The 72,089-nt window shown below is 40.3% G+C and overlaps 1 protein-coding gene across 1 annotated transcript; it reads left to right on the top strand.

Moving 5' to 3' along the window:
• Positions 1-35,492: 35,492 nt before the first annotated feature.
• eif2s3 (eukaryotic translation initiation factor 2, subunit 3 gamma) lies at positions 35,493-71,768 on the top strand. Its single transcript, XM_059968193.1, has 12 exons — positions 35,493-35,650; positions 40,000-40,063; positions 41,325-41,452; positions 41,905-42,026; positions 50,172-50,266; positions 51,763-51,921; positions 52,939-53,073; positions 57,779-57,873; positions 62,781-62,925; positions 68,084-68,253; positions 70,968-71,140; positions 71,418-71,768. Exons 1-12 carry the CDS (start codon positions 35,582-35,584, stop codon positions 71,479-71,481), a joined length of 1,419 nt encoding a protein of 472 aa, XP_059824176.1. The 5' UTR covers positions 35,493-35,581; the 3' UTR covers positions 71,482-71,768.
• The last annotated feature ends 321 nt before the right edge of the window (positions 71,769-72,089 follow it).

Raw genomic sequence — 72,089 nt, 5'->3', positions numbered from 1 at the left:
GTCAATGCAAGAACACCCAAAGCACAGGAATAATGGCATCCGTGTAGCTGGGACAGTCTGGTGGCCCATAGAAACAGCAATACTGAAATTCCAATGCACAGTTCAAAAGAGGGGCAGAACTAAGGCTCCACAGGAAATCAATATTATTTATCTTGAGGCAATGTAGTGGCACCAACGTTACAATTGTCTGTCCATTTCACAACTGATTTTTTTTTTCCTTGGGTGCGAGTGGTCTGGGAGATTTATTTCTGCCTCAGCAGCTCTCTACTTGTATCCAGAGAGGAATTCCCACAGAATCCTGGAAGAATTCCAGAATGGTTCTTGATGAACGAATTTCACAATATCCTGTTCTTGAGAGAGCCAATGAATGCAGAAAAAGCCACTCAAAATGTTGAACAGTACTTCAGGCTTTATAACCAGGGGACACAGGGGAAAGAAGTAGAGATGAAGAAAGTAATGGAGAGAGTCCGTATGTAAAAGAAGTGTTGTAGGTATTTCAGCTCCATGATAGAAGGGATTTTAAGATTGTGAAAGCATGAGGTGCAAGTTGTCCAGAATAATATGAGGACTTGTATGAAACTCTTTCCCCTGCAGCTTGAAACCATGAGCTGATTTACACAGGGGGAGATAACATGAAGCAGACATTTAAAGAAGTTGGAGATTGCATGGTGGATTTTTACAGTTTCTAATAGATAGAATAGAAATTTGTGCACACTTCTAAGATTCAGGAATGTGTCATAGAGTCATAGAACACCACAGCACAGACACAGACCACGCTGAACAATTAATCATCCTAGTCACATTGATCTGCACTCGGACCACAGCTCTCCATACAGCTCCCATCCACGTACCCATTCAAATTTCTCTTAAATGTTGAAATCGAACCCAAACCCACCTCTTCCACTGGCAGCTCTTTCCATACTCTCACCACCTTCTTGGGGGTGAAGATGTTCCCCCTCATATTCCCCGAAAATATTCCATCTTTCACCCTTAACCTATAACTTCCAGTTTTAGTCTCACCTAACTTCAGCCTGATTACGTATATAACCCTCATAATACTGTATACCTCTATCAAATCTCCCCTCGTTCTTCAATGCTCTGGGAAATAAAATCCTAACTACTCAAACTTTCCCTATAACTCAGGTCCTCTTGTCCTGGCAACATCCTTGTAAACTTTCTCTGCTCTCTTTCAATTTTATTCACATCTTTCCTGTAGCTAATTGACCAAACAGTCCAAATTAGGCCTCACCAATGTCTTGTACAACTTCTACATAACCATAACACCCCAGCTCCCCTCAATACTTTCATTTACGAAGGCCAGTATAACAAAAACTTTCTTTATGACCCTATCTACCTGTGACACCACTTTCAAGGAATTTTGTATCTGGATCCTCAGATCCCTCTGTGCTCTCTCACGCCTCAGTGCCCTACAACTCATCATGGAGGTCCTATAGTGGCTTTACCTCCCAAATTGCAGCACCTCACAATTGTCTGCATTAAATTCCTTCTGTGATTTTCAGCCCATTTTTCCAGCTGGTCCTGATCCCACTGTACCTCCCTCGCTATCCACTACACCTCCATTTTGGTGTCATCCAGAAATTTGATCATCCAGTCTACCACATTATCCAAATTGTTGATATAGATGACAAACAACAATGGACCCAGTACTGATCCCTATGGCATTCCACTAGTCACAGGCCTCCAGTCAAAGAGGCAGCCATCTACTACCACTCTGGCTTCTCCTGGAAAGCCAATGTTGAGTCCAATTTCCTAACTCACCTTGAATGCCAAGTGACTGAACCTTCTTGACCAACCTCCCATTTCGGACCTTGTCAAAAGTCTTGCAGAAGTCCACGTCCACTGTCTTGTCTTCATCAACTTTCCTGGTAGCTTCCTCAAAAGCAAAAAGATTGGTCAGACATGACCTACCACAGACAAAGCCATGTTGATTATCCCTGATCAGTCCCTGTCCATCCATATACTTATATATCCAAGTTCATTGGATCATTCCAATAGAAAACCTTCCAATAACTTACCCACTACTGATGTCAAGCTCAACAACCTATAATATCCTGTCTTAATCTTAGAGCCTTTCTTAAACAAATGGACAAAGTTAGCTACCAACCAATCCTCCGGTAAATCACCCACGGCTAAGAATGTTTTAAATTTCTCTGCTAGGGCCCCTGAAGTTTCTGCACAGCCTCCCACAGAGTCTGCAGGAACACATTGACAGGTCCTGGGATTTACCTTTAATCTGCATCAAGACAGCAAACACCTCCTCCATTGTAATCTGCACAGGGCCCACGACTTCTCTGCTGCTCTGACTCTGTGCCCTTCTCCTGAGTAAATACAGATGCAAAAATCCATTTAAAATCTCCGCCATCTTTTTCGGCTCCGTGACTAGATGACCACTCTGATCTTCCGGAGGACCAATTTTGTCCCTTAATATCCTTTTGCTCTTAATATTTCTGTAGAAGCCCTTGGGATTCCACCTCAGTAGGTCAGTAGAGTTTCAAGCTCAACGGCAATGATGACCTTAACTGGATGATTATTGTGAGGTATCTGCTTGGTCATTAAAACTAATATAACCATGCAATGCCAAAGGATAAAACAAAGGCAGAGAAAGTTTTCTCAGCCTTTTTCCAACTGAACCCATATTTCCATGGATTGGGACTCATAGTTACAAAGGAATTGATCTTTATTTGCACAGTTTAACTATGGTCTGAAACCAAGCATTGTCCATCCCTCGATAAGTTATTTACTGATTTGCTTCATTGTATTTGGAAATAATTAGATCAATTTAACTTGAACTGTACAGTTGACTATAATATACAGTATTTTTGAAAGGAAATTTTAGGAGATAACCGACTGGTTTCCAATTATTGAAGAGAAATCTTAACACATGACATGGCAATGAGTGATTATTAATTTCCCATTATAAAGAAGTGGGAATTTGCTTCTTTAACATGTCCATATGACAATAGTCACAGAAAATGCTAAAGGGAACTGAGTGCCCTTTTATGTGACTGCTCAGCAGCTTATTGTAGAACCATAATATTGCCGCATTTGGGAATCATATCAGGTTGGTACCTGTAATATAATAGGACGAATAACCTCCAACTGTGCAAAAATTTGGCAGACGTTGAAATGAGACAGAACAATTAATGAGAGGAACACAGTATTTCTCTCTGTGTTCCTTACCTAACTTTTTCTGGCTGTTTTCCTTTTTAATCACCTTGTTCATGAAATAGTTTAGAAACCACCACTGTGGAGCAGCAATTCAGAAAAAAATTCTTGAGGACCTGTGCTATTTGCTTTTAAAGTTGTCCCCTGGATACTGCAAAGCTAAAGGTAAACAGTAATTGATTTATTATTGTCACGCATACTGAGCCACGGAGAAAAGCTTTCGTTTGCCTGCAACTGACGGACTATTCCATGAATAACCACACCAAGGTAACACAAAAAGAAAACAATAACAGAGTTCAGAAAATGGTGTAACATTTACAAAGAAAGTAGACAAGAAGGACTTATCGATGTCCATGAAGGTTTGAGGAATGGATTTCACTTTTACAAACACCGGGTGCTGTGAGGATCACTTTTCTAGTTTGAGGAAATTTTTCTTCATCTAGCACTGAAAGTCAGACAAGTAAGCAGATAATTGAAAGACAGTGGAATGATCAGGAGAGAAGGCTGTGAGATAGAGGTGGAAATGCACGTGGAAACTGGATATCATACTCTACATGTGGACACTGGCACCACCTTTTTGTATGAGCTGTCGAAACCAAATCCTTGGTTTTATCCAGATGGCTTGATGGTGACCAAAAGGATTTGAGAGAATACAGTTTGTCATGTAAAGAACTAAAGAATAAAAAGATTTCTCTCTCGGTGAAAATACTCACTTTTTCTGAGGTAGTGTTGAGGGGATTCAAACACTAAGTTCTGGAAAAGCTGATCTCAGATTTGGGAGGCAATTGCACACACCTAGGCTTATGAGAGGAGAGAGAGAGAGAGTTGTGAGATTTGCTGAGTTTTGACAGGTGCCCCCCTTTCCTCACAACGTAGGAAAAAGGAAGGAAGAGATTTCATTACACAACTTTTCTAATGTTAAGATTTCCCATCCATTTCTGCTGGATGACACATTTTAGAGTAGATATTTAAGCAATACTTTGCACTCATAGTTACGGCTTTCAAAGTCAAGGTAGTTCTAAAAACTTAAGCTATATTATATAATGAAAGCTGGTAAATAGAATCAAGATACAAATTTTCCATTTGCTGATTTTACAGCAAAACGGGCTTGATACATGAAATGTGCAACATCTTGTTACGTTTGGCTGTTTGTAAATTTGGGCAAAAAGACTGCAGAAAAGTAAAGTTTTGTATGTTGTTAGTTTCTCAAGCAAGACTGCAGTGAATAGGAACAGTTAGTAGTTCACTCCAGTGAAGTCTTCATACACTGCAAATATGGTGATGTTCATGTCAGGATTGGTGAATTCCTCACAACCTTGGCACCAGCTTCTCAGCTTCTGATTCTGCAGTCCTCTGATTTATTCAGAAAGTGCAATTTGAGTTTCTTACTTAAACATCTTTGTTTTCCAATTATTGGCTTTAAGAAAAATAAATCTACAATTTCTGCAACCCACTAAGGGTTGCCATCTTGATTATTAGAGAAACCTGTGTTGAAAAGTTTTCATCAATGGTACTTGTCTTTTGGGCAATATAACTGCTGAAATAGTTCTGAAATGGGATCAATTTATATGCAGACATATGTCAAACAAGGAGAGTCAGAGCTATCATTTTAGTGAGGGCATTGGCTATCCTATGGTGTGGATGTATCTTGACAAGTCATAATGTTCTGCTGACTGAAAGCTAACACCACCACTTGGAAGCCTAAACACTTAACCATGTACAGAAAACATAAGCATTCTAGGATTAAAAAAAAATGTAGAATCCTGCGGGTAGAGTTAACTAACTTCGAGGGTAAGAAGACCCTGAAGGGAGTTATTCACAAGCCTCCAGACAGTAGCCAGGATGTGTGCTACAAATTACAACAGGAGGTAGAAAAGTCATATATAAAGTGCAAAGTTTCAATAGTCATAGGGATTTCAATATGCAAGGCAGATTTGGGAAATCTGGTTGGTGCTGGTTCCCAAGAAATAGAATTTGTAGAATGCCTTTTGAGATGGCTTTTTAGAGCAGCTGAAAGGATTGGGTGTTGTGGGATGAACCAGATTCTATTAGGGAACTTATGGTAAAGACAGTGATCATAATATGATGGAATTCACCCCGCAGTTTGAGAAGGGGCAGATAAAGTCAGATGTCCCAGTATTACAGTGGAGTAAAAGGAAATACAGAGGTATGAGAGAGGAGCTGGCTAAAGTTGATTGGAAGGGGACACTAACAGGGCTGATGGCAGATCAGCATTGGCTGGAGTTTCTGGGAGCAATTCAGAAGGCACATCCCAAAGATGGGAAATATCCTAAAAAGAGGATGACTCAAACGTGACTGACAAGGGAAGTCCAAGACAGAATAAAAGCAAAAGAGAGGGCATATAAATTAGTAAAAATGTGGCAACTTGGAGGATTAGGAAGCTTTTAAAAGCCGACAGAAGGCAACTAAAAAGCCAGAAGGAAAGAAAAGAAGAAACATGAAGATGAGTTAGCCAATAAAAGAGCATACCGAAAGTTTTTTCAGATATCTAAAGAGTAAGAAAATGGTGCTGGAGAGGTAGTAATAGTACTGTTAGTCTTGATAGACCATGGATTTGTGCCTTGGAAAGTTTCCAGGGCACAAGCCTGGCCAAGGTTGGATGGAAGACCGGCAGTTGCCCAAGCTGCAAATCTCCACACCAACAATGTTGTCCAAGGTTGGCACCAGTGTCATCACAGAGCAAAGTGTGGTTAAGTGCCTTGCTCAAGGACACACACTCAGCCTCAGCCAAGACTCGAACTAGCGACCTTCAGATCACTAGACCAACGCCTTAGCCACTTGACCACGCGCCAACACTGGGTAGTAATGTGGGACAAAGAAACAACAGATGCAATTAATAAGTATTTTGCATCCATCTTCACTATAGAAGGCACTAGCAATATGCCAGAAATTCGAGAATGTCGGGTGGCAGAAGTGAGTGTAGTTACTATTACTAAGGATAAGGTGCTTGGGAAACTGAAAGGTCTAAAGGTAGATAAGTTGCTTGGATCAGGTGGACTAAATCCCAAGGTTCTGACAGAGGCAGTTGAAGAGACTATGGAGGCATTAGTAATGATCTTTCAAGAATTAATAGATTCTCAAATGGTTCCAGAGGACTGGAAAATTACAAATTTCATTCCGCTCTTTAAGGGAGGGAGGCAGAAGAAAAGAAAGTTAGCCTAACTTCAGTGGTTGGGATGATGTTGGAGTCCATTATTAAGGACAAAGTTTCAAGGTATTTGGAGGCACATGATAAAATAGGCCAAAGTCAGCATGGTTTCCTTAAGAGGAAATCTTGCCTGAAAAGCTTGTTGGAATTCTTTGAGGAAATAACAAGCAGGATAGACAAAGGAGAGTCAGTGGATGTTGTATATTTGAATATTCAGAAGGCCTTTGACATGTGCTGCCGTAAGGCTCCTTAACAAGATCAGAACCTAAGGTATTACAGAAAAGATACAGTACAAATAAAAATTTGGCTAACAGGCAGGAGATAGAGTGGGAATAAAGGGGGCCTTGTCTCATTGGCTGCCCGTCAGTAGTAGCGTTCTGCAGAGATCCATGTTGGGACCGCTTCTTTTCACACTATGTATATGTCAATGATCTGGATGATGGAATTGATGGCTTTGTGGCCAAGTTTGCGGATGTTTTGTGGAGGGGCAGGTAGTGTTGAGGAAACAGGGAGTCTGCAGAATGAATTAGATTGGGAGAACAGGCAAAGAAGTGGCTGATGGAATATAGTCTAGGGAAGTGTATGGTCACGCACTTTGGTAGAAGAAATAAAAGTATGGACTATTTTCTAAATGGGGAAAGCATTCAAAACTCAGAGGTGTAAAGAGACTTGAGTGTCCTCGTGCAGGATTTCTTAAAGGTCGGCTTGAAAGTTGAGTGTGTGGTAAGGAAGGCAAATGCAATGTTAGCATTCATTTTGACAGGACTAGAATATAAGAGCACGGATGTAATGCTGAGGCTTTATAAAGCTTTGGTTGGAACACACTTGGAGTGTCATGAGCAGTTTTGGGACCTTTATCTAACAAAAGATGTGCAGGCATTGGAGAGAGTCCAGAGGAGATTTGTGAGAAAGCTTCTGGAAATGAAATGGTTAGCATGTAAAGAACATTTGATGGCTCTTTGCCTGTACTTGCTGGAGATTAGAAGAATGATGGTGGGGGAGGGAATCTCTTTAAAACCTATTGCATATTGAAAGGGCTAGATAGAGTGGATATGGAGAGGATACTTCCTATAGTCGGTGAGTCAAGGACCAGAGAAAAGTCCATTTAGGGTATAGATGAGGAGGAATTTTTTTTTATCTAGAGGGTAGTGAACAAGTAGAATTCATTGCCACAGATGGCTGTGGAAGCCAAGTCATTGGATATATTTAAAGTGGAGGATGATAGTTTGTGCAGAGTGTGAAAGGTTATGGGGAGAAGACAGAAAACTGGGATTGAGGGGGAAATAAATCAGCCACAAAGAAATGGCAGAGCAGATTCAACAGCCCAAATAACATAATTCTGCTCCTATGTCTTATGGTCTTAAAAATACAAGAGAGATCCCACACTAGACCACATGAAGAGATTACCAGTTAAAAATGTCATTTGCTTGTTGAATGACTTTTATGAGCTGATGCTACAGTTTTATAGGTTGGCGTTCATCTAGAGTTGTGTAATTCTACTAAAATCCACAAGGAGTGATGGATAGAAACTTCATTTATCCCAAAGGAAATTACAGTATCACAGTAGCATTACAATTGCACAAATACACAAATATGAGAAGAGAAGTAAGAAAGAATTTTTAAATAAGTTACCTCAAGCAGTCTAACAGGAGGGGCTGGGTCATCACTTCCCCAGCTACAGGTCAACTCATTATAGAGCCCAATGGCCGAGGGTAAGAATGACCTCATATAACGCTCTTTGGAACAGCGCAACTGTCTTAGTCTATTACTAAAAGTGCTCCTCCGTTCAGCCAAGGTGGCATGCAGAGGGTGAGAAACATTACCCAGAATTGCCAGCATTTTCCGTAGGGAATATTGTTCTACCACAACCTCCAGAGTGTTCAGTTTGACTCCTGTAACAGAGCCAGCCTTTCTAATCTGTTTATTGAGCCTGTTACCATCTCCAATGCTGATGCCATTGTCCCAGAACTTCACCACATAAAAGATTGTACTGGCGACAACAGACTGGTGGAATGTGTGAATGAGAGGCCTTCATGCTCCAAAGGACCTCAGTCTACTCAGGAAATGAAGGCAACCCGGGCCTTTCTTGTACGCAGACTCAGTGTTGGTGCTCCACTCACATCTGTCATCAAGGTGCACCCCCAGTACGTGTAGATCCTCAACACATCCAAATCCTCAACATCAATAGTAACAGGGAGCAGTGTGGGCTTAGTCTTCCTAAAGTCCATCACCGTCTCCTTTGTCTTACCAATGTTGAGCTGCAGATAATTCAGCTTGCACCGTTTGACAAAGTCCTCCACCAGGGCCCTATATTCATCCTCCCATCCTCCCTTTATACACCCATCTATTGCTGAGTCATCAGAGAATTTCTGCAGATGACTTGACTCAGTGTTGTATCTAAAGTCCAAGGTGTACAGAGTAAACAGAAAGTCAATACAGTCCCCAGTGGGCCCAGTGCTGCTTTTAGCCATGTCTGATACATAGCTCTGAAGCTGCACAAACTATGGTCTATTAGTCAGAAAGTTTGGGATACAATGAAAGTGACCACCTGCATTGAATGGAGCTTTTCTCCCAGCAATGAGGATTGAATAGTATTAAGGGCATTTGAGAAATCACAGAACACGATCCTCACAGTCCTGCCCTACTATCCAAATGGGAGTAGACTCTGTTCAGCAGGTAGATGACAGCCTTGTCGACTCCAATGTGTTCCCAGTAAGCATCCTGCAGGGGGTCGAGGGCTGATCTGACCAGAGATCGCAAGTGAGCCAGGATCAGCCTCTCCATGATTTGTGAGGTAGTTATTCAAGACTTTCAGTTGGCCCTTCTTGGGTACTGGGACCACACATGATGTTTTCCACACAGTCAGGACCCTTTCCAGGCTGAGACTCAGATTGAAAATGTGCTGGCGAATTTTACACAGCTGCTCAGCACACTCCTTCAGGGCCTTGGGGTTGATACCATCTATTCCCTTCCAGTGGAGATGTGGATGGTAGGTGCAGGGCAAGGAGAGGATGTAGACAGTGGCAGCCCGGTAGTGTTCTTCATCCATGTGTTGAACTGGAACGTGGGAGGAGGGAAGAGGGGAGGCATTGGTGCTGAGGGAGCACTGGGAGGCTCAGCACCTGGACTTGTGTGCAGAGGGGAGCGTGAACAGGAGGGCAATTGTCAAACCCATTGAAGAATTGGTTTAACTCATTAACCCATGCATTTCAAGGTTCTACCTCTCTGATTGAAGCCAGTAATGTTCTTCATGCCTCTCCACACCTCCTGTGTGCTACTCTGCCCAAGCTTGTTCTCTGACTCTCCTGTATTCCTCTTTAGCCACCTTGATCTTCTCCTTTAGCTCCCTCTGCATGTTTCAATTCCTCCTTGTCCCTGATCTAAAGGCTCTCTTTTTGTGGTTGAGATGAGTCTTTAGATCACTGGTCACCCATGGTTTGTTGTTAGTGAAGCAGCAAACAGTCCTTGACAGTTTTACAGAGCCCACACAGAAGTTGATGCAATCAGTAAGTCCACCAATGTCCTCCACAAATGGTTCACAAAACACATTCCAGTTAGTAACCTCAAAGCAGTCCTTCAAGGCCTTGATGGTCTCTGGAGACCATTTCTTTACTATCTTGGTGGTAACTAGCTGTTGCTGTACTTTGGGCTTGTACAAGGGCACGAGGTGAACCAGGTTGTGATCTGATCTTCCAAGTGGGTGGAGTGCTGTGGGGCTGTATGTATCTTTAATACTTGCATCCAGAAGATCCAGTGTTTTATGCATGTTGGGGTACTTGCTCCTGACATCAAAGCTTCTACACAAACTAGTTGCTCCTAAATGTAAAAAGGGTGGTCACTCTGCAGGTATAGCACGTCTGGTCAAGTAAACAGGAGGCTTGCAGAACAGATAGGTGGAAGTTCATTGGAGAAGGACATCCTGGGGAAAACCAATGCAAAAGGTTATCAGGGAGGAAATCATCTATCCAAAAGCACGCCTCCTTCAAAACTGTCCCCTGTTCTAATAATAACAAATCTCCCCTTTAAGAGATGTGAGCTAGTTTTAACTATTGAAGACTGGCTATAACCATATCGCATCTCACAAAACTCCCTACTTAGATGAGTAGTCACACAATAGCATTGTTAATATTGTACAGATATATACTAAAGGAGAAAAAATTAATAGCAAAATGAGAAAAAAGTTATCTACGCACCATTATCTTGAATGCACTATCAACAAAAATTATAGAGGTAGATTCAACTGTGACCTTCAAAAAGGAATTGGATAAATACAAGTTGATCAAAGGAAACCACAAGATTATGGAGACAAGCCAGGCATGGTATTAGTGAGTTGCTCTGATAGAAAGCTGGCGCAAATCACAACAGACCAAGACTCCTCCTCTGTTCTATGACTGCACACACTACAATGTTGCCAACTGGCACATCATGGATAGTTGGACTCTCCTCTGTGTCTGAAGCACTCAGCACCGATTAAATAAAAGTAAAACTTGCATTTATATATGACATTTTTGAGGATATCACAAAAGTACCAATTACTTATCAATTAACTACTTTTTAACAGTAATCACTAATAAAAGAAAGCATAGTTGACAACTTGCACCCAAACAACAATGTAATAATAATCATACCTTTGCTGCAGCAATGTTGAGTAAGGGATAAAATTTGCACATCAAAATGGTGCTGATAATCTTCCACATCCATCTGATGACGTAATAAAGGATTTGAACATTTCATCTGAATGACACAGCTTTAACAGAACAGACTAAACCAATGCAACAGCCTATTCTTAATTAATCAAAGCCATATACAGGGATTCATTTCAATCAGCTGTTCACGTCAACCCACAAGGAGCAGATTCGGAGAAATATTTATAATTTGAGGTTTGGGAACAGTTAGATTTTAATATAATATCCACAACTATATAGCTGAATATTCCTGAAGAGGAAGGAATGACAATTTAGTTACAAACTGAAATCCATGGTTCTAGTGTGTTTGGTTAAACACTCAAGATTTCAATGCATTTATGAAGCGCAAGAGGGAACAGGGTGAAGCAGTTCTAAACAGCAAACAACCCCCACTGCAATCAAAAACAGTACTGCATGGTAAAATTAGGGGCTGGAGATTAATTTTCACAGCATGTTTAGTAATTTTTGATGCATTTTTTCATGTTTTTTTTTGCCTGCTGTGCATCATGATGTCAGTGGCCAATAGGCTTGGTTCTAACGTCTCCTGGTATCCCTTTTGAAGGTTGGTGGCCATTGACGTCAGGAAATAATGATTTTTTTTTGGTCACAAGATGACACAAACCAGTCACAATCAAGGCTTTTAATAACTTCACACGCAGCTTGACTTCCGCAATATATGAAATAATTATATTTTAATAAGTGCAATCTATGGTAATGATATCAGAACTTTAATTAATGTATGCTAATTACATTAGTACTTTCATTAATCTAATTTATGCCCATAATATCACCATTTTAATGATACTCATTTATAAGCACCCATTTAAAAAATCATGTTTAGAGAACTGTGGTTATCTTTACCCTCCTTTTTCTTATCACAACTATTTCTCCTAATTAATTTGAACATATTTATTCAGTGAGTGGTAATTACACCATTCTGGACAATGACATGAAAAAATTATTTTGAAGAGTATTGGGAGGCAGCTCGGGTAATATTGCAAAGTCAATATTAACCAATGACATTAATAATCAAAGCAAATTATATTATTCAACTTCCTAATATTGTTCAGAAATTCCTTCACATCCAATTGTTGAAATAGCACTAAATACTTAGTCATAAAGCACAGAAGCTAGCATTTTAACCCACTGTTCATGCCAACCACCAAGCACCGATTTATCTAAATCCCATTTATTCTCCAAAGTTTCCATCAACTCCCCACTCCATGTCTAAATTCTGCCACTCACCAATGTACCGGGGACAATTTAGAATGGCCAATTAACCTTCATATGTTTGGGATGTGGAAGAAAATCAGAGTACTCAGGGGAAACCCATGCAGTTGCAGGGAAAAGAGGGAAACTCCACTCATACTGCACCCGGGTCAAGATTGAAACTCTGCTGGAGTTATGAGGGCATAGTTCGGCTACCTCTGACAGTGTACTGCCCAGCTTACATACAATATTTAAATATAATTATTAGACAGAAATTGCTTTCAAAATAAAGTACTTTTGCTTTCTCATAAGGATCATGGATTCCATTCTCTCTTGAGAAAGTTGCTCAAAGGGCCAGACTATGCCTTGATATTAACAGGTAGTAGACTATTCGACTGTAAGGGATAACTCCTTCAATCCAGATGCCAGACAGGAACAAGACAAATTTCTTCAGCATCCTCTGCAAATAGAGGTGTTGGTGAGCTCATTTGGCCATGGCGTCCATGTAGTTAGACCAGGACAGGCTATTGATGTTCAGTCCAAGGAACTCGAAGCTCTCAACTCTCTCAGCCCCAACACCATTGACATAGACAGGAGGATGTGCATGGCCCCCTTCCCTAAGTCAATGACCAGCTCTCTTATTTTGCTGACACTGAAGGAAGGGTTATTGACATGACAGTATGGTTGCTAAACACACTATCAGGTTTCTGCACTCCAATTCATCATTATTTGAGATATGGTCCAGTACAATGGTACCATCTGCAAACTTGTAGATGGAGTTAGAGCAGATTCTGCTGCACTGTCATGAGTCGAGGATAAGGATGCAGACTTGTGGGTTGCCAGTGTTGAGACTAATCATGGTGGAAGTGTGGCTGTTTACCCTTTGCAATTGCAGTCTTTTGGTCAGGAAGTAAAGGGTTCCATTGGAAACGGGGACATTGATTCCCAAGATCCAAAGACTGGTAATGAGTTGCTTGTAATTATAGTATTGAAGGTGGAGCTGTAGTCAATAAGCAATAACCTGACATAAAACTTTGCAGGCAGGCTTTCTCAGTCCACCCGAATTAGATATAGGGAGTGGATCTCCCAATTCATCCATGGCTTCTGGTTTGGGAACATCCAGATTGTCATCTTTGGTACACGGTCCTCAACACACTTTATCATAAACTCCATGATGGTAGCTGAGACTTCAAACAGGGACCAATCTACTGACTTAAAGCTTATCTCTTTCCTCAGACCAGCATTGTACTACTTTCTGTACCAGTTCCTCTCATTTCTATGCAGGGCGTAGGAGCACAGCCTGATTGTCTGATATAAGGCTTGGTATGGCAACTGCTCTGCACGTGACCACAAGAAACTGCAGGAAATTGTGAATGCAACTCAGTGCATCATATACCAGCCTCCCCTCAACAGATTCTGTCTAATTTTAACGCTGCATAATTGAAAACCCACACACCCAGACACTCCCTCTTCTCTCTTCCATCAAGCAGAAGTTACCTGAAAGCACCAACAGGCTAAAGGACAGCCTCAACCCCACTATTCTAACACTATTCAACAGTGATAAGATGGGCTCTTGACCTCCGAAACGACATCATTAAGAAGTGCACATCATTGTTTACCTGCAATGCACTTGCTCTGTAGCTGTTACACTTCATTATAAATTTTTATCATTTTTTACCTTATTCTACCTTGATGCACTGTGTAATGATTTGATCCGTATGAACTGTATGCAAGACAAGCTCTTCACTGTATCTCAGTATGTGTTACAATGATAAGCCAATTCCAATTCTCTAAGAAGTCCAGATACTTTCACTTCTCGAAGTTCAAATTCAATTTATTATCAAGTACATGTCACCATACACTACTCCGAGATTAATTTTCTTGCAGTAATTCACAGTGAATACTTTATATTAAAAAAAATAAAATCAATGAAAAATCATGACAGTTGGACAAAGGACCAATTTACAAAAGACAACAAACAATGCTAATACAAAAAAAAATAGGCAATAAATACTGAGAATACAAGTTGAAAAGTCCTTAAAACTGAGTCCATAGTTTGTGGAATCAGTTCAGTGTTAGGGTGAGGAAGTTAACCTCTCTGGTACAATAGTCTGATGGTTGAGAGCGATAGCTGTTCCTGAACCTGGTGGTGTGAGACTTGAGGTACAGTCTCTGTACCTCCTCCTTGATGGCAGCAGTGAGTAGGGAACATGACCTGGATGGTGGGGGTCCTTGATGATGGATGCTGCTTTCCATCACTCGTTGTAAATGTGCTCAGTGGTGGGGAAGGGCTTTACCTGTGATGAACTGGACTATATCCACAAAACTGCTGGGCATTAATCTTCCTTATTAATCACTATATGAACTGCAGAGTCTTTTCCTCTCTCTCTTCCTCCTGCTAACAGCTGCTTGCCTTATTCGGTGACAGGAGCTGAGCCCTTATGATGGTGACATTCAGCAATCTACAACAGAAAACAAAAAATTTTAAGGTGCATTCAGTCAAACATTGCTAATCTCCTTCAAGATAATGTAAGCGTTAAGGTGTGTGCAAGTAGTCTGCTTGTTGTCTGCAAGTTAACTGTGTAAGTGGGTTCTCTTTGCAGTCAAACCTTGTCAGCAGTGGCAACCCATATTCACTCTACAGCCATATTTTTGACTAGCATGGCAGCTTAATCCAGAACTGTTATGCTTGTGGTACTGGGAACCGGGTGGCAGTGAATAACCCATGTTTTGATTGAAAGTTATCTACACAGAATGCCCTTTCACATTATGTTCAGTATGTAACACACAGGGAAGCTTGACAGCAACTCGTAATGGTCAAAATATTCATGGCTACATAACATATCACTCCACCCGTATTTTAAAATTTCTCCCTTTCCCATACACAGACCAGCTGTTGAACTATTAATGTTCAATGGAATAATCATCAAATTTAACCAACAACAAAAAAAATTTCTAAATTAGGGAAATAGGATAATCCTGGACATAACCCTGGGGATAATTCTGCCCCATGTGCTGAGGATTAGTCAGTAAACTAGAGATTCAATCAATCCAGAAGGCACCTATGAAGACAGGGATGATTGGGGAATGAAGTCCTCTCTTGGTGGTGTATGTACAGATCTTGGCTTGGGTACTAAGTTGTCAGTAGGGGGCAACTCAGAAAGAACAGATGATGGGGGAGCACTGAAAAAGTATAATTTGATTTTAACAGTTCTGCAGTCATTGTCTCAGAATCCTATGCCATTTCTGTAACTGGATCTGGATTGGCCAGTTTGTGTTGGTTATCAATAGCCTCAGAAATCAACAACAGCTGATCAACATTCCTCCTCTAGATGTTCTGGTCACCAGCTTCCACTGTTTATGGCACAGGAACAGTTTATGCCAGCACCATCGCAGCTATACACTCTGTTCCAGAGATATAGTTCCTGGCAAGTACTTTCTTTCCTGCTGTAAAACTTCCCTACTGTGCCTTGGCATGTCTTTCTACTTGGGTTTTTTTTTCGTTTAGCACAACCTGTTTTGCGTTTGGTGGTCTCAGCAGGTCAAGCCAGATGCAAAGCTGTCTCTCCATCAGTGTGGTGACTGGAGCCATTTTGGTGGTGGCATGAGGGGAGTTGTGGTATGTCAACAAGAAAGTGCTGAGACGCAGGTTGAGGGATCCACTTCCCACTGAAGTGTCAAGGGCTTGTTTCATTGTTTGTATGAATTGTTTAGCAAGGCCGTTAGTGGCTGGATAATGTAATGCTGAATACCATTCGCTTCAATAAATGTCTTGAGCTTGTCAGACAGGAGTTGTGGGCCATTGTCAAACTGTTAAGAAGCCAAAAAGAGCTAAATATGGAACATACTGTAGATCCTCAAAGCATTTTTCAGATGTAATGCTCTTCATGATGGCAACCTTAGGCCATATGCTGTGTGCATCCAAGAACATGTGGCCTTCTAAAGCTTCTGGAAAATCTATGTGAATCATTTGCCATGCTTCTTCAGGCCATTCCCATGGATTCAAAGGAGCAAGTTGAGAAACATTTCTTACTCGATGACAATGTGGACAAGTTTTGGCCATCTCTTCAACGGTTACATCCAGTCCTGGCCAGCAGAAGAAGCTGCGTGTGATTTCTTTCTACGACACAGTGTCCTGCATGTAGCTAAACAAGCCCTTGCTTTCTAATGGTGGAGGAATGACAACATGGTAACACATAGCAAACATCTTGCTTGGACTGTGAGCTCCTTCCATCGAGCCTGGTAAGGTCAATTCCATGGTTGGCTCTCCTTGCAATTCGTGATTATCACGTCCACCACTTTGGACAGAGCAGGATCATTACATGGCAACACACACAAAATGCTGGAGGAACTCAGCAGGCCAGGCAGCAACTATGGAAAAGAGTAAACAGTCAACATTTCAGGCCAGTATCCTTCTTCAATGGTCAGTACATATGTACTTTTGGATTTGTGCCACAGTTAACAGAACTGTAAGTACCTACCTGAAACCTATCTTTCGGGGAAGGTTCTGGAGCTGTAACAGCTTTTCTTTTCAAATCTTTTTATTATTATTATTATTATTATTATTATTATTATTCAAAAATACACAGGTACATCGAAGTAACAACACTTACAATGCCTCAAAAAAAATTATCTTAAAGATTGAAAATTTTTGTGAAATAATAAAAACCCTACCAGGCAAGAAAAGTGAGAAAACAAAGAAGAACCCATTGGGGGTAGAACCCCGGAGCCACACGTCATATAGAAAGCTTCTAACAATAAACATCAAACTGCCAACAAGCAGAAAAAATATATCAAAACAAAATTTACACTTAGATCGTGGAGGAGATCTATCAGTTAACTGAAATGATAGTAACGAGCAAATGAGCCCCATTTCTTCTCAAAATCAGATAACGGTTCAAAGGTTTGACTTCTAATTTTCTCCAAACTGAGACACAGCATCACTTGAGAGAACCATTGTGACAAAGTAGGAGCAGATACATCCTTCCATTTCAACAAAATGGCCCTCCTAGCTATCAATGTAACAAACGCAATAACATGTTGGTCAGACAGAGAAATACCGCGAATATTTTGAGGAATTATTCCAAAAAGCACAGTCAACTTATTAGGTTGTAAATTGATTCTAAGTGCTTTAGAAATTGTCGAAAAGCCTGACTTCCTGAACGGTTTTAATATAGAACATGACCAGGACAGATGTGTCAGTGTGGCTATCTCAGTTTTACATCTATCACAATACTTGTCAACATTGGGAAATATTTTAGAAAGTCCCTCTTCTGTCCAATGTAACGATGTACAATTTTAAATTGAATCAGTGAATGACTGGCACAGACCGAGGAAGAGTTAACCAACTTCAGAATCCGCATCCAATCCTTCCATATAAAAGTAAAATTGAGTTCTTGCTCCCAATCCTGTTTAATCTTAAGCAAAGTACACTTATCCCATTGTAATAATAAATTATAAATTCTTCCAACAGAACCTTTCATCAAGGGGTTCTTGTTCATAATAGTATCTAACAAGTCAGCCTCCAATATATAAGGAAAATTACTTAAATATTTTTGTAAAAAATGTCTAACTTGAAGATATTGTAAAAAAATTTGAATATGAAGGAGAAAGCTGTAACATCTAAAGGAAGTCTGGAATAGTCCATCAGCATTCAAATGGTACTCGGACCTCCTGTACTTTAGATCATATCGATGTGCAGATAAGTGACAGAACCCAAAGTTGCATTTGTCTATCAGCCAGGGAAGAAATGCCTGCGTGTAGACAAAAAGTTGGTGTTGACTGTCAGTAGGTAAATTGGTGACTAAAGAGGAATTAACTCCAAAGACCGTGCAAGTCCTTCTTGTTCAACCTAGGCATATTGGCTTTCTGCTTTGCTTAATACCTCAGAAGCAAAAGCCATTGGACGCTCTTCACCTGACAGTACAACCATGTGAGATAATTGCCCCGACACCCTAGGGTGATGCATTGCAGGTCAACTGTATGGGCAATGACAGGTTGAAGTGTGTGTGTGCTTCAGATTGTGACAAAGCTGTCATGGCCTTTTTCAAAAGCCTCTTCACAGCGATCCATTCCCTACCAGTGTGTTGATATATTTAAAAGCTCATGAAGTTGTTCCAGCATGCCAGCTAGATTAGGAACAAACTTTGTATAGTATGTTAGCAGTCCTAAGAGAGATTTTAATTGATTTACGTTCTGTAGTGATGGAGCCTCCACAATTGCCTTCACCTTTGATGGGGCCTTGTGAAGTCCTAAGATGTCAATCACGTGGCCCAAATATTCAATCAAAGGTTGAAAGATCTCACGCTTGTCCCTCTGAACCCTTGGCTCATATTTCTTGAGTCTTTGTAGTGTAATCTCCGAGTTTTGTAGGTGCTCGCATTCATTTTTCCCAGTAATGATTAAGTCGACCAAATATCATTGCACCCCTGTCAGCCCACTCAGGATCTGATCCATTGCTCACTGAAAAAGTGTGCTAGACGGAAGCCTTCACTGCCTGCACATTCCTTTTGAATCACCATGGTCACCAGTTCCTGGGACTCTGGCTCCACATGCAAGTACACTTGACAGAAGTTGATCTTGCTGAATGTCGGTCCTCCAGCAAATCCTGCAAAGAAGATCATCTGTGAGGGAAAGAGGTATTGTTTATCTGTAAGAACTGGGTTAATGGTTGTTACCTTGAAGTCTCCACAAAGCCTTAAAAACCCATCCCTTTTTAGGACAGGGATCACTGGAGTTACCCATTTACTTATACATTCCAGTTCCAATACCCTTCCAATTCAGCCTCTATGTTTGGTTTGAGGACATATGGAACAGGCCTTGCCTTCAAGGTATTTGGGCGTTATGTCCGACTTAACAGCCAGCTTTACGGTGATTCCTTTCATTCTGACCAGTTCTCCATGGAATACTTCTGTGTGTTTCTTCAATACTTTTCCTAGGCCAGTGCCCCCACCAATCAAGTGCTTCGTGCTGATTGAGTTTGAGCTGCTCCAATCATGAGCAGCCCAGAAGCACTGGATAACTACCGTTAACAATGCACAGTGGACGTTTCTTTCTCTATTCGTTAATCTCCACTGTAACATATACTACTCCCCTCACTGGAACAACCTCACAGGTGTAAGTCTTTAAAATCAACCTTGCCCCTTTTGGGGTGAGATGCTGCAGTTTCTCCTTGTAAACTGTCTCTGACACCAGTGATACTGCGGCGCCCATGTCCATCTGCATCCTCACTGTGGTCCCACCCAACCGTGGGGGGCACCCAATAGCCGTCTTTGTGTCCTGAAACAGATAAAAGAAGCAAAGTTTCTTCAACCACAGAGTGAGAGTCACTCAGTCCATCCTCAATATGCTCCATCTTGTTCACATGTTACTTTTTGTTTTCCCAAAACACCGTTTTCGTTATTGCAGTGTTTTTGATTACCAGTGTCTTTTTAACTTTACAGGTGTGTTCAATATGTCCCTTTCCAGCTCAGCTTTGGGAATCTAAGTCCTCGTACAAACATTCTTTTGCTGAATGCCCAGTTTTGCCACAACATTAAATAGCAATAGGTGTCTTATTCTTAAACTCAGTAGAAACTGTAGGAAACTGGGAAGATGTGCTTAAAACAAATTCTGGACTGATAGTGTTGTATTTGAATACATGCGGCATAAAGAATAAAATGGACAATCTTGACATTCAGCTACAGATTGGCAAACATGTCGTTGTGACCATCTCTGAAACTTGGCTAAAGGATGGCTGCCATTGGGAGCTGAACGTCAAAGGATATACGGTATATCAAGAAGAAAGGTTAGTAGGCAGAGTGGGTGGTGAGGCTCTGTGTATCAGAAATACTATTAAATCATTGGAAAGAGATGACATAGGATTGGAAGGTGTAGAGATTCTATGGGTAGAGTTAAGAAGTGGCAAGGGTAAAAGGACTCTAATGGCGGTTGTATACAGGCCTCCAAACAGTAGCCGGGATGTGGATTATAAATTACAGCAGGAGATGGAAAAGGCATGTCAGAAAGGTAAAGCCATGATAATCATTGGGGATTTTAACATGAAAGTGGATTGCGAAAACCAGATCTATACTGGACCTCAAAAGAGAGAATTTGTCTAATGTCTAAGGGATGGCTTTATAGAACTGCTTGTCATTAAGGTTTCCTGAAAGGAAAATCCTGCCTGACAAACCTACTGAAATTCTTTGAGGAAATTACAAGCAGGGTAGAAAAAGGAGATGTAGTAGATGTGGTGTACTTGGATTTTCAGAAGGCCTTTGATAAGGTGCCGCACATAAGACTGCTTAGCAAGATGAGAGCCCATGCAATTACAGAAAAGTTACTAGCATGGGTGGAGCATTGGCTGATCAGCAGAAAACAGAGAGTGAGAATAAAGGGATCCTATTCTGGCTGGCTGCTGGTTACCAGTGGAGTTCCACAGGGGTCAATGTTGGGACTGTTGCTTTTTATGATGTATGTCAATGATTTGGACTATGGTATTAATGGATCTGTGGCTAAATTTGCCAATGATACAAAGATAGGTGGAGGAGCAGTTAGTACTGAGGAAACAGAGAGCCTGCAGAGAGACGTAGACAGTTTAGGGGAATGGGCAAAGAAGTAGCAAATGACATACAATGTTGGAAAGTGTATGGTCATGCACTTTGGTGGAAGAAATAAAAGGGCGGACTATTATTTAAATGGCGAGAGAATTTAAAATGCAGAGGTGCAAAGGGACTTGGGAGTCCTTGTGCAAGATACCTTAAAGGTTAACCTCCAGGTTGAGTTGGTTGTGAAGAAGGCAAATGCAATCTTGGCATTCATTTTTAGAGGTGTAGAATATAAGAGCAGGGATGTGATGTTGAGGCTCTATAAGGCACCTGTGATACCACACTTGGAGTGTTGTGTGCAGTTTTGGGCTCCTTATTTTAGAAAATATATACTGACATTGGAGAGGGTTCAGAGAAGATTCACGAGAATGATTCCAGGAATGAAAGGGTTACCGTATGAGGAACGTCTGGCAGCTTTTGGGCCGTATTCCCTGGAATTCAGGAGAATGAGGGGGGAGTCTCATAGAAACATTCCAAATGTTAAAAGGCTTGAACAGATTAGATATGGCAAAGTTATTTCTCATGGTAGAGGAGTCTAGGACAAAAGGACACGACTTCAGGATTGAAGGACTTCCATTTAGAACTGAGATGCGGAGAAATTACTTTAGTCAGAGGGTGGTAAATCTGTGGAATTTGTTGCCTTGAGCAGCTGTGGAGGTCAAGCCATTGGGTGCATTTCAGGTAGAGATAGATGGGTTCTTGATTAGCCAGGGCATCAAAGGATATGAGGAGAAGGCAGGGGAGTGGGGATGACTGGAAGAATTGGATCAACCCATGATTGAATAGTGGAGCAGACTCGATGGGCCGAATGGTCTACTTCAGCTCCTAGATCTTATGGTCTTAAGAGCTGTGCTTCTTTAGCTGCCATCTCCATAGGTGTGCTAGTCTTATTTGCCTCTATAACGTTAATCTGGCTTCTGTAAGCAAATGCTTCTGAATTGCCTCACGATGCAGATCTAGCGCATAACGTATCATTCAGCTCTTGCCCAATGTCACAGTGTTCAGACAATTGCTTCAGCACTGCCACAGACTGTGAGATCGACTGTCCTTGCTCTTGATTCCTTTTATGAAATCTAACCCTCTCAGCAAAATTCAAAGGTTTAGATGAATAGTGCTCCTTTAAGTCTTTAACTATGTCCTCACAAGGCTTATTGCCAGGCTTAGCAGGTTGTACTGGACTGCATAATCAATGAAACTTTTTTTTGCACTCAACACAGTCAGAAAAGTTGGAACACAAATATCATCTGAAATTTGATTTGCCAGTGCAAAATATTCAAATCTTTCAGGATATAAACGCCATTGCTCTATTGTTTCATTATATGGCCCCATACTTCCAAACATTGTCGCCATTTTCAAATACAATCACGTTCCATTAAAGTTAGCCAGTCTTATCCATCTTTCTCTCTCTCGCTCTCTCTCTCCCTCTCTTGTTTATTTTTTTTAACCATCCCATACTCATTCTCTCCCCTTGGATCCGTCGCTCATCACGATTCCTGCGGCCATTTTCTCATGGCGTGCGGCATCTTCTTTTCGCTCACCCACATTGAACAGCAGCACACTGACTTTTCTTGCCAAAGGGGACAAAACATGAAATTTCAGATGAGGACATGAACTTGTCACCATTTATTATGTTTTTAGTACTGGAAAGCTATTTCTTTTGCTTGTAAGTCACCTACTTAGAATGCCCTCTCACATTATGTTCAGTGTGTATAACACACACAGGTGTGCAACCCGTAAGGGTCAAAATATACATGAATACATAACAAGAGCAAAATGACCTTTTTTTAAACAAAGAATGCCAGTGGCCCTTCCTTTGCAGCAGCAGGGAGCAACTGTTAGATCATCTCCAGTCCTCATGCCTTCCCTATCACTGCAGAAGTCTCTGAAGAACTACCTTATCACCCATGGAACCAGAGGAGCCAATGCATTTGCCCACTGTTATATCGCCATCAAGAGCGCTTACCACGTCATCCTACGCCCACACTTCTGAAAGTCCAACCGTATGGCTGTACTTCCAGTCCCACCGAACAGGCAGAGACTAAAGACCGCAGCTTCGGTAGTGAGGACCAAGAAGGTATAGTCAAAGGAGGTAGAGGAGTGCTTACAGGTCTAATTTGAGTTGGTGGACTGGAAAATATTCAGGATTTGGCTTCTTACCAGAATGAATGTGCCACATTTGTCACTGACTTCATCAAGATCTTCATCAAGATCTGTGAGTGCCTTCGAGAACATACTGGACGTACCCAAACCAAAAGCCACTGATGATCTAGGAGATTTGTGGTCTGCTGCTGGTTAGATCTGTGGGAGTGAAGACCAGTGATCCAGAACTATACAAGAAATCCAGGAACAACCTATGGAAGGTTATCTGAAGGGTGAAAATGCAATTATGATTGAAGTTAGAGATGGAATTGGATGCGCATCATCTCTGGCAGGGTTTGCAGGCCATTGCTTCCTACAAGATAAAACCTAACATCATGAATTGCTGGTATGTTTCACTCCTAGATGAGTTCTATGCCTCTTTTGCACACTTTGAAATGGAGGGTAAAACTACACCTGTGCAAATCCCTGCAGCATCTGGTGACCCTGAGAACTCTGTCTCAGAGGCCGATGTCGGAACAACTTTCAAAGGGTGAACCCTTGCTAGGCATCAGGCCCCAATGATGTACCTGAGAAGCCATTGAAACCCTGTGCCAACCAACAGGTGGGAGTGTTCAAAGCCAACTTCAATCTCTCACTGCTGCAGTTGGAGGTTCTCACCTCTTCAACAGGGCGACAATAATACAGTGCCCAAGAAATACAGAGAGAGCTACCTCTATAACAATCACTCAATTGCACTCACATCTACTGTGATGAAGTGCTTTGCGAGATTGGTCACAGCCAGAATCAACTCCAGCCTAAGCAAGGATCGGAACCTCTGAAATTTGTCTATTGCCACAATAGGTCTACAGTGGATGCAAACTCACTGGCTCTCCATTCAGCCTTGGATCACCTAAACAATAACAACGCCAACATCAAGCTGTTGCTTATTGATTACAACTCAGCATTCAACACAATCATATCCTTAGTTCTAATGAACAAGCTCCAAAACTGGGCTTCCACGTTTCCCTCTACAAATGGACCCTTGACTTCCTCAACAAACGACCACAGTCAGTGCAGAATGGAAATAACATCTCCTTTTCACTGAGTCAACATTGGCACACCTCGAGGATGTGGGCTTAGCTTACCGTTCTACTCTCTCTATATCTAAGATTGAGTGGCCAGGCATAGCTCAAACACCATCGATGACACAACTATTGTTGGCAGAATTTCAGGTGGTGACGAGGAGGTGAGATAGGTCAGCTGGTTGAGTGCTGTTGCAACAACAACCGTGCGTTCAATGTCAGTCAGACCAAGGAATTGATTGAGGATTCCAGGAAGGGGAAGTTGAGGGAACGCTCATGAGTCATCGTCAAGGTCAGCACTGGAAAGGGTGAGCTGTTTCATGCTCCTGGCTGTCTGAAACTGCTCTGGGTTCAACATATTAATGCAATCTCAAAGAAGGCACAACAGCGGCTATATTTCATTATGAGTTAGGAGACTTGGTATGTCACCAAAGACCCTTGCAGATATTTCCAAGTATACCATGAAGAGTATTCTAACTGGTTGCATCACAGTCTGGTATGGAGGGGCCACTGCAATGGATTGGAAAAAGCTGCAGTAAGTTGTAAACTCAGCCAGCTCCGTCATGGGCACTGGCCTCCATAGCATCATGGACATCCTCAAAAGGCGATGCCTCAAGAAGGTGGTATCCATCTTTAAGGACCCCCATCATCCAAGACATGGCTCCTTCTCATTGTTACCATCAACGGAGAGGAATGACACAGTCATTAGTTCAGGAACAGCTTCTCTCCTCCACCATCAGATTTCTGAATGAGCAATTAACCCGTGAATACTACCTCACTATTTTTTTGCTCTCTTTATGCACTACTTACTTAATTTAATTTTTCTATATGTATATTTTGTATTGTAATTTCTATTTTAAAAATTATTTTGTATTGCAATATACCACTGCTGCAAAGCAACAGCCATATTAAATCTGATTCTGATTTTGATTCTGAAGGATCCCAGTTTTTAAAAGTGTGTAGTTATTGTTACCTTGACACTGACAGTCAATGCAATCCTCGTGCTCCTCTGAATCTACAAAATTGGCTAGGAAAAACAGCAGATTAGTCATAATATTCCATCCAGGCTCGACAAGAAGCTCAGAGACCTCAGCCTTGACCCTGCCCTGTGCAGCTGGATCCTGGATTTCTTGTCAGATCGCCAGCAGGTGGTAAGAGTGGGCTCCCTCAGCTCCACCCCTCTGACACTCAATACAGGAGTCCCTCAGAGACTCCTTTACTCCCTGTAGACCCATGACCGTGTTGCCACTCACAGCTCCAATCTGCTAATTAAATTTACCGATGACACTGCACTGATTGGCCTAATCTCAAACAATAACGAGGTAGCCTACAGAGGAGAAGTCATCTCTCTGACACAGTGGTGTCAAGAAAACAACTTCTCCTTCAATGTCACAAAAACAAAGGAGATGGTTGTTGATTACAGGAGAAATGGAGATGGGCTAACCCCTATTGACATCAATGGATCTGGGGTTGAGAGGGGAAACAGCTTCAGGTTCTTGACATCCACATCACTGAGGACCTCACGTGGTCTGTACACACCAGCGCTGTGGTGAAAAAGGCACAATAGCACCTCTTTCACCTCAGACGGTTGACAAGGTTTGGTATGGGCTCTCAAGTCCTAAAAACTTCCTACAGGAGCACAAATGAGAGCATTCTGACTGGCTGCATTACTGCCTAGTATGGGAACTGTACCTCCCTTAATCACAGGACTCTGCAGAGAGTGGTGCGGACAGCCCAGTGCATCTGTAGTTGTGAACTTCCCATGATTCAAGAGATTTACAAGGACAGGTGTGTAAAAAAGGCCCGTAGGATCATTGGGGACCCAAGCCATCCCAACCACAATCTATTCCAGCTGCTGCCATCCGGGAAGCGGTGTTGCAGCATAAAAGCCAGGATCAACAGACTCCGGGACAGCTTCTTCCACCAGGCCATCGACTGATGAGCTCACGCTGATTTAAGTGTATTCTATATTACATTGACTATTCTACTTATTATGAAATTATTATAAATTACTATAATTGCACATGGCACACTTCGATGGAGACGTGACATAAAGATTTTTACCTCATGTATGTGAAGGATGTAAGAAATGAAGTCAATCCAATTCAAATTCAGGTGTTGCTTACTGAGGTTCCGAACTCCCTGTGCAATACGGACTTTTCTTCCTCCTTTTACTTGCAGCTTGTACTGCTGCTATCAGTGCTGTCAATTGGTAAAAAGAAATGCCATTAAACAATCCTCATTATAAATCATAGGGATGTGCAATTCTTTCTGCTAATGAGTTTTCAGCCATGTGCATTTAAGAGACATATTAATTGGATCACTGCACTTTAAGATAGCAGATCAGCATGGGTGGCGTGATCTGCCTATCCTGCAAATACCTGAATGTGATAGCTGATGTGTTACTGTCCTGACCCACACCGGAAATATTTGCAGGCACACTGGTCACCATACTAGAACAAGCTAACGAGCCATTTTGAAGCAGAACTTTGCATCCATAGACCTATAACTGACAGCCTGCTCCATGTTTCAAAATCTGTGTTTTAAAATTATTTAAAAGGTGTACCTGATAGAGGCACGTAAGAGGCATTGATCATAGGGATAGCATGAGGTTTTTTCCCCAGGGCTGAAATGGCTAATATTTAAGGTGCTTGGAAGTCAGCATAAGGGGGATGTCAGAGGTAAGTTTTTCACACAGAGAGTGGTGGGTACATGGAATGCACTGTCAGCGATGGTGGTAGAAGCGGATACAATAGGGTCCTTTAAGAGACCCTTAAATAGGTACATGGAGCTGAGAAAAGTAGAGGACTGTGTGGTAGGTTAATTCTAGGCAGCATCTAAAGTAGGTTGCATGGTCACCTTAACATTGTGGGCCGAAGGGCCTGTAATGTGTTATCGATCTCTATCTTCTTCTTCTTTATATGCCTTGTGTGTTAGACGCTTGGGTGATCATGGCTCTCTGCATCAAACAATCCCTCACAACTTCAATGATATCTCGCACACTTAGATCTGTTAGTTCTTTCACAGTGTCCATATACTTTCTTCTTTGCTTTCCTCTTCCGCGTTTCTCAGGCATGTGGCCTTTTGATAAAAGGTATTCTATTTCTCCCTTTCTGATGACATGGCCCAGGAAAATAAGTTTCCTCTCATTTAATGTTCTCATTAAAGATTGTTTTGTAGGGGCACGTTGGGGTACTGTCTAATTAATTACCCTATCTCTATATGATATTTTCAGCATCCTTCTAAGTAGCCACATTTCTGTTGCTTCTAAGTTTCTTTGGAGTTCTGGTGTTCATATTTCAGAAGCATACAGCAAGGTTGACTAGATGTAACATTTTAGTAGCCTAAGCCTTGTTGTCATAGAAATGCATCTGTTGGTAAAAATGGGTTTCATTTTTTGGAAGTTGGTTTTGGCAATGGCAATTCTTCTTTTTATTTCTACTTTACTTTTAGCATCTTGTGATATAAAGCTACCAAGGTAATTAAAGCTGGTCTTTTGTTCAACCTCTTGGTTATCGATGTACAATTGGCAGTTGGGAGTATCTTGCTGTTTTGATATTACCGTACATTTGTCTTTTTTATAGTTGATGGATAGACCAAAATCTGCACTTGTTTGTACTACTTTGTCTAGGAGGATTTGTAGGTCTTCTGTAATACTTGCTATTAGGGTGGTATCGTCTGCATATCTTATATTGTTGATGTTAACACCTCCAATTTTTATCTCATCTAGGTCTATTTCTCTAAGAATCATTTCATTATAGATATTAAATAATTCCAGTGAAGCAACGCATCCCTGTCTAATTCCTCTTTGAATTTTAGTCCGACCACTTATATTATCATTAATTTTTGCCGCCACCATTTGATTCCAATATCAATTTTGAAGCAGTTGTTGGTCCCTTCCATCAATGTTTAGTTTAACAAGAATTTGAAATAATTTTTCATGATGCACTTTGTTGAATGCTTTAGTGAAATCAATAAAACATAAAAAGACATCATTTTGATATTCAATTGCCCTTTCTGCAAGCATTCGTAGTATGAAAGCTGCGTTCCTAGTTCCTCTATCCTCAATAAACCCAAATTGCAGTTTAGAAGTTTCTGGCCTTAATTTGTTTTTAATTCGACTCAGAACAATTCTCAACAAAATCTTCATTATGTGACTCATAAGACTGATTGTTCTATAATTTTCATAGGCAATAGTTCCAGGAATTTTTGGCAGAGTTATAAATACTGATTTCAAAAGATCATCAGGCAATATACCAGACTCATATATGCCATTAAACAGTTCAAATAGAATATCTATGCCCAGATCTTCTAGAGCTTGTATCATTTCCACTGAAATTTCATCAGGTCTAGTGGCTTTACTGCGTTTCATGCTTTTCATTGCTTTAGTTATTTCTTCTTTGGTCATCTATACTGTCCACTTTGGATCCAAACTCAGTGCAAAGTAACTTTAATTCATCTAGCACTACCGTTGCTAGAAACTTCCTCATCTTGCTTCGTCGATGAAGTGTTGGTTTTTGTTTTGGAGCCACGTTTTCGGGTGACGATATCACTGAGATCGATTGTAGTCGTTTTTGACATAACCCGAGTTCAGCTGGTATTGTTAACTTAGGGTTTTAAAGCTGTTTAGTGCAAGGTTGTATGGAGCCTCCACATTAAGCTGCTATCTTGGTTTGTGGCTCCATCTGTTTTTTTCTTTGGTAATAGGTGGGCCAGAATTAGGGTGTTTAATATCTGAGCATTCCCCTCTATTATCTTCAAAAAGTTGCTCTATGTGCTGAATCCACCTCTCACATACTTTATCTGGATTTGTTGGAATGGATCCATCTTGTGCATCCTGTAGAGGAGGTTTTCTTAATTTCAGTAATTTCTTTAATTTTCTTGTGCATTTCTTTGCTGTTGTTAATATGGCCTTCTACTTCATTACCTTTTTGATTCAGTCAATCTTCTTTTGCAATATTGCAGAATTGTCTGGTCTGTCTGTCTAGCCCTCTGTATTGCACTTCATTATTCTTCACTAACTTTCTCTGTTCTATCAGATCTAGAATTTCTTGGGTTATCCACCCCTTGTTGGTGTGTTGGATTTCTTGTACTGGGATTATCTCCTCCGCTGATTGCCGTATAGCATATTTAAATCTGTCCCAAATAGGTGTTGCTTTGTTTTCGTTGAGGTGTTGTTCTACAGCTGTTTTGAACTGCTGCTTTAAGTATGCTATCATTTTTAAGTTCTCCCAACATATACTTCTTTCTCTTTTTCCCACATTTCGGTTTCTTTAATTTTGCTTTAATGGTAGCTATTACTGGATGGTGATCTGAACCACAGTCTGCTCCTGGGTAGGCTTTAGAATCTGTGATATTATTTCTAAAGCATCCTTTGATGGTAAAGAAATCTATCTGATTCCTTGTTCTATCTCCAGGGCTAATCCAAGTACACAATCTATGTGGATGGTTTTTATACCAGCTATTGGTGAACACTCGGTGTATTGCCTGACGCTCACTCGGTTGTTTCTGACACACCAGAAAGGAAAATTGGACAAGACATTAAACAAAGTGAAAAGGTTGGAAGTTGATATCTTAGGCCTATCAAAAATTAGATGGACTGGCAGTGGCAAATTCACTAAGAATAGTTCCCTAATAATGTATTCCGGAGGTCAACAGCATATGTATGGAGTTTGAATTATTCTAAACAAACAAGGATCAAAATGTCTTATGGGATAGTAGGCAATATCTGACCGTCTGCTTTTAGTTAAATTAAGGGGTAACCCTTTTAACATTAGCATTATCCAAGCCAATGTGCTAACAAGTGATGCGTATCAACAAGTTCTATGAAGATGTCGGCAGTGCTTATGAGCAAGGTAAATCTCAGGATATAAAACTAGTCACGGGAGATTTTAACTCCAAAGTTGGACAGGAAAAGTTTGATAACATCATAGGACCTTTTGGATTAGGGGAGAAAAATGAAAATGGAGAAAGGTTTACTGATTGGTGTGTCAGAAGCAACCAAGTGATCACCAATACTTGGAATAAAAACGTCCACATAGATTGTGTACCTGGATTAGCCCTGGAGATAGAAAAAGGAATTGGATTTCTATATTTCTATGAAACCACCTTTTTCACTTATTTTATATCTTTTACATTTTTTGTTGTCTTGAATGTGATTCTGGAACTGATGGAGTCTGTCTTCTGCTGTTTGGAGATCATTTGGGTGTTTCGTGGCTCTGCAGTCTCTGAGAGTATTCAGGGAAGCAGAGACAGTGTGAGCAAACCCAATGGCAAAAAGGCTGCAGGATGGCGCAAAGCTGATGTTTGACCCCATTTTGCCGATTATAGCTTCTATTGTTCACTAATTAAAGAAACGAGGGCGATTGAAACATTAAGGTGAGGATGAAGCTTGGCGATCGTTTGGGTGTTCCAGTGCTCTGCAGTTTCTGAGAGTATTCTGGGAGGCAGAGGCAGCATGCACGAACCTCGTAGAGGTAGGCTGTAGAACAGGGCACAAGGCAATGTTTGGCTCCATTTCACCGATTGTAGCTTCCACTGTTTGCCGATAAAAGAGATTGAAGTGTCAAAGCAAGTGCAGACAGTGAGTGATGGCTGTTTTCCTTTTGAGTGGTTGCTCTGTCCTGGAGAGGGGAGATCCTGCCGCAGTCCCCAGAAAGTGTCGCTCAGGTTTTTTCTGTGTTTTGGATGTGGACTTGGACTATAGTCTCTTCTTTTCAGTCATATAATTTTTATATTTTGTGGGGTTTTTTCACCCTACCTTTTTGGGGTTTTTTTGTGTGGAAGGAGGGATTTGGGGGTCAATGTGCCTGATCTGTTTTGTTCATTTTTTTCTGTGAAAGGAGGGATTTGCAAGGGTTGATGTGCCTGATTTGTTTTTGTGCAGGGTGAGGGATTTGGGGGTTGATGTGCCTGCTCCGTTTTTGTTTGGGTTTTTTTCCAAGGAGATGGGATTTGGAAGGAGGGGTTGATGATCGTGCTGCCTTTTTCTTCCTTGGTTTCATGGCTACTTGGGAATTGAAATGTTCAGAGTTGTATACTTTGATAATAAATGAACCTTTGAACTTTCATTTCTATCCTGGAAAATGTTCAGAAAATTTGAAGGAAGATTTGATTCTGGGCCAGATTTTGATTAATCATTTTTAGTTTTGTACTGCAGCTAATGGAGACACTGCCTCATAGCTCCACAGAACTACGTTCAATTCTGACTTCTGGTACTGGCTGTGTGGAGTTCATACATTCTCGTTGCGAGTAGGGATTTTTGCCATTACTCTGGTTTCCAAAGAAATGCAGGTAAATAGGCCAATTCATTGCCCATATTGTACAGGTGAGTGGTAGAATCTGGGGTAGTTAATAGGAGGAAAATAAAATGGGAAGAATTATGTGTAGAGGATAGTCTAAATGGGAGTTCAAAATCCACATAGACTTGGTGGACTGATGTGCCAGTTTTCCTGCAGTATAGCTGAATGACTTTATGACTCTATTTTTTTTCATTTGCAGCAGTCCCCTGGAACCTAGCATTACCTTGGATTACTTGGTTTTTTTTGACATGTGAAAGATACCTGAATGTATATGCTTCAAGTGGCCTTTTACACCAACTACCACATGATTTTGATCTAAAGGCAAGGGGATCCAAGATAACTGAAGAACATTCTCTCTGCTGCACAGACAAAATATGCAGCTATGCAAAAACACACCACCCACCCCCACACACTCACACTCTCACTCTCACTCACTCACTCACACAACCCCCCCCCCCCCCCGTTCAGACCACTCTTGATCCTTACCCCAATGCACTACAGGTTTATCAAAATGAACCCTGGATTCCAACAGTTAAGTACAAGAAGTGTGATAGTAATTCCTAGAATCTAAACAAAAATTTTAAGCTATTGGGAGCAATCTATCACAGGTAAAGCCCTCCCCACCACTGAACACATCTACACAGATCACTGTCGGAGGAAAGCAACATCCGTCATCAAGAAGCCCGCCACCCAGGCCATGTTTTCCTCTCAGTGATGCCCTCAGGAAGGAGGTACAGGAGCCTCAGAACTCACACCACCAGGGTCAGGAACATTTATTACCCCTCAACCATCAGGTTCTTGAAGCAGAGGGGATAACTTCACTCAACTTCACTGGCTCCACCAGTGAACTGCTCCAACAAACCTATTGACTCTCCTTCAAGGTCTTTTCATCTCATATTCTTCATATTTATTGCTTATACATTTTCTTTTCTTTTGTATTTGCAGTTAGTTGTCTTTTTCACATTGGTTGTTTATCTGCCCTGATGTGTGTGGTCTTTCACTGATGCTATTTTGTTTCTTGGATTTGCTGATCATGGCTGAAAATAAACGAATTTCGGGGTTGTGTATGGGGTGACAGTTGAGCAAGCATCTGTAGAGGGTAATCATGGATATCACTATTGCCATTGGAAAATTCCTTTCCATTACTGTATCAAAGTTCAAAACACGTGTTCAGGATGGTCTGTGCTTTCATTTACTCTCCTGCAGAATAAACTGTGGCTTGCATTCATATTTTTCCCCTATTTCACCAGTGCCGGAGGAGGTAACATGAAACTATAATCTGTGTCAGTAACTTAAAGTACTCAATGTATTTATAATGTGTTGGCAGAATTTTGTGAGTGCAACATCTTTGGTGTTCAGCAGATACAAACAAAATTAGTATCCACTCTGAGGGTTGACAAATGCCATTTGTCCTTGGTATTTAGGGTCTTGCAAGGAGGACATGTTTATGACTAATACTCAAGTATCTGCTTTAGGAGTGACATCCTTTTCCACATTTGTAAACCTGTTCTCTGGATGTTATAAAAAATTATCTCCAAATATCGGATAGGGATAACATGCTTTGGATGCCAAATGTAAGTCTTCTTTCCTTCAATTCAGGAAATGATTATGTTGATTATTGCCTATAATATAATCTGTTTTTTTTCTGCAATGTATTCTGGTGAATTATCAAATCTATTCAAATGAGAACTGGTTTCTCATGAAGGGGTCATAACAAAAAATGTAGTCTTGGTAATTCAGGATTATTTTCCCCCTCTGTTTAATTAACAATAAATTTGTTATGAATTAAGTCACGTTGTTTCATTTTTCAAAGAATTGTGAAATGTGATCAGAAAATTCTAATAATACTGAAATCATAAAATCCAATACCATGAAAAAGAATTTAACCAAGTCACATCCTTTGAAACAGCCACATTGGTCAAAGCTGATTGTCATTTGGATATTTGAGTTATCATCTTTGGTACTTAAGTTGCTCAAATTTCTCCGAGCTTTAGTTTTGGTATTTTTATTTTGTCTTCCACCTGTCCTTTTTATTTGCCTTGATCAATGAGCTGGGAAAAGTATTATTTGTGAAGTGTCCATCAAACACTCTCATCAGATGAACTGGCGAGAGTATTGACAACTTCATTACCAAAGGATGCATACGGTATATTTCAGAACTTAACGAGTCAAGAACATGGGTAAATGCAGAAATTTAATGTAATGTTTTTGAAATGACTGGTTAAATGCACATAAATTAATTTCATATTTGTACAGTACATGTTTATAATGTACTTAATGATTAGTGGATGGAGGAGTTGTGTGTCACCTCTCCCCCCACACCAATCTTGCACGTTCTGCAGGCCAAATGCTTATTTTTGACTTTCCTTCATAGTGATTAAGGTGAGAATGTTGCATTCTTCTGGTACTGGCGGCACAGTGGCACAGCGGTTAGCACAATCGCTTTACAGCACTGATTTCCCGTCAGGGCCTGTGCCGAGTTTGCACATTCTCCCCGTGACTGTGTGGGTTTCCTTGCGTGCTCCAGTTTCTTCTTGTATTCCAAAGACATACAATAAAGGTCAGTGAGTTACAGGCATGCTATGTTGGCCAGGAAGCATGGCAACACTGACACACTGCCTCTAGCACAATCCGTAAACTGTGCTGCTCAGAGATGCAAAACCACTCATTTCCCTGCATGTTTCAATGTGTATGTAACAAATCAAGATAATCATCTTTATTGTTATTTTGCCTGAGTTTTACAAGTGTAATGTAAATAGCTCTGTATACTTTGAGATGATATCATATATCTTGTTATACTTTAAATAAATACCTTGTAAAAACTTTGAAGTGTTCTTCCTTTCTTGTTGATCCAAATCCTCAAAACCTGCTTATTTCCTGTTACAGGATCAAATGGAATTGCCAAATAAATATATGTAAGTCCAGGCAGAAAAGCTTTACAGTTGCCTGGTTGAAAAACTCCTGTCACTTATATGAGCAGTTATATCACTTATGGTTCTTCCTGTTTTGAAGTTTCTCTGTCAAGTACAATATTTATCGTGATGTCGGAAAAAGAAATTATTCATTTATTTCTACCACACATCTGAAAGCAACATGTTTGTCTCAGCTTAAATTAAAACTTTATTTTATGAAAGCCATTTGCTACAGATGAATGCGACCACTGGAATTCTGCAATAAAAACAGAGACGTTGGAAACTCAGCTGACAGAATATCTGGAAAGTGAAATAGATGATGTTTCGTTTCCCTTCACAATCCTTTGGGAAAGATTAAAACAAAGGCAAAGAATTTGGAGGAATATCTCTGAGTTAGAAGGACAGTATACTCCTTTGTTTATGAAAATGTGAAGGAAATCATCTGTGATTAATGTAAGATTTCTGTATATGAATGGCTGATGATTGGTGCAAACTGAATGGACCAAAGAGCGTGCTTCGGTGCTGAATGACTACTCAAGGTTGAAGGTTTCAATTTGAGTTCAAAAGGCATGTCCAATCAAAAGATGAGATATTGTTCCTCAAGCTTGTGTTGGGCCTTGTTGTAACAGTGACAGGTAAAAATGAGATGGGGAATTCAAGTAGCAAGCAACCAGAAGCTCAGGGTCACTCCTGTGGATTGGATGCAGGTTCACTGTGTTTGGTTTTTACAACTGAAAATTACCACAATGCGAACACTGAGTGCTGATATCTATGACTCTCATTGTCATTGGATCACTGTTACATTATTAGCATATATCACTGTGGGTTGAAGCACCTGTTCTTGTGCTTTTTACAGAACACATTTGCATGGGAATCTAAACCAGAAACATAAAATGATAGAAATGTTAATGACACTTCAGAACGTTACTGAACGACTGACTCAAAACATTCTCCACAATAGTCTGAAAGCATGTATCTCCAGGCTCATTGATAGCTTCTATCCCACTGTTAGCAAACTCTGGATCAGATTGACTCTTGGCTGTACAATCTACCTGGTAATGATCTTGCACTTTATTGTTTACTTGCTCTGCACTTTTTCGGCAGCTCTTACACTTTATTCTAGCTCGATTCACAGTGTAATGACTCGATCCATTATAAACAGTGTGCAAGGCAAGTTTTTAACATGTGAGAACAAAACCCGGCTAACTTGACCCACGTTGCTCAGCACGGTGAGGACATTTTCCCGTCCTGAAGGGGGCGCGAGAGCTGCTGGAGGCCCATCTTGATACCGGGCGCTGTCGTTGGTGCTGGGAGAATTGCATCATCCAGGGAGCGGCGCAAGGTGCTCGGTGGTTGCGGGGATTGGGTTCGAGATGACGGGGGATGATGCCGGAGTCACGGTGGGGCAGCCGCATCTGGCCAGGCAAGACCTCAGCGCCTTGGTGAGTGTCGCTACCGGGGAGAGAGGGAGGGGGAGGCAGGAGTAGCGGCAAAGGGCCTGTCCGTGAGCCGGCTCGTGTTTCTGGGCCTTGCGTTGGGCTGAAGTCCGAGAGCGTAGGCATGTGCCCCGGGCCTTGTATTGTGTTGGAGTCTGTGTACCGGCCTATGTTTGGGACTGTAGATCTGTGTCCCGTGTTATGCGTTGGTCGGGAGTCCGGGACATTGGGTTCCGTGTCTCGGGACCTTTGGCCTGTTTCTCTGGGCCTCGAGTTGGGCTAGAGCTGGTGTGTCTGTATCCTTGATCTGACAAGGTACCTGGTCTTACTTTGGAGGCCACACACTTGGGTTGGAGCCCCAACAATAAAGGGGGGCCTCAGTGGGTCAAGAAAGTGTGGGGTGGGTTTGGAAACTCTACTGCCCAGGGCCTTGGCAGTGGAGACTTTTCCTCCCATGCTTGCTGTAGTTCCTCTCTGGAACCACAATCTAAGCCGCTAGTTTTATTATCATCCTATTTCTACTTTTTTGAAAGGCTTTTAAAATATATTGGCCGAAGGGGCAAAGACACTGCAATTCTTTAGCGTCTCTATTACTGATAGACGTTCTGTGCTTTATTTTTACTTTTATTAGCTTGAACAAATAATAATAGGTTTTGTAGGTACTTCAATGGAACTCTTACTGACTTGAAATGATTCTAAATTTCTCTTGGACCTCAAAGTTGAAAGTAAATTTTATAAAGTACATTTATGTCACCATACACAACCCTGAGATTCATTTTCATGTGGGCATACTCAGCAAATGTACTGAATAGTAACTATTACATGATCAATGAAAGATTAAGCAGAGTGCAGAAGACAACAAATTGTACAAATGCAAATATAAATATTTAATTTAAAAAAAAAAACTTGAAGTAACAAGATAAAGAATCCTTAAAGTGAGATCTTTGACTGGGGAGCATCTCAGTGGATGGGAGTGAGAGTAGTTAACCCTTTGTTCAAGAGCCTGATGATTGTGGGGCAGTAACTGTTCCTGAACATGGTGATGTGAATCCTGAGGCTCTTATACCTTCAACCAGATGGCAGCAGTCAGGAAAGAGCATGGCCTAGGTGGTGAGGATCTCCTGTAACAGTGGATGCTGCTTTCCTGTGATAGAGTTTCATGTTGATGTGCGCAATGGTCTGGAGGGCTTGATACATTGTAGTACATTACAAATAAAGCAGGTGTAAGATTTTTGGAGGGGAGATAATAAAATGTAGGAATTGTGCTATTTGAAGGAAATAATAATTGTTCTTTAAAGAGGGTTGTTGATGAGTTTTGTATGATAAAGGAGGCCAGTTAGTGACGGAGTAAAAGGAGTGCATTACAGACAAGATGGGTGTGAGACTCTAAACTTTGAGTTGAAGAATGGTGAAGTGGCCTGAGAAAGTAAGGGGAACTTGAAAAGCAAGACTTGTTTATTTTGTAGTTATTATTTTATGGCTTATTGTTTGGTCTTCTCCTTTATAAAAATTCCCGGGGCAGAAGGCCTCTGCTTCCTGAGACATGTGCAAAGATTCGGCATGACATCTAAAATTTTGACAAATTTCTATGGAATGTGTGCTGAGTATATTGACCGGTTGCATCGCAGTCTGGTATGGCTACACTAATGCTCTTGAACGGTAAAGCCAACAAAAAGTAATGGATATGGCATCATGGGGAAAGCCCTCCCCAACATTGAGCACATCTACTTAGAGCACTGTCACAAGAAAGCAGCATCCACCATCAGGTACACCCACCATCCAGGCTATGCTCTCTTCTCGTCACTGCCATCTGGAAGAAGGTACAGGAGCCTCGGACTCTCACCACCAGGTTTAGGAACATTTATTATCCCTCAGTCGTCGGGCTCTTGAACCAGTGGCCTGTTCTCTGAACTGATGCCCCCAACCTATGGATTCACTTTCAAGGACACTTCATCTCGTGTTCTTGATATTTATTGCTTATTTCTTTATTATCATTTTTTCTGTAGTTGCACGTTGGTTGGTTGTCCGTCCTGTTAAGTGCAGTCTTTCACTGACTCCATTATGGCAATTGGATTGTATATGGTCACGCATATATACTTAGATAATAAATTTACTTTGAACTTTGAAGTAGGGTGGTTAGTGGGCTTGCCAGTTTTATTAAGGATCCTGACTTGAAATGGCAAGTTCATTTCCCACTGTAGATGCTTCCTGACCTGCTGAGTTTCTTCAGTTCCTTTGTGTATTGATGCAGATTTCCAGCATCTGCCGTCTTTTTTTTCTCCAAACAAAATTGTTCATATATATAGAAAATGTGGTCTGTGGGGTTTTATGTGCTGTGGCTTCTCTGAGAATTCAGTTGTGTCGCATTCATCAAGATAAATAATTCCTTCCAGGGTGTGTGTTTGCTGTTACACATGAGCACCTGTGACAGTTTTAACTGTTGCCTGCATACAGATGGATCCTGAGGCCCACTGAAGACCTGCATCATCAACTTTGCTATAACCATGGTTATTAGTAAACTCAAAAGCTTGGTCACTTTGAGTTGCAGACGAGATAGAGTGAGAAATGTGTAATTCATGTAAACAATCTAAACAACTTTTCAAGCACATTTAGTTTTTGCTGTTGAGAGCTATGTGGAGGAAGGAATTTGCTAATTATTCTGAAAGCTTGCAAAGCAGTTTTCTTTATTTTCATCTAGTTGATAACTGCATTATTTAGGATGATTATGAACTAGCCCATTACTGACTCCATATAGTACAGCACAGGAACAATTCTTTTGGCCCATGTCCCTCAATTCCTATCCATGGAACCATCCAAATGCTGTAATGGACCCACCTGCTCTCTAAGCTTGTCACAAATTACCATCATCCCTGCTGAAAAATTTGCCCCTCAGTTCGATTTCAAATAATTCTCACCTCACTTCAAATTTTTATCCTCTAATTTTAGACACTCCTACCCTTAGAACATGGTGGTGACAATTTAAGCCCCTCATAATTTAATAAAGGTCTTAAGGTCCTCAGCCTCCTGTGCTGAAATGAGAACAAACCCAGCATATCCAATCTCTCCTCTTAACTGAAGCCTTCATTTAAGGCAACAGCCTGATGAATTTCTTGGGCATTCTCCCTATGCTACCACATTGTTTCCAAAGTGCAGCAACCAGAACTACTATTGATAGTCCAAGTGTGGTGTAGCCATTGTCTTGTACAGCTGCAACATGATGTCCAAAGTCTTAAACTCAATACCCCTGACTCTTGGCAATTTAAATGTCTTCTTCACTACCCTGTCCACCATGTCTTTATCTTGAACTTGCACACCAAGATTAACCTCTGTACATCACTGCTTATATTTCTTGCCATTATTAAACATCTCAAAGTGTAACCTTCATACTTGTCTGAATTAAATTCCGTTTGTCATTGCTCCAGCTCAACATTTCAGCTGATATATGTTCCTCAGTGTCTGGGCAACCAACCTCACTATTTACGTCTTTAAAAATCTCTGATGAATGGACAAAGTAAAACTCTGTTTTGAAATTAGTATCAGTCCTGTGGTTGTGGGCATGGTTTGTGGCCTGCATTTTTCCAACCTGTGATACAGTACTGTAGTAATTTTACCTATTTCGCTGTACTGCTGCCACAAAAAAAAGTTCATGACATGTGAGTTGATGATACTGCTGATTCTGATATGGGACTTAATTGTGGATTAAGAGCGGGAAGGGGGCATGGAGTGGGGAATCATGGTTGGGAAAAGGGGCAGGGAGCAGGGATCATTTTGTAATGATCAATAAAACAATTGTTTGGAATCAAATGACTTTACCTGGTGTCTCAGGACCTGATGTGTGTGCTATCGCCTGTTCCACAGCACTCCACCCTCTCTGTTTCCAATATCCTTTGTTCCTGCCAAATTTATAAACTCTCTGTCCTCTTCACATTGGCAAATATACGTGCCTGAGACTTTTGCACAGTATTGTATCAGGGATGACATTCGAAAACATGTCAAAGTGAAACAAGTTATGGGGGTTTCAGAGTAGAATTAATCAAATTGGTGGCAGTTTCAAACCATCCTTCAGAAGGTTTGCAAGTGATTATTCCCATCTGGGAAATGCAATCCGCAATGATTTCTTATTAGCTGTACAATTTTGTTCTGATTTTCTCTCAGAAAGAAATTAACATTTCCGGATTCGTGATGCATGGTGAATGATTGATACATTTTGTGCAAATTTGTCTCTTGACCCGGAAGGAATTGATGTGAGTAAAGAATGAGAGAAACTGAATGTTAGAAAGGGAGTGCAATGTATATCCATTAATGAATGATTTGTATAATGTTTTGTGGTTTAATTCAGTGCTTGTGTTTTACAGGATGTTACCAAGTTAACACCACTTTCTCCTGAAGTCATTAGCAGGCAAGCCACTATCAACATAGGTGAGTTATTAAATATTTTTGGCTGCTAATTAAGTAAATATTTTTATTATTTTGCTTGGTAATTAAGTGAATGTTTATTTTTAGTTGTGTTTTGTTTATATTTATAATGAATACATCTTTGATCTAAACTGTTTGAAGTATCTAACTGGATATAAAGAAACCAACTTTAAGCAGATTAAGAGTTTGTAATTTAGAAAGGATGCAAATTAGAATTGATATCTGAAAACTTGTAAAAGGTATGCACAGAATCTTCTTTGCTAGCACCACATTAAGTTGAATTTTCCTGTCTTTCACATATCTGCCCCAAAATTGAAATTGATCATTTGTGACATGTTAAGCTGTAATTCTGCAGCAAATGTCACATAGCTTTTCTCAACCCTGCATTTCTTATGATTTATTTGATTTAGAGCATTGTTGGACATCTTTAAGGCAGGAAGGCCTTAATCTACAACCCAAATCTTTCAAGGGCTACTACAAGAAACATGTTATACTTTAATAGTGATATTTTCAATCAAATTTAAAGACGCATATACCATAATTCTTGTCAATTGTACTACTATTTTATCCCAGAGTTATGCACGGGTAAATCTCTGCCCAACGATACTGGCTACCTAGATTTGAGTTGGCTGATGACTTGGATTTGGACTCTTGGAGTTGGCTAAAAATTGGCAAAGTTGATGACTTGCATTAATGCATATTATGATTGAATGGACATGTCCTGAATGCTATTACAATTGAATAGCATTATAGTTTGAGAGTGAATGTAACTGAGAGAGGAATTTAAAAGTTATGCATTTTGTGATGTTTCTGAAGTGATGATCTGTATAAGCAGCATTTAGACTGGAAAATTGCTAGGTAGTGCAACATGCAGATGATAACAGCAGGGAGATTGGTGGCAAAGAAATGCTATCGGGGTTCTGTTCTCTGCCATGCTGCACTGTACTGTCATTGAAAGGTAGAGGCAGACAGTAGATTGAATGATATGGCTAACCCAGTGCCTTAGAAAATAACTAAATTGCAATCAGACTTTATCAGACAGGAATTAAAAATTCTCATTTTAAAACTATTCTGAAATTTAGCAATTTGTTGTAAATACTATACAATGGACTGAGAAGATGAGCATCTTAAATTGCTGGGTTTCATTCAAAGCCGTTCAGTTAATTGGCTCTTTATCTTGTTTAAGATCAGGATTTGAAAGCATGCATTGCATACAATGGATCTTGTAATTTAATTTTTGTTCCTACCAAATGTTTTTTCTCAGGCACAATTGGTCACGTAGCCCATGGGAAGTCCACTGTAGTTAAAGCTATTTCTGGTGTTCAGACGGTCCGATTTAAAAATGAGCTAGAAAGAAATATCACAATCAAGCTGGGATATGCCAATGCCAAGGTTGTAAAATCTTGTAGAAATGCATTATGGTCGTTTGTTAACTGTTTCATTAACATTCTGTGTATATTTTTTATTACATTTATGCAGTACTTCCATGAAATATGGTCAAGATGTTCAAGGTTTTATATTCTGCTTTTTGACATAGTAAACCATTTGCAGTTTTTTCACTTGCACTTGTTCTCTGTTGTAAAATTCTTAAATGATCAAAAATAGTTTAGGCTGTTATGTGAAAAGGTGCCCCTATTTTTGACCAATCAGTTCAATCTAAGCTTATTTCATGGAAAACAACTAATGAACTTAACTCGTGTTTAAAGATTTAATTTTTTTAATCTAAAAATTTAAAGTCATTATACTGAAATGTTAAATAGCATGACCTCATTCTAAGGTGTTAAATGGTTGTTGCCTTCTAAACTTTTGCATGAGTTTTCTATAACTAGTTACAATATCTCTAGGTTTACAAATTAGATGATCCCAGTTGTCCAAGGCCTGATTGTTACAGATCATGTGGGAGCAGCACACCAGATGAATTCCCTTCAGATATTCCTGGGGCCAAAGGAAATTTCAAGCTAGTCAGGTTAGTGCAAACCAGATCATTCAGTATTGTGCAAAAGTCTTAGGCACACATATATAGCAGGGTGCCTAAGATCTTGCATAGTACTGTAGTAATTTTATGTATTGCACTGTACTACTGCATTAAAAAAAAACAAATATAACGTGAGTGATGATAAATCTGATTCTGATAGGGGTCTCTAGTCTCTACTCTGGTTTGAGAGTGCAAATGGGACAGGGAAAGGGGGAAGGGAGTGGGCAAGCAGCAGAGAGATAATATGTAATGATCAATAAACCAATTGTTTGGAATCAAATGACCATGCTGGTGTCTTAAGGTTGGGTGTGTCTACACCCCACCTGCCCCTAGCACTCATTCTCTGCCACCTACCCCACACCCTCCCACAGTACTCCCATTGTTGCCAACATTCCTTGCTCCCACCAAATACAAACTTGTTCACCACTCTACGTTAACAAATACAGTAATTTGCATACGTATACACGCACATATCCGTATGTGTGCACCTATGACTTCTACCCAGTACTGTATTTACCTCTTTCATTGTTATGATTTGTATGGATGATGACGTTATCATTCATTCCGTGTAACATTTTTGAACATATGTGCCTGTTTCTTCTTGGTTAATAATGTCCAACTATTCAAATTGTTTTGTTTAAGCTTTGTAGTTAATGATAATTAATTTGAGGTGTAATATGTAAATTGCCACTGAAATATTCAGGAATGTTAATTAAGTGTTTGAAGTGGGTAGAATGTATTTATAAATTTTCTCTTCTCATTTTAATGTTCCACTTAAGGAAACATGATTTATGTACTCAGCAGATTTAAAATGTACATTGCTGGCTATAAAATTGTAAATCAATTTTTCTCAATTGTTGATTCCTTTAAAGACATTACCTCCTGAAAAGTAAATCAAGAAAGGACAGGAGGTAATTGTTTTTACACAACTGGTGATGCAACTGGAAAGAGTGAAGGAAGTAAATTTAATAGCAAGATTCAGAAAGATATTTAAGTATTTGAATGTCAGTTGAGCTAAAGCAGAAGTGTGGGATTAATTGAAAAACTCTTCTTTGAAACACACTGAAAGATATCACAAATGCCATGACTTCCACGTTGACTGTGATACTGTGTCCCACTGGATTCCGTAGCTCCTCTTCTGTTTGTTAGAATGTGCTTATTTGGATGGAAACAGAACCAGGTGTAGAAGGAATCAAACTAGGCAAAGGACAACCAAACTAAAAGGTGAGGGTCTGGTAGGTGTGACAGCTTACCCTTCAAATCATCATTTCTTACACCATAGCAAAAATGAGCAAGACAGAAGGTGGTCATCCTGCATCAGCAAGGTCTCTCCTAAGCAGATGTTACAAGATGTGCTGTCCAAGCTCTTCTAAAGAAACACAAAGAAATGGGCATGGTTGAGAACCAGTAACACAGTGGTCAGCCACGGAAACTGGATGTACAGACGATAGATACATCAAACTGATGTCCCTTCTAAGTTGGAAGAAGCCCAGCACTGCTATCAGATCTGAACTTACAGGAACCACTGGAACCCATGTACAGTCAGAGAAGTTTTGTCAGAAGTGGTCTTTATAGACGATAGACAGTAGGTGCAGGAGTAGGCCATTCAGCCCTTCTAGCCAGCACCACCATTCACTGTGATCATGGCTGATCATACACAGTCAGTACCCTGTTTCTGCCCTCTCCCCATATCCCTTGACCCCGCTATCTATTAGCGCTCTATCTAACTCTCTTGAAAGCATCCAGAGACTTGGCCTCCACTGCCTTCTGGGGCAGAGCATTCCACATATCCACCACTCTCTGGGTGAAAAAGTTTTTTCCACATCACTGTTCTAAATGGCTTACCCCTTATTCTTAAACTGTGGTCTCTAGTTCTGGACTCACCCATCAGCAGGAAGAGTTGCTGTCAAAAAGCCACTCCTCTGAAGTGGAAACAAAGATGAGAGACTCACCTATACATAAAAGCTCAAGAACTATAGTACTGCAAGTGATCTGGGCTGGCATGTCAAAATTTGCCATTTTTGGCTGATAGAGGAGGCAGCTTGTCCTTAGAGCTGGAGAGCGCTTTGTCGTTGAGTGTATACAACCAGCCCTGGAGGTTCCCTGCTACAGGTTTGGGGCTGAATTTCTGCAAATAGAGTTGATTGGTCGGAATGAATGGAATCCTCCGTGCTGAAAAGTACAAGCAGATTATCACCCATCATGCAATACCATCAGGGAGGTGTCTGTTCAGTCCCAATTTCATTCTGCAGTAGGACAGTCACCCCAAGCCTGTAGGCAAGGTCATAAATAACTCTCTTCAGTGAAAAGAAGAACCAGGAGTTCCACAGCAATTGGTATGTCCTCCACAGAGCCCTGATCTCAACATCATTGAGGCTGTTAGGAGAGACAGAAGCAAGACAGCTGAAGTCCACGTACGAACTGTCAAAAGTTCTCCAAGATGCTTGGAACAACCTACCAGCCAATTTTCTTATAAAACTGATTGACAGTGTGGGTTGTTACGAAGGATGAACCGCTCTGATGGGCAGAAGGGGGCAAGGTTGCCCATATCCCCCTCCCCTGGGAGAATTACAAACTGTTACTGTTGCCAGGCTGTTAATGAGAGAGAAAGAGATGGAACAAAACATACTGGGTCTGGAACATTTGCTTCAGACAAGGGCGAGATAACACCGGGAGAGAGAGACCATATTATGACTCTTGTAAGACTCACGGCTCCGGAGAGGGCTGTTTACTTGGTACTATTCTGTTCATTAAAATTCCTCAGTGGACAGCCGGAGTGGGCTGGTTTGATGGGCTAAGCCAATCAAAACTGATTGACATCTGAGACCCCATGAGTAGGGATAAAAGTGAGGTCTGGGGAGACACCCCTCAGACGCACCAAGAGACACACTAGTGAGGACTACTTAAGTGTTGGAACCCACGAGAAAAGTGTGGGACATCGGAGACAGAATGAAGGATCAGTCAATTTTAACTCAGTGTTCATAGCGAGGCCGGTGGGGGCTTGTGTGTGTGACCACCCTTGCCTAGGTGACGAGTCCATCATAGAAGAATGGTCTAGCTAAAGGGCAGAGGGATCATGCCTGAGTGGCCACAACAACATATCGACGGATCAAGAAAATAAAGGAAGGTTTGAATGACTGTAGCTGTCACTGTTTGCTCACCCTCTCTCTTTCTCTCTCCCCCCCTCCAATGGTAACAACAAAAGAATCAACTACCTTAGCCTACATGAACTGAACTTTATACTTTCCCATGAAAATTCCTTATCCCCTAGACAACAATAGAGCTTGGTTATTATTATACCCACACTTTTAGGTTTAGTATTGCTAACATATATTATCTGTATATTTGCATTGTTGATATTGATTTGTATATTTTACTAGTAAACACTGTTTTAAAAATAGTACCAGACTCCAACGGATACTTCTATCTTTGCTGGTAAGACACCCAATTACGGGGTATGTAACAAATTGGGGGCTCGTCTGTGATTTGATACCAAATTGGGGGGCCAATGAATCGGGCTATAAGTCCATTATTTGATCTGGTTGCGTGGGTAACCAGTTGGGAAACCAGCAGAGATGGACATTGTCAAATTTTTTAAAGACCCGACTGCGGGGGCATTAGAGTTTGCCAGGAAGGCTGAATTGATAAATATTGCAAAACGATTAAATCTCACAGAGGTGAAGTTGTCAATGAAAAAGTGGGAATTACAGAGGGCCATAGCCCATTATTATATATCCAAGGATGTGTTCACACCTGATGGATTGGATCTGTTCCCTGAAAAGAATCCAGTTGTTGGGGTGGTTCAGTTAGAGTTGGAAAAATTAAGGTTGGATGCAGAACAGAAGAAAAGGGAGTATGAGCTCCAGCTAAAGGAGTTAGAGGCGAAAAGGGAGCGGGAAAGAGCTGTAAGGGAGAAGGAAAAAGCTGAGTTACAGAAACAGAGAGAGCATGAACTTAGGTTAAAACAGCTGGAAGCAGAGGAGGAAGAAAAGAAAGCTGAAAGGCAGATAAAGGGAAGGGAGAAAGAGAGGCAACATGAGCTGGAAATAGAGAGGTTAAAGCAACAGGGAAAAGACCATGAGGAAGGTTCAAGAGAGGAGAGGTTTAATGTTAGTAGAGAGTTTAGGTTAGTACCTCCATTCGAGTGGACAGATGTTGATAGTTACTTCTTGCATTTTGAAAAGGTGGCAGTGAATCAGAAGTGGCCCAGAGATCAGTGGGTGGCGTTGTTACAAAGTGCATTAAAAAGTAAGGCTCAGCGGGCATATGCGGCATTGTCCATGGACGAGTCTGCGGATTATGAGGAAGTAAAAGAGGCTATCCTTCGGGCCTATGAGTTGGTACCTGAAGCGTATAGACAAAAGTTCAGAGATTTAAAGAAACTGTGGAATCAGACGTATGCAGAGTTTGCCTATGAAAAGGGTGTGCTCTTGGATCGCTGGTGTGCTGCAGAAAAGGTGGAGGAGGATTTCCATCGTTTCAGAGAGTTAATTCTGATTGAGGAATTTAAAGGTTGTGTTTCGGATAATATCAGGATGTATCTGAACAAGAAGCCGAATAAGTCTATATCAGAATTTGCCAGGTTCGCAGATGAATATGCCCTAACCCACAAGACAAAGTTTTCCTCAAATAAGAGTTACCAGAAAGGCAGTAGGGATGGTAGAGAAAGTCCACCGGCTAAGGTAGAGAATAAGCCGGGAGCTAGTGGTAAAGGTAAGGAGGAGGACAAGCAGGCTGGCAGGAAAGTTACTGGCTTGACCTGTTATAATTGTGGAAAGGTTGGTCATATTGCATCTAAGTGCTTTGCTCCGAAGAAGGAGACAGGAAAAGGGAAAACGGCCGTCCCTACAGGGTGTATTGAGTCGATTAGCAAGTCGACGAGGAAGGCAAAGGTAGATAAAGTACGAGAGAGGTGTGAGAAATTTATTTCAGAAGGGACGGTGTCTGTGAGAGAAGGAGAGACACCAGTTCCAGTGAGAATCTGGAGAGATACTGGGGCTGATCAGTCATTGATCCTAAGTAAGGTGCTAGATTTTGGTCCTGAGACTGGAGAGGTAGTTTTAAGAGATATAGGAAAAGGGACAGAAGCTGTGCCTTTGCATGGGATCATTTTAAAATGTGACCTGGTATCTGGACCAGTCGAAGTAAGGGTGCGGTCAGAATTACCGAGAAACGGCATGGACGTCCTTCTTGGTAATGATTTAGCAGGTGGTGACGTGTGTTCAGCAGTGAAATTAACGAGCAATCCTGTGAGGGCTGAGGACACGCCCCTGGATTCTAAAATCTATCCCACATGCGCAATCACTCGCAGCATGTCGAGAAAGGCGGCTGAGAAAGAGGACAGTTTAAATGAGTCCAGTGTTGATTTGGCTGAGACATTTTTACCGACCCTGTACCAGGAGGGGTTAGGGGATGGTAAAGCGGAAAATAGGGAGGTGAAAGAGAGTAAAGGGGAGGAGGTAGACCTACCCTTAGCCAAGGGAGAATGTATAGAGGCACAGAGTAAAGATGAGAAACAGATAAGGCAGTTAGAAGGTCCAGGGTTGGACATGGATGATTTGTCTGGCTTGACGGAGCAGTTTAAAGTTGAAAAATTTAAATGTGTTCCCGATAATGATATAAGGGCAGTCCTAGATGAAAAGGATGCCATTACCTTGAAGGAGTCTGCTGGGTTAGCAGATTAGGTTGTTTTAACCCGCAGGGTTGAGTTTACTCCGGATGGGAGTTGCCCAGAGTAACTGGAGGATCAGGGGAACTTAGAAGTTGAAAAAGGGACTGGTATGGAAAGCCTGGAAGAGGTAGATGTCCCGTTTGAGTGTGTTCAAGATGTGGATGCACATGGTACTGAACCTAGTAAGGAAACTCAGGAAAAGTCTGGGGTATCTGATCTGGTTGAAAAGGAATGCAGTCCTTTTGGGTCAGATGGACTTGGTTCAGTGAAGAAAGGGTTAACTTTGGTACCAGTGGAGAGTGAGGATTCTCGTTTGTGTCAGAAGGTGTGTTAAAAGTTAGTGAGGAGATGAAAGGTGGTGATGTGAATATTATTGAAGGGAGATGTGTTGTTCCTAAATTGAATAAAGAAAATTTAAAGTCTGAATTGATTTTAGAAGCAGTAACCAGGCTGAAGGAAGAATGGCTTGTTAACAAGGTGCCTGTGAATCAATTACAGTTTGTTTTGGAATTTAAAGGTAAACAACTTGTAGATGTTAAACTGAAAACTAATAGAATGAAGGGTCCTGAATATAAAATTAATGACTTGCTCAAAAATAAAGAATTGTGTGGAAGTTCAGAAAATGGGCTAAGTTTGGAAAACATTGGTGATAAGATAACTCCTATGAAAGGAGTATGTGAAAGCCTATTCCACACTGGTGAGCAAGCTAACCATGTGAGTTAAATGGAAAAGGGGCAAAGGTTGATAAAATGCCACTTTGAATAATAGGATCTGGTTTTGAGGGAATTTGACAAAGCATGTGAAAGATGTAAACACCATGGAAGATTGACTGTTAAGTTTAAAAGTAAAATAGAGATTAGTATTTGCACAAACTTTTGTAATGTACTATATTATAATCACACATATATTGGTTCACATTTTGTAATGTACACTTAAGCTAAGATCACAACCCTTTAGTTTTTTTTTGCTGACGAAAAGGAATAAAAACAGGAGATTATTAAATTGGAGTCTGATGCTACAAGAGTTTGATATTAAGATACAACATATTAAAGGAAGTGATAATGTAATTGTTGACTGTTTATCTAGATGCTAAGTGAAGGTATATCTATTGCTTTATAGTTAAGAACACTTGTGTATTTTTTTTTGCTAAACTCTAATCCTGTAAAACGCTGTACTAGTTAATTTTCACCTTCAGTGAAAATTCCTAGAAGGATGGGGGTGTTACGAAGGATGAACAGCTCTGATGGGCAGAAGGGTGCAAGGTTGCCCATGTCCCCCTCCCCTGGGAGAATTACAAACCATTACTGTTGCCAGGCTGTTAATGAGAGAGAAAGAGATGGAAAAAAACATACTGGGACTGGAACGTTTGCTTCAGACGAGGGCGAGATAACACCAGGGGAGAGAGACCATATTATGACTCCTGTAAGACTCACGGCTCCAGAGAGGGCTGTTTACTTGGTACTATTCTGTTCATTAAAATTCCTCAGTGGACAGCCGGAGTGGGCTGGTTTGATGGGCTAAGCCATTCAAAACTGATTGACATCTGAGACCCCATGAGTAGGAATAAAAGTGAGGTCTGGGGAGACACCCCTCAGACGCACCAAGAGACACACTAGTGAGGACTACTTAAGTGTTGGAACCCACGAGAAAAGTGTGGGACATCGGAGACAGAATGAAGGATCGGTCAATTTTAACTCAGTGTTCATAGCGAGGCCGGTGGGGGCTTGTGTGTGTGACCACCCTTGCCTAGGTGACGAGTCCACCATAGAAGAACAGTTTAGCTAAAGGACAGAGGGGTCATACCTGAATGGCCACAACAACATATCGATGGATCAAGAAAATAAAGGAAGGTTTGAATGACTGTAGCTGTCACTGTTTGCTCTCCCTCTCTCTCTCTCTCTCTCCCCCCCTCCCTCCAACAGTTACAACAAAAGAATCAACAACTACCTCAGCCTACATGAACTGAACTGAACTTTATACTTTCCCATGATAATTCCTTATCCCCTAGACAACGATAGAGCTCGTTTATTATTAATTATTATTATACCCACACTTTTGGGTTTAGTATTGATAACGTGTATTATCTGTATATTTGCATTGTTGACATTGATTTGTATATTTTACTAATAAACACTGTTTTAAAAATAGTACCAGACTCCTTCTATCTTTGCTGGTATGACACCCAGTTACAGGGTACGTAACAGGGTAAGATAATAAATGCAGTTTTAAAGGCAAAGGGTGGTCACTTCAAATATTGATTTGACTTAATTCTTTACTGCTTGCTGCTCTTTATAGAAAATTCTTCATCTTTGCTGTACAGAATTTTTTTACACATGCCTAAAACTTGCACAGAACTGAATGTAGTTTTAAAAAAAAGTCAAGTGTATAAATGAGAACTGATTTCTGTAATGTTCATGGGAAGAAAGGAAGAAAATTTATCCTCTATTTTTGTTTCCCTCTTATAGGCATGTTTCTTTTGTGGATTGTCCAGGGCACGACATCTTGATGGCTACCATGTTGAACGGAGCTGCTGTCATGGATGCAGCTTTGCTGCTAATAGGTAACTGGGGATTAACAGTGGGTACATGTTTGCACAAGATTGTTTTTTTTAAAAAATGCATATGTTGCAAACTGAAAGGGAGAGGGTAATGTGTGTGATCAGCAGGTCATGCACCACTGTGTGGAAAGAGAAAGAGAACATTTCAGCTCCAAGGCTCTTCATCAGTACAGAATGCTGCCTGAGCTGCTGAATATTTCCAGCACATTCTGTTTTTTATTACATCAGAATATTATCCTTTCATGACTATTTTTCATCCTTTCCCTAATGCAGATTTACTTTTAAGTTCCTTTGATGTAAGCAAATCTTGAAGGGTACTTTAAATTAATTTGTTCTCGAAACTTGCCACTGAAATTCCATATATTGTTTCTCATATCTGAATTGGCAGTGGTGAGTGTGTTACCACGAACCCAGTTTGCCTGTTCACTTAAAACCAACTTAAAAATTTGAAGATATCAATAGAGGTGGAAGTTATAAAATAAATATCAGATCACTATATCCAAAGACAGCATTTGTTTTTCATTGAAGGCACGCTCTAGTTAGTTAGCAGTTGCTATTGTGCATGATGAAAAATCGTTTTGAAATGGTCAAAACCTCTTCAAGTTAGTATGCAGCGCTGAATTGACTTTTCAGTTGTAAGAGGGATCTTCAGTATCTTTGGTGATGGCCAGTGAGATTTCTGAATGTGGTTATCATTACTGGGTTATATTCTCTCTAATTTTTGCTGGTGGTGTTTTCTCTTTGCTATACTTTTTAATAGTTTTTCAGATGAGTAATTGGCTTTAAGTAAAATACTGCTAGGAACGAAGTTCCAAGATCTGGTCTATATTAAGTTGTGCAATTAGCTGGTATAAAAGTGGAGACACCATAGATGCTGTTGTTTGCCAAACAAATACTGATGTTTCTAACACCATATGTTGCACATAGGTATGTAGGTTTCAGTAAATGATCACTCTCTGCTTCAATGTTGTCTCTGCTTCAGTCGTGACTAACGGGGACCATAAAACAAATTAGTTAACTCAAGGTCACACTTGTAGGTCAGAGTATCAAGATAATGTAGGTGCTTTCCAGCAGGTATACACTCATTTGTAATAATTGTACAAAGTATGTACCTCAAGTTGTGTTTTATTTTCCTAACAGTCATCCCAATGTTTTTACTTCCTTAAGTTTAAGGTTTAGTCAAATGCTACTGTGGAAAATTAAAACATTGAGTGAAGAATACGAACACAACGCTGGAAGAACTCAGCAGGTCAGGCAGCGTCCGTGAGAAAAAAGTAGCCAACGTTTCGGGCGGAGACCCTTAATCAGGAATGGTCTCGGCCCGAAACATTGGCTACTCTTTTCTCACAGATCCTGCCTGACCTGCTGAGTTCTATCAGTGTTGTGTTCGTATTCTTTGATCCACAGCATCTGCAGTTGTATTTTTGTGTTTAAAAACGGAGTTCCTAGTATTGTAAATGTTCATACTGCTTGCTGATGTGTCTTTTTCTGATCTCCAGCTGGCAATGAATCTTGTCCCCAGCCTCAGACTTCAGAGCATCTGGCTGCTATTGAAATCATGAAACTGAAACACATTTTGATTCTGCAAAACAAGATTGACCTTGTAAAGGAAAGTCAAGCAAAGGAGCAATATGAACAGATACTTGCTTTTGTTCAGGGTAGGTTGCTCTAAAATTAACTCTTGTTTTACATAAAATATTCTTAGATTCTTGTGTGTATATATAACATTGGAAAGGATCTGGTCCATCTTGCCTGTAGTTATTAGATAAGTCTGTGATAGAGCGATCTAATGAATGATTTTTCACTAACCTTTCCTCGGAGCTTTGTAACTTCTCAATCTTTAAAGTATGCATTCAATTCCCTTGTGAATGTTATTATTGAGTATATTCTAGGTCCTAATAATTACTCACAGAATCTCATTGTGTTCTTGTTGTCAAATCTTTACTTTGCAGTTCCTTCTGGAATTAGATTTTTATATCTATATATAAAAACTATTGAAGACCCTTTAAATTGTTGATCCTTCTCCAATGAAAGAATTCCTATTTTCTTTTATTTCTGATACCTTGCTGTTGATTTTTTTTTTTTTTTGCACACTGTCCTAGGTGCACATCCTCTTAAGATTGATGCCCAGAATTCAACATTTGAGGCCAGACTAATGTCTTACAAAAGTTCGACATACCTTGCATTTTTGTAACCTAATAAAGCCGCCTTACCCTTTTCTTTGAAGGTCTTTCTTCTATATACACTTCTGATTTTCTCTTTAGTAGTACAGCAATTGAAAATCAGATGATTAAAGTGTCTTCACAGTTCTTTAAAATTAATAAGTTAATTTTGATGTAGACATTCGTGTAATACAGGAAAATGCAGCTGCTAATCAACATACTCCTGATCTCAGCAGTGGTAAAAATTAGCTGTTTGGAAGACAACTATTACGTTGACCTTTATTGCCATGGGACAGGAGTAACACATTACAATAAAGGTCAACATAATAGAAAGGAATGTTGTAATTAATTAGTAGGACCACATGCATGCAATTTGCTCATGAATACCTCTCTGCCTTGGAAGCTGTGCAACACTCAATACAAAGGCTTGTCCTAAAGTTATTGAAGTATTTGAGTTAATAAAGAGGCTGCATAAATAAACAATTTAGTGCCTTTTTCTGTTTTGTTCTGCAGGTACAGTGGCGGAAGGCGCACCGATTATTCCGATCTCAGCGCAGTTGAAATATAACATTGAAGTAGTATGCGAGTATATTGTAAAAAAAATTCCAGTTCCCATCCGAGACTTTATATCTGAACCTAGGTTAATTGGTAAGCATTATATTTTACATCGTACAGGACGTTGATTTGTTTCTGGGTGTTTTTTTGGTCCTGTACATGTATTGACACCAATAAGTTTTTTTAAAAAAGGTACTGTTTTCCTTCTGGTTGTTCAGTTTATTAGAGCCAGATGACTGGCTTTCTAACACTTTGAAATTTACCATGAATGTTGTACCTTCAGGGCTGTTGGTGTTCTTATTGGAGGTAATCATTTTTACAGCACGTGAACATTGTAGATACATATGATCCTTGAAGTATGTTGAGCCAACTGATTTCAGATAAATTGGCAACTGGGGTTTTCCAGTTGACTGGGAAGGAGGAACTCAAAAGCAAGTAGACTTTCTGACAAACGATGAATCTTGATAGTCACCATTTTTAAAAAGTCACTTCAGATTGATTGATGGAATGAGATTTGGCAGTGACAACAATCATGGTAAAAATAGAAAACTTACTGTACTAGTTTTTAAGTGAATGGCTAAATGTTAATCTGTTCAGCCTTGGTGCCTGTGCCATTTAGATATGGACTTTGTTTCTGCTGGGGCCCTCATCTGTTTAATTTTACTTGCACACTTTTCAGGATCTGGGCAAAGTTAGCATCCCTTGTCCATCCCTAAGTGCCCTCAAGAATATGGTTGGAAAGTGTCTCTTTCTACCACTGCAGTTCTTCTAGTGAAGGTACACTCCAGTACTCTTGGGAAATGGAGTTACAGAATTGAACCTGGCAATGCTGAAGTAGTTGTTGTACATTTCCATGCCAGTTATGTGTGATTATCAGGATAGCTTGGAAGTGGCTCTGCTCCTGTACACCTGCTGCCCTTGTCACTCTTGCTGTAAGGAGCTATAGGTCTTCGAGGTTCTGTCAGAATACCCTGGACTGCTAACTGTAATGCATGCATTTTGTAGGTAGCACACAGTACAACCACTGTATGTTGTTAGAGGGATTGAAGTTTTAGGGTGATGAGTGGACTTCCAGTTTAACAGGTTGCTGGTGTTGGGTTTCTTGATTGACGTTGGAGGTGCCCTCATCTCTGTAAGTGAAAAGTATTTCTTCCCATTCCTGATCTTCTCGGTGATGGAAAGACTATCAGAGTATCAAGTTATGAGTCACTTCAACAGAATATTCAGCTTCTGACCTGCTCTTGTAGCTACAGTATATATGAGGGAGATGTGGTAGTGCCTGGTGAATGACAGCTCTTGGATGTTGACTGGAGGATACTCAGTGATGGCATTGAATATCCAGGATAGGTGGTTTAAGTTTCTTGCTGGAAACAATAATTATAAGGCAATATTGGTAACTGGCAATCATATGGCACAATAACTATTTGCAAATTATAGGCCCATCCACAAATATTATCTAGGTATCAGAATCAGGTTTATTATCACTGACATATTCTGTGAAATTTGGTATTGTAGTAGCAGTACAATACAATAATAAAATTACTATAATTACTATATTAGAACAACTCATGCAAAAACAGCAAAGTAGGTATAGATCATTCCATGATCAAAGTGTTCATGGATCATTCAGAAAACTAATGGGGAGTGGAAGAAGCTGTTCCTAAAATGTTGAGTGTGCACCATCAGACTCCTCTGCCACCACCTCGATGGTAATAATGAGAAGAGGGCTTGTATTGGATGGTGAGGATCTTTCATTATGGATGCTGCCTCTTGAGACGTTATCTTTTGAAGGTGCCCTTGATAGTGGGGAAGCTAGTGCCCATGATGAGGCAGTCTGAATTTACAACCCTGTGCAGCTTTTTTCTATCATGTTCATTAGTGCCGCCACACTAGATGTTGGTACATCCAGTTAGAATGTTCTCCACGGCACATCTCCAGAAATTTGCTAGTGTTTTTAATGACACGCCAAATCTCCTCAAACTCCTAATGAAATAGAACTGCTGGCATACCTTCTTTGTAACTGCATTAATACATTGGGTCCAAGATAGATCTTCAGAGATGCTAACACCCAGGAATTTATTTATTTTTTTATTTTATTAGTTTTTAATGCATTTCTACAAAACAACTACAAACAAAAAACCCAACACCAAAATGAAGATTAATACAATGCAAAATAAACGTATCAGGTATATAATTCATAACAATAAGGAAACAGCACCCAAAATAAAATCATATAAAGTTAGTATTCTCTCCACCCTCCCACTACAAAACTCCAGGCCAACCATTACAATATGTAAAAAAAAATTAATCAACCCCATAGAGCTATAAGTAGAGAGATATATATATATATATAAAATATGCCTACTACCAAAACTATAATGTAATTCCCATCATAAAGAAACCATAAAACTTACAGGGAAAAAAAAGCTGAAAGTAAGGGGTTATGATACAGAAAAAAAGAATAAACTTAATCTAAAGAGGAGTTGTGAAAGTATTCAAGAAAAGGTCCCCACACCTCATGAAACTTCATGTCCAAATTGAGAAGTGAATAATGAATTTTTTCAAGGTCTAAAGAGGACATAATATCATTAAGCCATTGAGCATGAGTGGATGACAATAGATAATAGGTGCAGAAGTAGACCATTCGGCCCTTCGAGCCTGCACCGCATAGGGCAACATCTTTCCACCTGAGGAAGGAATTTAAAACTGGTCACCCTTTCCACTGGTCTCTTGATTAGAACTGCTGTATGCTCTCCTGATCCCCCTTCCTGAAGCCCACAGTCAATTCCTTGGTCTTACTGACATTGAATGCAAGGTGATGGTTGTAACACCATTCAGTCAGCCAATCTACCTCACTCCTGTATGTTGCCTCATCACCATCTGATAGTTACTGTATGATATCAGCAGATTTTTAGGTGGTATTTGAGCTGTACCTCGCCACTGAGTCAGAGCATAGAGTGGGCTAAGCATGAATCCTTTAGGTGCACTTGTGTTGATTGTCAGAAGAGGAGGGGGTCTGGTTCATTTGCTGAGGATTTCCAAATGCAATTAAGCGTTCTCAAATTATCAGCAAACATTAGTAGCTGAAGATGAGAGATAAATCATTGAAGCAGCTGACGGTGATTGTGCTTGGGACTTTGCCCTGAAGAATTCTTGGAGCTAAAATGATTAGTGTCCAAAACCACTGTCATCATGAGTTTTAAGGTATGACTGCAATCTTGAGGTAGTTTTCCACTTGATACCCTTTGACTACAATTTTATCAGGGCTCCTTGATCAACACTCTTGTCAAATCTTACTTGGTGAGATTTTCATCTCACGTGGTCAATGAGTGGGTCAAGGCTTTGTTAAGTTTTGAGTCATAAAACCAAAACTAGATATTTATAAACAGGTTCGTTTGTGTGGATGGCACCTCTATCACTTTGCTGATGATTAAGATTAGTTTGAGCTGGTAATTCGCCAGATTAGATTGCATTGCTTTTTTTATGAACTGGATATACCTGAAAATTTTTTCCTCATTGCCTTGTAATGCCGGTGTTTTAAGTACTGGAACAAATTGGCAAGATTTTAGTTCTTATTTCACTCTGTTGTGTAATGTACATGTAATTTAAGGCTGTTTCACCAGATTAGCACCCTTTTTTTCCCCAGTTATGACTTGTCCCATCATGGTTTTCTGCACTGTATGAGCCAGGCTTACTCAGCTGGTTTATACATGATAAAATAAGGGCAATGCTGTGCCATGGGGCTGCAGATTGTGGTCATGTATATTTTTGCTTCTGTTAATGGTTTCCTTGGCCTTATGGATATCCATTTTTGAGCTAAAGGATCTGCCATTGTAGTCTCAAACAGCATAGGTAGTGATAGATGTGCTCCATATCCACAAGGACTACATGCTGATTAATGGCCCTGCAGCTGGATGAGACTTCTAAACCTGCTAACTGAGGGCAATGCCAAGTATCCATTGCACTGTACTTGCTACCTGCTGCAAACCTTATCTGGCAGCCATTTCATTTGGGAACTGTTCAGTATTCTCAGTGACGTTGCAAACAACTACTCTTGTTAAAGAATGACACCACAGTACATTCTGTACTCTTTCTCCTTGTACAAGTGGGATAGAATGATCTTTTGGTTTATGATGGGTCATCTGGCACATTATTTGAAAGTTATCTGTGAGGTCAATTCTTTCAAGCAGTTGTATGTGGCAAACTTTTGTAACATCTCTGCTAGCAACACACAAAGTGCAGGAGGAACTCAGTCAGGCAGCATCTATGGAAAAAAGTACAGTCAATATTTCAGGCCGAAACCCTTCAGCAGGACTGCAGGAAAAAAGCCAGTCCTGCCAAAGGGTTTCGGTCCAAAACGTGGACTGTACTTTTTTTTTCCCATAGATGTTGCCTAGCCTGCTGACTTACTCCAGCATTTTGTGGGTGTTGCTCAGATTTCCAGCATCTGCAGATTTTCTCTTGTTTGTAATATCTCTCCTAATTTGGATTCTGTTCCCCACATGCTTGTGAGGAAGACATTCCAAGGTGGAATGAGATGGGAGAGACTTAGTTGTGTTGAATTTGAACTTTTGACTGGCAAATTGTTTCTCTTTTCATCATCATACCTGTTTGATTCTTCATCTCTCCCTTGATCAATTCTCACTGTTTTTGGCTTAATAAAAGTCATTCCATGTTTGTAAGTGCTTAGGTACAGGGAGTAGTTGTAAATTTGAACACATCTTAATACAAAGATAAGGATCGGTGCTGAGGAAAACTGAATACTTATTTTTACATTTTTCTGTTTGTTTTATTCCAGTTATTCGATCCTTTGATGTCAATAAGCCTGGATGTGAAGTAGATGATCTGAAGGGTGGTGTAGCTGGTGGCAGCATTCTGAAAGGGGTGCTAAAGGTATGAACTATTTATCAGAAGAAACATGATGGAGGGGTGGGAAAATGGGCATGGTGCCATAAAATTGATTTTGAAACCTTTGAATAGTCATGTAGTGTTGAGGAATTAAAACATTTTGTTTCATTGTACTCTAATTATAAAACTTACTGCAATACTGTACAAAATATTTATCTTATAAATATATTAGTCCCAGTAGTTTTCTGCTGATGGAAGTGGTAGATTCCAATTACTGCACATGATTCCAAGCTGTTTTGTGGCCTTGAATGAGCTGATCATGGTTTATTTCAGTACACTGGACATTTATGCTAAACAGAGTTAACGCAAATCCCAGTAAAATACAGTACTCAATGTAAGCAATGATATTTTGCTTGATTTTAGTCTAATGATTCAAAGTTCAATGTAAATTTATTATCCAAGTACATGTATGTCACCATATACAACCCTGAGTTTCGTTTTCTTGTGAGCATTGACAGCTAATACTAAGAAACACAATAGAATCAATTAAAAAATGCACAAAGACAAACAACCAATATGCAAAATACAACACACACAAAAGGCTGGAGGAACTCAGCAGGCCAGGCAGCATCTATGGAAAAGAGTACTGTCGACGTTTCAGGCCAAAACCCCTTGGCAGGACTGGAGAAAAAAAGCTGAGGAGTAGATTTGAAAGGTGGGGGGAGAGGAGAGAGAAACGGCAGGCGATAGGTGAAACTTGGAGGGGGGGTGGAGTGAAGCAGAGAGCTGGAAAGTTGATTGATGTAAGAGACAGAAGGCCGTGGAAAAAAGAAGAAAAGGGGGAGAGGAGCACCAGAGGGAGGCGATGGGTGGGCAAGGGGGTAACATGAGAGTGGGACAAGGGGGTGGGAAATGAAGGGTGGTGGGGGAGAGGGCATTAATGGAAGTTTGAAAAGATGTTGATGACATCAGGTTGGAGGCTAAAGTGTTGTTCCCCCAACCTAAGTGTGGCCTTATCTCGACAGTGGAGGAGGTCAATGAACATATTGGAATGGGAAGTGGAATTAAAATGGGTGGCCCTTGGGAGATCCCGCTTGTTCTGGCGGATGAACCATAGGTGCTCAGCGAAATGGACTCCTGGTTGACATCGGGGCTCACTGATATACAAGAGGCCACACTGGAAGCACCGAACACAGTTTTTGACCCAACAGGTTCTCGGGTGAAGTATCGCCTCACCTGGAAGAAGTGTTTGGGGCTCTGAATGGTAGTGAGGGGTCAGGTGTAGCACTTGTTCCACTTGCAAGGATAAGTGCCAGGAGGGAGATCAGTGGGGAGGGACAAATGGACAAGGGAGTCGCGTGGGGAGCGATCCCTGCAGAAAGCAGAAAGTGGGGGAGGGGGAGTGGGAGATGTGTTTGGTGGTGGGATCCAGTTGGAGGTGCTAGAAGTTTCAGGGAGTTGTGTGCTTGACGCGGAGGCTGGTGGGTTGGTAGGTGAGGACAAGAGGAACCCTATCCTTAGTAGCGTGGCGGGAGGTCAGGGTAAGAGCAGACGTGTGAAATGGAAGAGATGTTTTTGAGGACAGCTTTGATGCTGGAAGAAGGGAAACCCCTTTCTTTGAAAAAGAAGGACATCTCCTTCATTCTAAAATGAAAAGCTACATCCTGAGAGCAGATGCGGCGGAAACAGAGGAATTGAGGGAGAGGAGGTGGCATTTCCTCCCACCTTTCAAATCTACTACTCAGCTTTTTTTTTTCTCCAGTCTTGCCAAAGGATTTCGGCTCGAAACGTTGACTGTACTTTTTTCCATAGCTGTGCCTGGCCTGCTGAGTTCCTCCAGCATTTTGTGTGTGTTGCTAGGACTTTCCAGCATCTGCAGATTTTCTGTTTGCAAAATACACCTAATTGTGCAAAGACAAAAAAGAAGAACAAAATTAAATAATAGATTATTAGCTTGTTCACACAAAAAAATGCTGGACCTTAAAAATGAAATGTCTTGATCTACTTTGATGTACTTTCTGCCAGCTCGGGGTTTGTCCATTTAATGAATTAATGGGTGTGTGAAGGAGTAGAGAAGCTGATCCGTAAACATGTTCCATACTCATACTGGGCTGCCGTATTTAGATGCTTGAAACACTTCACTACCAACAAGAAGGTGTGTAGAATGTCATCAATCACTGCATCAGATGACACATTTGACAACAACAGGTATCTATCTCCTTTGCTTCAGTCGCTTCCCACCTGCATCCGCAACACTTGACATGCTCTCAATCTCCTCAACAACTTTAAGTTCTCCTGGCCCTGACTGCTTCGTCCAGTCCCTATACACTTCTATTCCCCATCAAGAAGGCCTTAAATCTCTCCACTTCTCTCCCAACAAAAGAATCACCAGGTCCCCTCCTTTATCTGGCAGATCTGGTCCTCATCCTCAAAAATTTCTTCTTTGGCTCCTTCCACTTTCTCCAGACTCAAGGGGCACCCATGTCGGCTCCAGCTATGCCTGCCTTTTCATTGGCTATGTGGAACAATCCCATGTTCCAGGCCTGACCTGGTAATGCTTCCTAACTCTTCCTTCGCTACATTGACAACTGCATTGGTGCTTCTTCATGTACCTATGCTGAGTTTGTCATTTTCATCAGCTTTGCCTCCAACTTCCACCCTGCCCTTACATTCACTTGTCCATTTCTGACACCTCCATCCTCTTTCTTGATCTCTCTGTCTCCATCTCTGAAGACAAGCTGTCTCTTAAATCCTATCGACTCCCACAGCTATCTTAACAATACTTCTTCCCACCCTTTCTCTTGTAAAAATGCTATTCCCTTTGCTCAGTTCCTTCGTCTCTGCCCCATCTGTTCCCAGGTTGAGGCTTTCTGTTCTGTCATTGTCGGAGGTGACCTCCTCCTTCAAAGAACGGGATTTCCTTTTCTCTACCATTGATGCTGCCCTCACCGCATCTCCCCTATTTCCTAGACATCCATGTTCACCCCGTCTTTCTATCAGCTTAACAAGGATAGAGTTCCTTTTGTCCTTACCAACCACCCCATGAGCCTCCATACAACACATCATTCTTTATAACTTCCACCATCTCCAAAGGGGTCTACCACCACCAAACATATCTTTAGTTTCCTTCCCAATCCTCCCCACCCTCTCCCCGCTTTCCACTTAGCGCAGGGATCACTCCCTCCATGACTCCCTTATCTTTGTGTCCATCCCCACTAATCTCCCTCATGGCCTCAAATAGTCCTTCCAGATGAGGCAGCACTTCACCTTGAATTTGTTTGGTGGGAGGGTCGCCTATTATATCTAGTGCTCCGAAAGCAGTCTCCTCTATATTGGTGAGATCCATTGTAAATTGGGGAACCACTTTGTTGAGCACCTCTGCTTCATTCGCCAAAAGCAAAATTTCCCAGTGGCCAACCGTTTTTATTCCTTTTCCCATTTCGACATGTTGGTTCATGGCCTCCTCTTGTGCCACCATTGAGGGTGGAGCAGCAACACCTAATATTCCATCTGAATAGCCTCCCATGAACATCAATTTCTCCTTCTGGTAAAAAAAAATCCCTCCCCATCCCTCATCTTTCTCCACTCTGACCTCTTACCTACCCATTACCTTCCCCTGATGCCATTCCTTCTTCCCTTTCTTCCATGGTCCCCTCTCCTCTCTTATTAGATTCCATCCTCTCTAGCCCTTCACCTTTCCCGTCCATCTGGCTTCACCCATCACCTTCTAGGTATCCTCTTCCCTTTATTCTGGGATCTTCCCCCTTTCTAGTCCTGTAGAAAAATCTCAGCCTAAAACGTCAACTGTTTTATATTTCCATACTTTCTGAATTCTTCCAGCATTTTGTGTGTGTCACGACACATTTGAGAAGCTTATTACTCTCAGTAGCAGAGGTTCCCAACCTGGGGTTCGTGGACCCCTTGGTTAATGGTAGGAGTCCAAGGCAATATAAAGAGGGGACCCCCTGCTCCAGAGAAAGTATTAGCTGCTAACTGCCTTGTTTCAACTCCCAAAAAGCATTTCCATCGCTCTCATCATTGAAATATATCAATACAAATCAAGGCACTGTACTTTGTTTTTAGAACTATTTTTTATGAGCAAGCTAAGCATTTGAATAAAACTAAATAGGAATATATAATAGTCTATGTTGAAATCTTGTATGGTTGACCACTGCAGGGGTTGCCCAACAGCTGCTTGACTTGGAGCGGCAGAGTTCTATTCTGCGAAGTCACTAGAAATCAGATGGCTTCTGTTCAACACTTATGCAATAAAAATGCCTAATCCACAACATAGGTGGACCTATTTTATCAGTACACTGATGCAATTAGAAATTATATATTTTGGGGTTCAAACCAAAACATGAACAATTCCTCTCTTTTCACAGATGCAGCCTGACCCTCTTGACTTCCTGCAGCAGATTGTTTGTTGCTCCAGATTCAAGTGTGCAGTCTCTTGTATCTATAATTGGAAATAGTTTGACATTTATTTGTCCTGTTAGTTGGTGCTGGCTGTACTTAGTAGTCTAGCACTTCCTAGTTGTTAATTATAAGCTTTAGAAATTTACCCACAATGGAATTTCAATGTAAAAATTAAGGTGAAATTCTTATAACGTAATAGCCAATGTTAGTGTTTCTGAGCCACGTATTGAATATTATACCTGACATCATTGTGCCGTAGCCTTAAGGATGGGCTGGCAGCATTGGTGGTTGAAGAGAGGAGGGAGTCAAAATAGGCAGATTTGTGCTAAACTTCCCAAGATAAGAATTCTATTATAGCTCATATAAATAAAGATATTCCACCAAGGATTTCGTGCCTCTACGGGAAGTGAATAGGTATGGCAGATAAAATTGTCATAAAATAATATTGCACAGAAACTTGTGGAAAAATTAGTGTATGATCATTTGTGATAAAAAAAATATTTGCCTAATAGTGCATGCTTTTATATCTGTAGGTAGGCCAAGAACTTGAAGTTCGACCTGGCATTGTGTCAAAAGACCATGAAGGGAAGCTGATGTGCAAGCCCATCTTTTCCAAGATTGTGTCACTTTTTGCAGAGCACAATGACCTCCAATTTGCAGTTCCTGGTGGCCTTATTGGTAAGAAGATTCCTTTTAAAAGATTTACAATTCTAAGTTTTTGTGATTTTGAAGAACACGAAAGTATCTGTTAGTATGCTGTGTGAATATTATCCACAAGACCCTTAAGTATAGTGTAGGAAGCATTTCCAGTCAGACCAGCAGCATTGTTGTACTGATTGGTGAACAATATTCCACAGGGAGAAATGTGGATTAATGTTTATTTTATGTACTTGGGGTAAGTATTTGCTGTATATATTTTTCTCATTATCCAAAATTCTATGTTGATTAGTCAGAAGATTATTTTAAAGTTGCATTTTTGTTAAATGACTTACCAAACAGGAGTTCAAATTCCATTATGGTTGAGTTAAAATTCAATTTATATTCACTTTGGACTAAAAATCTAGTTTAATGGTGACTGTGAAATTGCTCAATTAGCATTTTTTAAAATCTGGTTTCCTAATAATCTTCAGAGAAGTCAATCTTGTAAATGTGGCTTTTTGCATAAATGAGACTCCCAACACACAGCGATTTTTATCTTTAAATTTAACTCTGAAACTATTAAATTCAGGGATAATCAAAGATGGATAATAAATCCTGAGCATTGCTGATGATGTCTATGTTATTTGAATATAATTTAAAACATCTTAAATTAAGATGTTTTGGTATAACATCAGAATTAGTAGGAGTAAGCTTTATGGCTGTCATTGCTGCACCAGCATTCAACCAGACCATGCTGTTTTTTTTTAAACTTAAAATACTACTACTCACCATATCTCCCATCTAATTTGATCACTTGGAAGTGTTATATTTGGTCCAACCAAATGATTGGTAAAAATTGTAGATTGGTGTGGCCCTAAGCACTGATCCTTGCTTGTCACAATTTGCCAGCTGGAGAGGGGTGACTCATTTTTATGTGGCTTTCTATCTTTTGACAGTCTTGTAATTCACACCACTGGTCTATGTGCTCTAATGTTATTAACAACCTGTGGCGGATCTGTCAAAAGCCTGAAAATCCCAAGTAAACCAGGTCCATAAGCCCCCTCTCGTATTCTATGAGGTACTTGGTCAAAGAATTCCAGTATATTGGCTAAATGAGATCTTTCTTAAATAATTTCATGTTGACTCTCCTTAATATTAAAATACTTAGAAAATAATTTTTTATGCATTTTCTACAACACTACAAAAAAAACCCCAAGAACAAAATAGGAAATTAATACAGTGCAAGATAAACATACAATGGTAATATAATACAGAATATAATAATTGAAAAAGCACCCAAATTGAAGTAGTGTAAACCCCAACCCCCACAAGAAAAAAAAACTCCAGACCAACCACAGCAAAATGTAGGAAATATAAATCAGAACATTCAAACCCCCAAAACTGTAAATACAATTAAAAACAGAAGATAATAATGCTTACTACCAAAAAAAGCTGAAAGCAAGGGACTGAAAAAGAAACTTAGTCAAAAGGAGAGTTATGAAAATACTCAATAAAAGGTCCCCAGACCTTATGAAACTTTATGTCCGAATTAAGAATTGAGTAATGAATTTTTTCAAGATCTAAACAGGACATAATATCGTTAAGCCATTGAGCGTGCATGGGTGGGGCAACATCTCTCCATCTGAGAAGAATTAGATGTCCAGCCAGGAGAGAAGCAAAAGATAATATTCGACGTTTAGTCAAACTCAAATGTATGTCTGTCTCAGCCAAGAAACCAGAAAGAGCAGTTAAAGGGTTAGGTTCTAAATGGCGATTCAGAATACAGGATAAAGTTAAGAAAACATCCCTCCAAAATTTCTCTAGACTAGGACAGGTCCAGTACATATGAATGAGAGAAGCCTCACCACTTTTGCATTTATCTCAAAGAGGACTAATATTAGGATAAAATCGAGATAATTTAGATTTGGACATATGAGCCCTGTGAACAATCTTAAACTGTAAAAGACAGTGGCGAGCACAAGGAGAAGTTGAGTTAACCATCTTGAGGATCAAGTCCCATACCTCAACAGATAAAGGGATATTTAAGTCATGCTCCCAAGCCATTCTGATTTTATCCAAAGGGGCGCACTGTATGGATACTAATTTATCACGAATAAAAGATATTAAACCTTTACACAATGGATTAATAGAAAGAAACAAGTCCATAGCATTTTTCTCGAGCATCTCGGAATTTGGGTAATAAAGGATTAATGAAGTGTCTAATTTGGAGATATCTAAAGAAATGGGCATTATGTAGATTAAACTTAGCAGAGAACTGTTGAAAAGATGCGAAGCGATTTATCAATGAAAAGATCTTCAAAATACCAAATGCCCTTTCTATACCAATCATAAAATGTTGAATCATGCATAGAAGGTAGAAAAAGATGATTATATAAAATAGGACTAGAAAGGGAAAAACCAAAGAAACAGTAAGATTTCCTAAACTGGGCCCATATTCGCAGAGTATGTCTAACAAGAGGATTAACAATTAGTCTAAGCAAACTACTAGGGATTGCAGATCCAAGAAGTGCAGAGATAGATAGATCCTTAGTGGAATTCAGCTCCATTGCTACCCATTTAGGGCAGTCAGACTAGCTATGGAAAGAAGACCAGAAGATAAGACAACGAATGTTAGCTGCCCAGTAGTATAGACGGAAATTAGGTAAGGCCATGCCGCCCTCTTTTTTAGACTTTTGAAGGTAAGTTTTGATAATTCTGGAATGCTTACCCTTCCACAGATAGGACAAAATGATAGAGTCTAAGGAATCAAAAAAGGCTTTAGAAATAAAAATTGGAATAGATTGAAATAAGTATAAAAATTTAGGGAGAACATACATTTTAATAACATTAACACGACCTACCAAGGACATAGATAAAGGTGACCATTGTGACAAACACTGTTTTGTAGAGTACAAAAGATAGGCAAAATTTTCACAAAAAAAGATCCTTAAAATTCCTTGTAACTGTAATACCAAGATTGACTATTTATTGATTGTAAATTGATTATCAACTACTTTAAAGGGGAGGTCATGAAATACTAATACTTGTGCTTCTTTATTAATTGGAAAAAGTTCACTCTCATGTAAATTAAGTTTATAGCCAGAGAACTGGTTAAATTGATCAAAAAGTGAAAACATTGGAGGTAAGGATGTGGACGGATTTGAAAGAAAAAGTAATAGATTATCAGCATAAAGAGAAACTATGCTCAACACCCCCCCACCCCCGATCCCCGTCAATTCAGGACAACTTCAAAATGCAATTGCCAGAGGCTCTATAGCCAAATCAAAAAGAAAGGGACTTAAGGGGCATCCTTGACGGGTGCCACGTTTAAGGTTAAGCAACTGGGATTGCTGAGAATTAGTCAAAACAGAGGTGGTAGGACATAGATATAGTAATTTGATCCAAGAGATAAAACTTCGACCGAGGTCAGATTTTTCTAAAGCCGCAAAGAGGTAGTTCCACTCTATACGCTTTCTCCGGATTGAGAGAGATAATGCATTCAGGAGTCCCAGTTGAAGGTGAGTATAAAATATTAAATAAACGCCGTATATTTAAAAAGGGAAGACGATTTTTAATAAAACCAGTTTGATCATCAGAAATAATAGAGGGTATAACAGTTTCTAATCTATGAGCCAAAACTTTGGCCAAAATTTTAACATCAACATTAAGCAAAGAAATTGGCCTGTAAGAGGAGCACTCTGTTGGATCTTTGCCCTTTTAAATAAAATAATACATGCCTCATTAAATGAGGGTGGCAATTTACCATACGAATCAGATAGTACTGAGAGTAACTGAGGTGAAAGAAGTGAAGAGAATGATTTATAAAATTCTATGGGGAACCCATCAGGACCAGGAGATTTGCCTGACAACAGTGCAGAGATTGCAAAAGATACTTCTTCTAATGATAAAGGCTCATTAAGTTTTGCTTTAGAATCAGATGAAATCGAAGGGATATTCAAGCTATTTAAAAAAAGATCAACATAAATGTTCTCATTCAGGGAGTTGGAGGAATAAAGCCAAGAATAAAAATTCTTAAATAAGTCATTAATTTCTGAGTGATTTGATGTAATATCCCCGTTCTCCTTCTGGATCTTTGTAATATGTTGTTTAGCTTTAGAACGTCTCAACTGATTAACTAGAAACTTGCCAGATTTATCACCATGAATATAAAAGCGATTCTTACTTTCAAGAAGTTGACGTTCAACTGGTTGAGTAGAGAAAAGGTCAGGTTTAGTTTGGAGTTCTACACGCTTCTTATATAATTCAGGGTTTTTAGTCTGAGCATATAATTGATTTAATTCTTTAATCTGATTAATCAGGTCTAATCGTTCCAAATGGGAATTTCTGTTAAGATTCACTGTATATGAAATTATTTGACCCCTCAAATATGCTTTCATAGAATCCCAGACAATCTGGGATGAAATTTCAGATGATGTATTAGTGTTTAGGAAAAAAGTTATCTGGTCCTTAATAAATTTTACAAAATCATCTTCTGATAATAAAGTCGGGTTAAAGCTCCAATGTTTATTCCTTTGAGGGAGACCAGGAAAATTTAGAGACAACGTGACTGGGGCATGATCAGAGATCAGTATACTCTGATAGTCACAAGAATGAACAAATGAAGTAAGTTGATTATCAATTAAGAAATAGTCAATTCTAGTAAAGGTATGATGAACATGTGAAAAAAAGGAATAATCTCTCAGTAGGATGAAGGAAATGCCATATATCAGAGATATAATTTCTAAGAAAAATATTGGTAGTTTAATTACATCAGAACCAGACATTATCAATTTCCGTAACAGATGCAAAGTACAATGTTAGATATTGATCAGCAAATTATCTGCTGGTTCTAATATCCTCAAGTATATAAACTTAAAGCTTTAAGTATTCCTGTTCTTCGGTTACTGAAAGGGACTCAAATAAAATTTCAGTATCTTTCACTTATCTTATTTCTCCAATCTCTAATTAACAAGCTAGTTATTTTTAAAGTGCAATATGAATTCATAGAACTTGGTCTGTGACTCACTTCATTAGACCTTCATTACGTAACTGTAGATAATCAGTAATAATTAGCTTGCATGCTCTTAAATTGTCTTATTTGTTTGGAAACCTCAGAAGAGTTCACAATTATTGGTAATTGGATAGAGGGGAAATGGTTCCTGTGCTATTTTTTTCAATACTGGAATTTTTGTTTTAGGTGTTGGAACAAAAATAGACCCAACCCTTTGCCGTGCTGATCGTATGGTTGGACAAGTTCTTGGTGCTGTTGGAGCTCTCCCAGAAATCTTCACAGAATTGGAAATTTCTTACTTTCTTCTCAGGCGATTATTGGGTGTGCGTACAGAAGGTGATAAAAAAGCTGCAAAAGTGAGTTGAGTACCAAGTCCATTTGAAGTAAATGTGTTTTGAAGAATATAATTTGCTACATTGATCTGTTGAAGTCCTTTATTTTGCAAGTAATGGCAGAAAATTCAGGCAGTTCCTACTCGGTTGTATATATTTTAAAGAAATATCTTCAAAATGCAAATACTTTTTGACCATATTATACGTTTTGTATATAATTAGCCAAATGAATTTCACTTGGTTAACCTTAGCAAAATATGAGAGTACTTGAGTAAGTGTGTGTGTGTGTATGTGTGTGTGTGTGTGTGTGTAACAGCACATCCCGATCGTTTTGGGGGATTTTAACCAGGCCAACTTGAAAAGGTCTATATTATTACCAACAAATCACTTGTAGTACTAGAGGAGCCAACACACTGGGCCACTGTTACAGTACCATTATGAGCACTTACCATGCTATCCCATGCCCATGCTTTGGAAAGTCTGATCACCTGGCTGTACTTCTAGGAGTCTGAAGATCCTCCGGAGTATGGGCTACAAGAGCACAGTCATCTGCAAACTGCAGCTCCAGGACCTGTTCTCTACAGAGTTTGGTGGTTGCATGTTAAAGAGGTTGCCATCTAATCTGACGTCCACTGCCACACCACTGCTATCCTTAATCTCGTTGTGGAGAAGCTTGGTAACACACAGGAGGAAGATGTTACAGAGCACTGGCGCTAGCACACACCCCTGCCTCAACCTTGTGCATACAAGGAAAGGCTCGGACTTCTCCTATGGTCACCTGAGCAGTCATCCCATCATGGAACTGGCGGAGGATGTTAACAAATTTATTGGGACAGCCAAACCTGAGGAGGACATCCCATAAGAGCTCTCTTTGCACAGTGTTGAATGCTTTGGGGAGGTTGACAAAGGCCATAAACAGGTCTCGATGTTGCTGATGAGCCACTGAAGCATCACCTTAGCCAGGACCTTTCCAGCAACAGAAAGGAGTGATGTGCCCTTACTATTGCCGCAGATGGCCTTGTCACCCTTGTTCCTATAAATTACAAAGATGTTTTCATTTCTCCATTGCTGTGGGATGTTCTCGTCAGTCCAGGCCTTGGTGATATAGGGAGAGGGTACACATACATATGTGCCCTCCATTCTTCAGTAACTTGGCAGTGCATGGGACTTATTGTTCTTAAGGGAATGGACAGCTGATAGAACCTCCTGGAAGGGTGGTGGTGGACTGGGGTTGTGGATCTTCAGACCGTCCTTACTGTGGCAGTGAGAGCATACAGCAGGGTGGGGCTGACAGTCAATACTACCAAGACAAAAATGGTTTGTCAATGGAGTGCTAGTGTCCCACCCACTCTACCTGCCTTCACTGTTGGTGATGAAAAGCTGTCAGTAGTGCCATCTTTCAAATATCTGGAGAGCATTCTCTCTGAGGATAGCGGCATTGACAACGACATCCAGAGCTACATTAAACAGGCATCAGCTGCCTTTGGGAGACTTTGGCGTAGAGTCTTTCAGAACAGGAGCCTTCGTCCCTCCACAAAGGTCGCCGTATACCAAGAGGTCTGTGTCACCACCCTCCTTTATGGCTGTGAAGCTTGGGTAACCTGCAGCCGTCAACATCAAGTCCTTGGAGCGCTTCCACATAAGCTGCCTTCAGCGCATCCTGGGAATTACTTGGTGTGAGTGGGTGCCTCACACTGAAATACTTGTGAAGACCAACTGCAGAAGTATTGAGGCCATGATCACCCAGCGTCAGTTGCAGTGACTGGGGCACGTGATAAGGATGCCCCATGTGGGCTACCCCGCAGAGTGTTAAACGGCCAGCTACATCACGGTTGACGCTCAGCTGGAGGGCTGATTGGAAAGCTCCAAAACCTGGGCCTCTGTATCTCCCTTTGCAACTGGGTCCTCTACTTCCTAACTGGAAGATCACAATCTGCATATAGATATGTCAGCTGGATGAGTGGTGTCACAGCAACAAACCTGCACTTGATGTTAGTAAGACCAGAGAACTGATTGGGGGTTTCAGAAAGGATAAGATAAGGGAGCACACACCAGTCCTCATAAAGGGATCAGAAGTGGAAAGAGTGAGCAATTTCAATTTTGTGGGTGTCAAGGTCTCTACGGATCTATAATGGGCCCAACATAATTGATGCAACTGCAAAGAAGGCACGACAGCAGTTATATTTCATTAGAACTTTGAGGAAGTTTAGTATGTCACCAAGCATACTTGCAAATTTCTACAGATATATCGTGGAGAGCATTCTAACTGGCTGCATTTCCATCTGGTGTGGGTGGAGAGGGGGTGGGAGGGAGCATCAAAACAAGCTGCAGAGAGGTGTAAACTCCATGGGCACTAGCTTCCACAGTATACAGGAAATTTTCCAATGAGGGATACCTCAAAACGTAACATCCATCATTGACCCCTATCACTCAGGACTCAGGACATGCCCTGTTCTCATTACTACCGTCAGGAATGAGGTACAGAAGCCTGAAGGCATGCACTCAGTGATTCAGGAACAGCTTCTTCCCCTCTGCCATCTGATTTCTGAATGGACATTGAAATTATGGATACTACCTCACTATGTTTCATTGGTTTATTTTTGCACTATTTAATATGTGCATATACTTATTGTAATCTGGGTCTTTTTTTTTCTTTTATTATGTATTGCATTGAGCTGCTGCTGCAAAGAAAACAAAAGGTGTGCCGGTGATATTAAAGCTGATTCTGATTTTTTTAGGTTCAAAAGCTATCCAAAAATGAGGTGTTGATGGTAAACATAGGATCCCTTTCTACTGGAGGAAGAGTCAGTGCAGTGAAGGCCGACTTGGGAAAGATAGTCCTCACAAATCCAGTATGTACAGAAGTTGGTGAAAAGATTGCTCTCAGCCGAAGAGTAGAGAAGCATTGGCGGTGAGTGAAGGAAGTGTGTATTTTAAAAATAGGAATCTGAGAGATTTGGAAATCTATATTGAACATCTCAATTTTCTTCGTAAGGAAAGATGTGATGAGTTTGTTTTATAGGGGAACAAATGCTATTACAGATTTCAGTGTAACAGTATTTGATGCCCAGAAAAACAAACTCAAGATTTAACTGACTAAGAGTTTATTGAGCAGATTCTTGATGCATTGATATCATTCGAGTAGGTATGTATTTCTTGTAAAAGCTAATCAACTGTTTCTTTTACAGATTAATTGGTTGGGGTCAGATAAGAAGAGGTGTAACGATAAAGCCAACAGTTGATGATGATTAAAGCTGGAGTGCATATTATCATTGAAGAGGACTAGTTGACTACCTGCAGCGGTGCACACCATTTCCGTATTCTCTTGAATGCTACTTAAACTTTGTTTAGAAGAACTTCTGGTATCATGCCAGTAAATTTGAAAAACAGTGATTTGTTTTTACTATTTCAGATATCTCCCGGTGATGAAAATTGTCTAATTTATATTTGAGTGCAAGTTGTCTTCAGAGAGAATGAAGTTCCATTCAGTCAGATCTGTGACCACTGACAAACATTAAAAAAGTGTTTTGACATTTAAATTTGTGTTTGTTTTCATCCTCTTTAGTGCATACTCTTTCCTTTCCCCATCTTGATTATTTCCTTTTCTTTTTGTTTGCATTGCCTGGGATCCTATATTAAACAAAGTAAATTCCTGTGGTGCATTTTTAAATTATGATGCAAAAAAGGGTGGAAAATATATAATGATGGATTCAGGTTCAGAAAGCTGTTTGATCTGTTTGAGAATGAGGTGGGGTAAAAGCTGGAGAGGTTGCACTGTTGATAAGGGAGAAAATGAGAAGTACTCAGAGAACACATTAGAGGGCTCATTCATAGAGGCAATTTAGGTTGAGCATAGAAAT

Source organism: Hypanus sabinus, chromosome 4, assembly GCF_030144855.1.
Source record: "Hypanus sabinus isolate sHypSab1 chromosome 4, sHypSab1.hap1, whole genome shotgun sequence".
Classification (NCBI taxonomy): Eukaryota; Metazoa; Chordata; class Chondrichthyes; order Myliobatiformes; family Dasyatidae; genus Hypanus; species Hypanus sabinus.
Note: the sequence above shows the minus strand (reverse complement) of the source record. Positions and strands in the feature narration are given on the sequence as shown.

Bases quoted from the DNA above. Each gene is read 5' to 3' on its own strand.
- eif2s3 (XM_059968193.1), top strand. From the start codon at position 35,582: ATGACGGGGGATGATGCCGGAGTCACGGTGGGGCAGCCGCATCTGGCC. The intron at 40,064-41,324 runs GTGAGTTATTAA...GTTTTTTCTCAG, and splicing joins GCAAGCCACTATCAACATAG to GCACAATTGGTCACGTAGCC. The intron at 57,874-62,780 runs GTATGAACTATT...TTATATCTGTAG, and splicing joins TTCTGAAAGGGGTGCTAAAG to GTAGGCCAAGAACTTGAAGT.